Genomic DNA, 67379 nt, shown 5'->3' with positions numbered 1-67379 from the left:
GGAGGTGTGCTATCCCAACAGATAGACGGCAAGGAGAAGGTCATCGGATATTTCAGCCGAACGTTGTCCAAGCCCGAAAAGAACTACTGTGTAACGCGACGAGAGCTGCTAGCCGTCATAGAGAGTGTAAAACATTATCATAAATATTTGTATGGACAACACTTCTTGCTCAGGACTGATCACTCAGCTCTACGATGGTTGCTCCAATTCAAGAATCCGGAAGCTCAACTGGCACGTTGGATCGAGAGGCTCCAAAGCTATGATTTCAGTATCGAGCATAGAAAAGGTGGAAAACACGGTAACGCTGACGCCTTGTCACGTCGACCTTGCAGTATAGAATGCAAGCACTGCTCGAAAGCTGAACACAAGGAGGAGATTGTTGATATTCGGCTGTTACACGTCGAATCTGGAGTGGACTGGCTAACAGAACAGCGTAAAGATCCCATTTTGATCAAAATTATTTCGGCAAAGGAAGAGAACCAGAAGCCCAGTAAGAAAGACATCGCAGCCGAAAGTCCACTTATGAAATCATACTGGGCTCAATGGGATAGTTTAGTTCTAGTCAATGGATCCCTGCAACGTAAATGGGAAAGCGAAGATGGCAAGAGCAGCCGAAATTTGATCATCGTTCCAGATTCCAAAATAAGAGATGTTTTGGCGGAGTTCCATAATGGTCCCAGTGGAGGTCATCTGGGAATAACCAAAACCGCCGAGAAAGTGAAGCAACGATTCTACTGGGTTGGATGCCAGAAATCAATTGCTGAATGGGTAGCCAATTGCGAGAAGTGCATGAAGGCGAAAGGTCCAACAAGGAAAAGTCGAGGTCCTATGCAAGAATATAGACCAGGAGCTCCGTTTGAAAGAATAGCAATGGACGTGGCAGGCCCTTTCCCAGTAAGTGATTCTGGAAACCGTTATGTCCTTGTGGTCATGGATTACTTCAGCAAATGGCCGGAGGTGTATGCAATTCCAAACCAAGAAGCAAAAACGATTGTGGATGTTGTCAACAAAAACTGGATATGTCGCTACGGTGTGCCGTCCGAGATTCACTCAGACCAGGGAAGAAATTTTGAATCGGCCATATTCCAAGAGATGTGTGAATCCCTTGGTATCAAGAAAACGAGGACTACACCATTACATCCACAATCCGATGGCATGGTAGAAAGGTTTAATCGCACTCTGGAGGAACATCTTCGAAAAGTAGTGGACAACGGCCAGAGGGACTGGGACGAGCATATACCAAAGTTTTTGCTGTCGTATAGATCTGCCATTCATGATTCCACCTCTCGAACACCGGCCAATGTTCTATTCGGAACTGAGTTGAAGTTGCCTGGTGATCTGATATTCGGTGCTAAACCTAATGAGCTCGCCATGGAAGAAAACAGAAACGACATCCCAAACACTTTCGGTGAAGTTCACGAATCAGTGCGCAACAAAATAAAAATGGTCAGCAACAGAATGAAGGCGAGATACGATCGTGCTGTAAATACTGAAGGCTTCCAAGAAGAAGAATTGGTTCTGCTATTTAACCCGCAACGAAAGAAAGGATTGTGTCCTAAACTGCAAACACAGTGGGAAGGCCCATACAAAGTCATCAAGAAGATCAATGATGTTGTATACCGGATTCAGAAGGACGACAGCCCTAGATCAAAGATGAAAGTTGTACATCTGGAACGATTGGCTCCTTACGGAACAGGTTCTGTGCCTGTTCGGGACGAACAGGCTTAAGCGGGAGGCAGTGTTACGAATTTGATAATTATAGATATAAGTTTATTTAAATTAGTTTCCGTTAATTTAAAATTTAAAATTGTAACGATAAAATTTCGCTATCACTTGTTGGAATCATCTATTCATTTTCTAGTATTTTCCTGAATTTCTTTTATGTTCTTTTGTTTGCTTACCGAAATGTTAGTTCTTACTCTCTCATAGAATAACAACCCCTTTGCTTTGTTATTTTGCTTTCTCATTTCATCTCATTGTCTATTGTCATTGTTGTTGTAGTAATGCGAGCATATATCTATGTGAGTGTGTATGTGTTTGGCAGCCACCAGACGAATTACTTAATGGTCGTAGATCCTTCTAGCATTGTCTAAGAATGTTCTGGCGTTGCCAGAATATTGTAGTGCTACCAGAATGTTCTCGTATTGCCACACCGTCATATATAAAAGCGCTCGCATGCTGCTAACGAGTCAGTCTTAATTAAAGCGTCAAACGAATAACTTCAGTGTGAACGAATTGTAAAGTGTGAAGTCATAGTAAATAAATTGTAGATTGTCGTTATTTAAAAGAACTGTGTTTTAATTGTCGGGTAATTAAAAACGCCTAAATATAAAAAACGTAACAATAGTTTGTAGGACATAAACACATTGTCTGCATCTTCAATCAGTTCTTTGACTCCATAATATGGACACATTTTGAGTTTTTACCTACTTTAACCAAGTCTTCAATGTCCATTAAATTCAGATCATCTTTGCGCGATTCCACACGATGATGAAAAGCACAAGTTCTTTTTTGCACTCGCAATCGACAAATCGATCTGTATTTTATTTGAATTGCCCTGTTCTCGCAATACCTCGGGATATATACACAATTGATCTCTGGATCCCAAAACCACCACTCTCGTAAATGAGAAAGATGTCCGCTTTACATAGCTTGCGATAGTTGTGAATGGGTACCTCAAGTACCCATTATATATATTATTTTAGGAAGACCCCCACGAGCAATCATTTACAGTTGCTCCGCCTAAATAGGATTGTTTTTAAAATAATTGGTGGCGGTGCTGTTTGTTGTATTTGCATCTTCATTTCCTCTTTTCGTGATTGCAGCCATTGCAAAGATGAATATAAGGTTTTACTGGTTCCTATGAGAATTGAAAACCAGCTTATGGGTTAAAGAAGGTATTGTCTTGCCGCCTAACCATGTTTGTTTTGTTGCTGTAAAAGCCCGGTATGCACCTCATGCGCTTTACAGACTATCAGTTATTCCGGACGACAGTGCTCGTGTCGAACATATCTATTGTGCACATTATAAGTTAAGTCCAAAGGCATAATCGATACTGCTGCATGTTTATGCGATCGATAACACATTTACCAATTATTTAGTCATCGCCGACAAGTCGTATCGATCCGACACACTTTAAGATTCTTTACAAACACCGACATTCCGTCCGGAATAACTGATAGTCTGTAAAGCACATCAAACGAAATTTCCGCTACCCATAAGAAATGCATTGGTATTTTTGCTACCGAAAATTACGTGAGGCATTGTTATCGATTGTTTACACTTTTCTCCCATATGAAATGCATTATAAAACTGTATTATTGGCATGCAATGGGAATTTTCGCAAGAGCTCCATACTGGGCTAAAGGCCGGTATGCACCTCTAGCGAAAAATTTCATTCCCATAAGAAATGCATTGCTAATTTATGCTAACGAAATTTTCGGTAGCGTTCAATTTCGTAAGCTGGTACGCACCTCTAATGAAAATAACAGGGTTGTCAAAAGCATATTTTGGCAGCAAACATTTAATTTATTACAATCATTGGACGGGAGATCCTGGTGGGGCTGAAATTTCCCTCCCGAGGATCAGGGCGTATTTTCATCCTGAGACCGAGTACCTTGTATTCATTCAACCTTTATTAGGCGACTTACCGATAAGACTTGCTCGTTTTAGCAAGAAATTATACGGTGAGTACGCTGATATCGAGATTTATTTTATATCAAAGAGGAAACTCAAGATAGTCACCAAGAGCAGAATCACGGCTAACAAGATCGCTGCGGATCCATTTTTGAGATCAAACTATAGAGTTTATATACCAACTGAACTATGCGAGGCTAGAGGTGTAATAGCTACACCGGATCAGGAGGATTTTACTGATCAATTTATATTCGAGAATATTCGGATTCGCCACTCTGATGAATTTGAGCCTCTCTCAGATATTGCTGAAGTAACAGAGGTTAGACGCTTCACGAAAAAGTGGAAGAGCGGCATCGAAAGATTGGACCAAGTCAGCGTGACGTTCTCAGGGAGGATGCTTCCATCGCACATAGTGCTTTGCGGGGTTATCTTTCCAGTCAAGCCTTACGTGGAAGCTGTAGTACAGTGTAAGAAATGCTGGAGATTCAATCATAGCGAGAAGGTTTGCAGCCGGCAAAAGAAGGTATGTCACAACTGTGGCAAAATCCACAATGGCGAATGCAAGGAAATACCTAAATGTGTTAATTGCAAACAGTTTCATGAGGCCACTTCGGACTCTTGCGAGAAAAGAGTTGAGATTAGGAATAAAAACATCGAAAGGGCTAAACTTATGGCCCCTCGAAAACCTGTGATACAAAATATAGTCTCATCTGTTTTCTCGTTCAACTCCAAAGAGTTCCCTATTCCAAACAAGAAACGTAGGGTTGGAGACGCACAATGTGCCCTGGTACCTGTGGTGCTGCCCAGTAATGGGGGAACCATTGATATCTCTCAGAGTGCAGCTTCGGTGCACAATTCTACAACAACAGAAACTAACACTCCGATCAGTATACAAGAGGAAGAGGAGAATACTATTTCCGATAAAGGCCGGTATGCACCTCTAGCGAAATTTTCGGTAGCAAAAATTTATTTAAGTCTACAACAAAAAAACAGGGCACACAAATGTTAAACCAGCTAATCGCTTTTAAAAATTGTTAATATATGTTCCAAATATTCCTCAAATAAATTGTTTATTATTTACAGACCTTTTAAAACTTTTACGCACACAATGATTGTAATAAATTAAATGTTTGCTGCCAAAATATGCTTTTGACAACCCTGTTATTTTCATTAGAGGTGCGTACCAGCTTACGAAATTGAACGCTACCGAAAATTTCGTTAGCATAAATAGCAATGCATTTCTTATGGGAATGAAATTTTTCGCTAGAGGTGCATACCGGCCTTAACTGGGAAAAGGCAGTCGACCCAAAAACCCCAAATATAGTAGCAGAAGTACCAGTATGTGAAAACGCACCCATTTTGGATAAGGACGAGGACCTCAGCCTCGGGTCCGATATATCTTTTGACACTGAACTTTCATCCCGTGAGAAAACTCATCTCTAAGAACATCGATTTCGAAACATTCCATTCTTCTTTACTTACACAAGATTCTTCCTTAACAGATACTAATACTTCTATAGATAATGGACATAAAGATACTACAACTTAATTCAACCAGCATTAGACAAAAACAGCAACAAATCTCCGAATTTCTCAATAAAAATAATTTTTCCATAGCCTGTATCTCCGGAACTTTTTTGAAACCTACCGATAACTGCAAGATTGCGAACTTCAACTTCTTAAGAAAAGACCGCCCATCTTCTACTAGAGGTGGAGGGGTCGCTATACTAATAAGGTCCACTATCAAGTTCAAATTGCTTCCTTCTGATTATATCCGTACGGAAATTGAATACATCGCTTGCGAGATATACACTAATATTGGCCCGTTACTAATTTTGTCTTTTTATACTCCACCCTCTATTTCATACAACCTGAAGAATATTTTGGACAAGTACTCACACTCAGACAAAATTATAATCTGCAGAGACTTCAATGTACATCATATCCAATGGGGTAACTCCGTTAACGACTTGAAAGGCCGTGAGGTATTTCAATTTGCTCAGGACTATGACTTGGCGATTCTAAACGATGGTTCTAGAACCTTTTTGGGTTCCAGAGGTCACTCAGCTGTAGACCTTACTATGGTCTCTTCCAATATAGCGAACATCATAATATGGAAGACTTTGAAAGAGACAATGGGTAGTACTCATTGCTGCATTCAAATTGACATTTTGGCTACACAGGCGGAAACACTGTCTCCACCGACTTATATACCTAAAACTATCAACAAATCTGTGATAAATAAGACTGTTTTTGACATATTTAGAAATAATCACTTTCTAGAGCGTCCGGAACACAAGAAATGTGATACCTTTGCTAATCTGTTTTACGAGTCACTTAAGAAAACAGTAAGTCGATGTAAGAAACATAAAAACTCATCTTGGTGGAACGCTGAATGCAACAGAGTTGCTGCGATCCAACGTCTTGCGGTCAAAAGATTTAATAGGCTTCCCTCTCGCCAAAACCTGAAACTTCTGGACGAAGCACGAAAAAATTATTTCTACACCCTACGGTCTCAAAGAAGAATTGAATGGAAAAATTATTGCGAACAGCTGAGCTGTGACATTTCTGCAAGCGAATTATGGAAGAAAGTTAAACAATTCAAAGGCTGGAACACTACAAAACAACTCATGAATGAGCAAACCTTAACAAGTTTCATGGACGCAATTACTGGCCCTCACGGCCCTACCGCTGAACCTCAAGCGATAAATTTGGAGCAAAACACAACCACGCTAGATCCGCCATTTGCCCTGCGCGAGCTCGAGGCTGCGGTCGAAAATTCCAGGGACACGTCCCCAGGCCTGGATGGCATTCGGTTCGGACATATCAAGTTGCTTAGTTCAATAAACAAGGCTGAATTGCTAAACATCTTCAACAATATTTGGCGCTCTGGAGTTATCCCCGAGGGATGGAGATCTTTTAAAATCGTTCCCATTTTGAAGAAGAATAGGCCACCTCAGGAGGTCACTTCCTATCGTTCAATCGCATTGATCTGATGCCTAAGAAAAACTTTTCAGAAAATGATCAAGGTAAGGGTTGAACATTTCCTTGAGCAAAACCACAAAATGCATCATCATCAAAACGGTTTCCGTACAGGCAGAAGCACAGCCGATAATATTTCCATTTTATGGGCTAATATTAAATCGAACATTGAAAACAAGAAATTCACAGTTGCTGTCTTTGTTGACATCAAAAACGCTTTTGAAGGAGTAAACTTAGAAATTCTTTGCGAGAAGGTTTTAAATATTGGTATTAATGCTCATTTTCTCAAAGTACTACGAAATCTATTGATATATAAAGAATACGTCATACAAACGGAACATGGTAATTTTAATAGAAGATCTTTTACTGGGACTCCTCAGGGTTCCATCCTGAGCCCATTACTTTTTAATATATACATCAACGGTATTCTGGACGGTTTGGATATTGATGCGTTGGCATATGCTGATGATGTGGTGATATACACCTCTAATACGGATTTGTCTATTGCCCTCCGGGATATTCAAAGAAACCTAGACATGCTGATTGAGAACCTTCATAACATATAATTAACTTTAGCTCCGTCTAAGTCTAAGGCGGTCATATTTCACTGGAAAAGAAAGAGATTTATTAGCCCCAGCCAAATCACCATCTATGGCACCCCAATCGAATATGAAGTTTCTTTTAACTTTCTTGGCTTCATTTTCCACCATAATCTTGAATTACATCAACAAATAAAGGCCATAAAAAGCAACTGTTCAAGTTTTATTAACATCATAAGGTCCCTAGGCGGTGTATCATGGGGTTCTGACCCACAGAATCTACTAAGGATATATTTACGGCTGTTATTCGTCCCAAGATTGATTACATGGGGTTCTTGCTATTGGAATGCTCCCAGGACGCTTTACTTACTTTACAAAGGATACAATACAAATGCCTTAGGATATGCCTTGGAGCTTTGTGCTCTACGCATGTTCTCAGTTTGGAACAAACTGCGAATATAATGCCATTACCAGAGAGATTCAAGTACCTCGGCCGCTGTTTCGCAAATAGAATCTCCGCTTGGCAAGACCACCCGGTGATAGAGATCACTCGAAATTATATCTCTCACGTCGAAGCCGACAAAATACCTCAATGGATGAAAATGGTACAAGAAACGATAGCATTTGAAAATGTCTTTTCATGTAACCCACATCCGAAATATACAATTCCTCTAGAAGCAATATTCCACAAAACTGCTATAGAGTTCCTGGATGTTAAGACAAATGAGGCTACAAGTTTCGAAATACAAGACAAATTCAACGGTCTTGTCGCCAATCGTTGGGCAATATTTGAAAGAATTTCTGGTTCTGAAATTCTGGTGTGCGAATTTAGAAATAGAAGGCTCTTTCCGTATTTCATCGACCAGCTCTATTTATACAGCAGAAGCTTTTGCCATTCTGGAGGCACTTAAATTCATTGACGGTTCAGATAAGGAGAAATTTTTATTGATAACGGATAGCCGCTCAGTTCTAATGTCACTAAAATCTCACTGTAAGAATAAACATCATCCTCTAATCTATCAGATCAGACATATTTTGTATGATCTTCATCAAAGTGGCAAGTCCGTACATTTCCTTTGGGTCCCGAGTCATTCGGGCATTGAAGGAAACGAAATCGCCGATCAAATAGCAAACAACAACATTCCGGACCCAATATCTGGACTTACATACCATAAGGACTTCTACCCAACACACAAAAGGAAGGCTATTGAAGTATGGCAGAGGAAGTGGCGAGAGAGCCCTTTTGGGAGATTCCTCTTTCGGTTGGAGCCTAATGTTAATTCCCCTCCATGGTTTAAAGATAGCTCGCTGCAAAGAAATACTATATGCCTGATTAACAGGCTGAGATTTGGCCACAATCAGCTTAAGGCCCACTTGTTCGTCATTAATCTTGCACCAACACACCTATGTGACTGTGGGTTCTCTCAAACTATCGACCATGTTTTGTTTAGATGCAGATTGGTTGATGGCAGACTGGGAATTAATTTCTTTAAGGATCTTTATAGAATTGGCATTACTGCCCGCAACATAGAGGAAATCCTCCGCACCAAGAACATCGAGGCATTTAAGATCTTACAGAGATTCCTCTCTAAAGCTCATATATGTATATGACATTTTATATCGGGGTGAAACTCTTGGTTTCACCCCTCGCATCAGATCAGCTGGAACAAGACAAGTTCGAATGATATGAAAGCAGAAGACAACGCTCGCATTGAACAAGACAAGGGTGGCGACATAGACTCAGTGTCTCATGCCACCCTTTGAAACATCTGGCGTTCTACCTCGAACGTCAGACGAGAAGAAGAAGAAGAGGACAATCATTGTGTGCGTAAAAGTTTTAAAAGGTCTGTAAATAATAAACAATTTATTTGAGGAATATTTGGAAAATATATTAACAATTTTTAAAAGCGATTAGCTGGTTTAAAATTTGTGTACACAGCCCTGTTTTTTTTTTTTTGTTGTAGACTTAAATAAATGTTTGCTACCGAAAATTTCGCTAGAGGTGCATACCGGCCTTAAAGACGGACGAAAATTTGAGTGGTGCTCAACAATTTTATATTGACTCAACGACAAACAGAATGGGGTCGATAATACCGGCATTTGTAATTGATTCAACAAACGATAGATTAGCTGTGCCGATTATTAATATGTCTTCTACCGACATTATTTTTGAAAAAGGTGAGCGAATAACGAAAGGTGAGCTATGTATTTTAGATGATGAGGCTGAAAATTTTGATTTTGGAAAAAAATGGGACTGCGAATGATTTTATTGAAATGATTGATATTAATCCGGAGATAAATGAGGATTACCGAAAGAGACTATTGAATGTGATTACTGGCTATAGAGATTGTTTCGCCCTGACTTTAAGCGAACTAGGAGGTACTACGGATACCGATTTTTCTATTGAATTGAATGATAATACACCCGTTACATACAAACCATATCGTCTTAGCGAATCTGAAAGACATTTTGTACGTGATGAGATGGACAAATTGAATAGCGCCGGCATAATTGTAGACCCAAATTCTGAATACGCCATTCCGATATTAATAGTGAAAAAGAGAAATGGCGATCGAAATAGATCTCGCAATCGAGTAACGAAAAAGATGAAATACCCTCTACCAATGATTTCTGATCAGATTGATCGGCTGAATGGAATGAAATATTTCAATATGCTTGATATGAGAAGTGGGTACTATCAAGTGAAAATGGCAGAGATTTCGCGACATTTGACAGCTATATCACGCCAGACGGGCATTATGAGTTTCCGCGAATGTCTTTTGGTGTTTCAAATGGCCCTGCGGTTTTTCAGAAGCTGGGGTTGGAAGTTTTTAGAAGATCGTCTTTGAAATTGAATATTAAGAAATGCAAATTTCTGATGACGAAGATTGAATATTTAGGTTATGAAATTTCAAGTGGTATGATATCACCGAGTCAGCATAAACTGAAGGCAGTTTCGGTATTGATGTCCTCTACCAAGTTCCGTTGTCACTTTTGTGTACGAAGTCCATTCCTGCCCTCAGCGCTGGAAATACTGTCCTGACCACCAGTGCGTCCAACAGTTTCTGGAAAATTTTGTTCTACACTCGGCGTTTCCTAGATACATGTGGTATACCAAATTGTAGCTATTGATGCCCTCTATCAATATCCGTTGTCACTTTTGTGTACGAAGTCCATTCCTGGACTCCACATGGGAAATAGTGTCCTGACCACGAGTACCCAGTAATAACCAAGCTAAATAACATTGAACAGGCACATGTGGCACACCAAATTGTAGGTAAAGGTGTTCTCTACAATATTCTGTTTATAAATCGTTATTTTTAAGCTAGGAAATACATAAATTTTATTAAATATTCTGTCTGTCCGTCTTATATTAATTCAGTTTTTGTCGTCTCTGTGTCACCCTGTTATTTTTCGATAACCTTGTTATCGAAAGTCAGCGACGTCGCTATCTTCACGCAGGTATTTTTCTATGGGTGTACACATGGCTGAACAAGAAGGTTAAATCATAGGCCCATATGATTACAATTTTTTTATTTCGACCAAATTTTAAGATGTCAAAATCATATGTTTATGGTGATTGCAGCTCTCCAAATGACACTGCATAGCAAATGCATCTCAAACAAACTCGCGCATTCATAGCTGGAGAATTGTTCAAAGATGACTTGAGTATCTTGATAACATATTCCAGACCCACAATACCACGCACATCAGTTTTTAAACTGCATCATAAACTGTTTTTGTTAATAGACGGCGAAGATCCATTTGACTGACTTCCATTGTTAACTTTGGTGGGTATTATAGTCTTATTTGTCTCATATCGGCGTTCCTCGGATGAATTACCCACTTCACAATCACTCATAGGTGACGCAATTAAATTTATTTTTCTTTATTTTTCTCTGATTTGAATTATTTTTTTCAGGACAATTGAAAGAATAAATAACTGCCACTTTTACCAATGCCATACGATTCTTTTATCAGCTGATGTTGACTTCTTAAAATTGTAAACAACATATTGAAATTTGTTGTTTTTGTTATCGTGATTCCACCTCCTTATTCAGCCATGGGTGTACAGCAGTGTACACTTAGAAAGGTAAAATCACTAGGACAAAAACAACAACTGTCAATGTGTTTGTTTGTAATTGCTTCTGTCACATCCAGATGATTAACGTAGTTGTGAAATTAATTTGTATTTGTATTGTTCTTTGAATGAAAACATCCTGCATTTAAACCTTCGATTGCAGAAAATCTTGAAACATTGATTGCTTTATTCCCATATTACGCTTCTCTAAGGATTTCTACCATGAAGGTAATAAAAGGAAGCTAATGTAAAACCTTGATTGCACATTTAGTAATTTTGTTTTCTTTCAAGCTTTGCACTGTGAAGTCATCCAATAAGAAACATAAACGGCGTAAAAAATCAAGAATTATAAATCCTGGAGAAGTAACAACGACTGAAATAAATACGGAAATTAAGCTTTAGTTGAAATTAGAAACCGAATCTATTTTAAAAGCCGAAACGATTAAAAGTCCCAACATCATGGAAAATTCTACACCCTCAATTAAGTCCACATCAAATGAATAGAATACTCCAAAGGATACTGAAAGACTCGAGAACAAATAAGAGCTGAACTTGAATCAAAAAAGTTGGTCAAACAAGCAAAAGCAAAAATACGGGAATATCCGAAACATTTGTAGAAACAAGTAAAGTAAACTCTCTGTGCCTGAGACACAAAATAAGGAATCGACAACCAGTATGAAATCGCGTGAACAAATAAAGGCTGAACGAGAAATTGGCGAAACAAGCAGCCAAAGCTGCAAAATCGGGTGGTGGCGCAACAACGGTTGAAAAGGTTACAGGACAAATAACAAATTCTATAGAAAATTTTGTCAACATTTTATTTCTATAGAAACTTTTGCCAAAATTTTATTTCTATGGAAAATTTGATAATCTAAACCAAGCGTTATTTTGGATAATGGGGTCCTTTCTAGATGTCTGTGGTAGTGGTCTAAGGATTACGTAGTAAGTTTCTATTTTACGATATAATTCAATACATAAATAAAATATGTGCGTGCAAAAATGTTCTCTAACCTATAAGCATTTTGTCTATTTGCAGAAAAATACAGCACTATCAAAGGCAGAACGAAGAGCAATACAAGAAGCTCAAAGATCATTTTCAAGCATAAAAAGCATCAGGCAATAAAGTTGGTTCCAACACGCCAAAGACTCCACAACCAAAGACTGCATCGGCTGCCAAGGCGGTATCAGGGTCAGATAAGGTTTCACCCAATGAAAGACCGAAAACAAGTGTTAATCTGTTTGTGAATAATTCACAAATTCATCCCAGCGTTGCTAGGCTCAGAGAGCAATATGCCAAACGTACTGTTGTTGACGCAATACATTTTATATTTTATATTTTATATATCTATATTTTAAAAAGTGTTTCATTTAACTCCAAGTTTCTCCCCAAATTTTGAAATTTTCTTATACAATGCAATTAGAAAAATATTTCATTAAAAATTCTCTGAAAACCTATATTTTCTTTCATGGTAGGTTCACTTTTTTGTGTATAAATGTAGATAAATGAACCCCGGAACAAGTTTTTTGAAAAAGTTTTTATCATGCCCAACATGATTTTCTAACATTTGGAGAGGTTTTTTTTTTCAAAAAATGTACAACAAGTCAGCCGTCGCTGGGGTTTTTTGTCCTGCCCTCCAGTTGATGGAATTTAAATCTGGAATTTGACAAGGAACCGAGCTGATTCTGAACATGTGTGATATCTCAAAATGTTCGTATTAATGTCAGCTTTCACGTTCCTTTGTCCAATTTTTCTAGGTTTTTAATATGTGTCCTCCAGGCTGGATTTTGTGTCCTGGTCACCTAATCCCGATGGAAACCTTCAAAGGTTGAACCACGGAAGAAGTTTTTTGAAAAAAATTTTAATGACAATTATGCCCAACATGATTTCCTAACATTTGGAGAGGTTTCCCTTTCAAAAAATGTACAGCAAGTCAGCCGTCGCTTGGGTTTTTTGTCCTGCCCTCCAGTTGATGGAATTTAAATCTGGAATTTGACAAGGAACCGAGCTGATTTGGAACATGTGTTATACCTCAAAATGTTCGTATTGACGCCAGCTTTCATGTTCCTTTTTCCAAATTTTCTAGGTTTTTAATATGTGTCCTCCAGGCTAGATTTAGTGTCCTGGTCACCTAATTCCGATGGAAACCTTCAAAGGGTGAACCACGGAACAAGTTTTTTGAAAAATTTTTTAATGACAATTATGTCCAACATGATTTCCTAACATTTGGAGAGGTTTTCCTTTCAAAAATGTACAGCAAGTCAGCCGTCGCTGGGGTTTTTGTCCTGCCCTCCAGTTGATGGAGTTAAAATCCAGAATTTGACATGGAACCGAGCTGATTTGGAACATGTGTTATACCTCAAAATGTTCGTATTGACGCCAGCTTTCATGTTCCTTTGTCCAAATTTTCTAGGTTTTTAATATGTGTCCTCCAGGCTAGATTTAGTGTCCTGGTCACCTAATTCCGATGGAAACCTTCAAAGGGTGAACCACGGAACAAGTTTTTTGAAAAATTTTTTAATGACAATTATGTCCAACATGATTTCCTAGCATTTGGAGAGGTTTTCCTTTCAAAAAATGTACAGCAAGTCAGCCGTCGCTGGGGTTTTTGTCCTGCCCTCCAGTTGATGGAATTGAAATCTGGAATTTGACAAGGAACCGAGCTGATTCTGAACATGTGTGATAGCTCAAAATGTTCGTATTGATGTCAGCTTTCATGTTCCTTTGTCCAAATTTTCTAGGTTTTTAATATGTGGACACCAGGCGTTGGTTAGTGTCCTGACCACCACTTACAACATTGAAATCTAGAATTTGACTAGGAACCGAGCTGATTTGGAACATAAGTTATACATCAAAATGTTCGTATTGATGTCAGCTATCATGTTCCTTTGTCCAAATTTTCTAGGTTTTTAATATGTGGACACTAGGCTGGATTTAGTGTCCTGGTCACCTAATTCCGATGGAAACCTTCAATGGGTGAACCTATGACGGGGGTTTCACGCACTTGCACAGTTTTACTTTGAAAAATTTAAATTCAGTTTTTTTTTTGGAAAAAAGGCAATTGAAAAATTGAAATGCCTTTCATTCATGTGTCAATTGGAAAATAGAAAATTTTCATTCTGTATCGACTTCACAATCATAATAAGTTACAAGCAAAGATTTTGAAAAAAAAAAAAATAAAGAGAAATTGGTTTTGATTTGCGAATAAGATTTATTGCAATTAGCTGCGAAATACAATTTTTATCTTTAGCCGGTAAGGTTTTTTTTGTGGTTTCGGCCAATATATGATTTAGTGATATTATGGGTAATTTTTGTTTTAGAAATCCTTTAATTTTTTTAAATTTGAATATTGGTTTGACATCATTAAATCACAGGAAGTTGGACAAGGCTGTTATTTGGCCACAGATCTTTTGGATCTGTGGGATGACTATCCCACAGATTGCAAAATTGGCATATGGAATTTTGACATGGCTGAAACGCACAATTAAATTGGATTGTGAAAGAAAAAAAAGGCTTTCAAAATGGCAATTAATGCGGCATAAATATCCCAAATTTACCTAAATATCGCAATTCGCTATAAATTACATGAAGCAACAAAGAATCCGGGTATCAAAAGAAAATCATATATAAGGAAATTAATTCTAGAGCCCTGTCTGGCCTACACTTTGAAAAATTACAATCAATATAGATCAACGTGTTCCAGAAAATACTATGGAGACCGCAAACCTACTCATCTATATATGTATATACTCTTAATTTAAATTATTCTTTTCAAGTTATATTAAGAAACTGTAACTCAAATACTGGTCCACAAGCGCTTGTTGGCTGAGCAACTCAAATAATTTCGTGAGTATTAAAGAATCTTTGTTTTTTTTTTATCTTCTTAATTTGTTATATATCTATGGATGATGGGAATTTTCATTATTTAAGATTATTCAACTAATTCTGATTTGTTTTCTTGTATTAGAATTTTAAAATATTGAGATAGGCCACTTTTTGCAATTTAACATAATTTTTAATTCCCCTTTAATTTATTTGTTGATCTAGAAATAATTGTCAATATAATGATTACTAAAAATATGCAATATTATTATTAAAGTATTTGCGTTTAATTTTCGAAATTGAAGGTTTGAGCGTGTAGAGTGTCGTTAGGGCTGACAAACATCTTGGTCGGCAAGGCAGGGTGGGATAACCGATCGGATATCAATGACACCTAGATATCCATTTTCCGGGACCGGTTCCGTTTTCTTTTAAATAGCTAACTAGGTTTGTCATTATGAAAAAAAAAGTGTATGCTACCATTAAAATTTTATTGTTGGTGTAAGCGGCTGGGATCTAACTTCGGCGACAAGAACACCCCCCCCTCCACTGAGCAAGGTCGGAACATTCGGTAGCAATGGTCAGTAGAAGTTAGGATCCAGTGTGAGAGCCGTTACATAAAATAAATGGCGCCCAACGTGGGGCCCGATATCGGTGGAAAAAAATATAGAGTAATTAATTTACATAAACTTTGATAACAAATCATGTTCATGTTCATCTATCGATATTTCCCCATATAATGACAGATCAAAAAAAAAAAAAAAAAAAAAAAATCCAAATTTAGAAATATTTATCTGTTTTGGATTCTTTAATTTGCATTCTTTCATGTGGGATTTAAAGCCAAACTTAGATAAATTTTTTTTTGGGTTGGTCAGAATAATCACTCTAGAATGTTTGAGAATTTTGGTCCTGAGTACAGTTGGGATCTTACTCACATGACAGAGTTTTACTTTTGGCATTAGATGTTAGTGAGTGGTAAAAATTTTAGTGCTATATGTTGAATAAGATCATTTAAGAAGGATTTTGATACTAAATAGTGGTTATCTACCTACAATGATCATATTCAATAGTTTTTTTTTTATATTTGTTTCTAAGAAAATGGAATGGGAAAGGAAAACATTCTACACGTGATAATCTTCAAGAGTAGAATACTATCAGTTTGTGTATAAACATTTGCAACTCGAAGAATTTTTTTTTCACATTGAGTAAAATAGTTATAAAACATGTATATTACGAACTTGAAGACGCGGATGGAAAAGGAAGCGGGATATACCATGCTAAAGACATCTGGAAATAAGATTTTTTTTTTTTTTTAGTACAGGTGGTGTATTTTATGACGGGGGTTTCACGCACTTGCACAGTTTTACTTTGAAAAATTTAAATTCAGTTTTTTTTTTGGAAAAAAGGCAATTGAAAAATTGAAATGCCTTTCATTCATGTGTCAATTGGAAAATAGAAAATTTTCATTCTGTATCGACTTCACAATCATAATAAGTTACAAGCAAAGATTTTGAAAAAAAAAAAATAAAGAGAAATTGGTTTTGATTTGCGAATAAGATTTATTGCAATTAGCTGCGAAATACAATTTTTATCTTTAGCCGGTAAGGTTTTTTTTGTGGTTTCGGCCAATATATGATTTAGTGATATTATGGGTAATTTTTGTTTTAGAAATCCTTTAATTTTTTTAAATTTGAATATTGGTTTGACATCATTAAATCACAGGAAGTTGGACAAGGCTGTTATTTGGCCACAGATCTTTTGGATCTGTGGGATGACTATCCCACAGATTGCAAAATTGGCATATGGAATTTTGACATGGCTGAAACGCACAATTAAATTGGATTGTGAAAGAAAAAAAAGGCTTTCAAAATGGCAATTAATGCGGCATAAATATCCCAAATTTACCTAAATATCGCAATTCGCTATAAATTACATGAAGCAACAAAGAATCCGGGTATCAAAAGAAAATCATATATAAGGAAATTAATTCTAGAGCCCTGTCTGGCCTACACTTTGAAAAATTACAATCAATATAGATCAACGTTTTCCAGAAAATACTATGGAGACCGCAAACCTACTCATCTATATATGTATATACTCTTAATTTAAATTATTCTTTTCAAGTTATATTAAGAAACTGTAACTCAAATACTGGTCCACAAGCGCTTGTTGGCTGAGCAACTCAAATAATTTCGTGAGTATTAAAGAATCTTTGTTTTTTTTTTATCTTCTTAATTTGTTATATATCTATGGATGATGGGAATTTTCATTATTTAAGATTATTCAACTAATTCTGATTTGTTTTCTTGTATTAGAATTTTAAAATATTGAGATAGGCCACTTTTTGCAATTTAACATAATTTTTAATTCCCCTTTAATTTATTTGTTGATCTAGAAATAATTGTCAATATAATGATTACTAAAAATATGCAATATTATTATTAAAGTATTTGCGTTTAATTTTCGAAATTGAAGGTTTGAGCGTGTAGAGTGTCGTTAGGGCTGACAAACATCTTGGTCGGCAAGGCAGGGTGGGATAACCGATCGGATATCAATGACACCTAGATATCCATTTTCCGGGACCGGTTCCGTTTTCTTTTAAATAGCTAACTAGGTTTGTCATTATGAAAAAAAAAGTGTATGCTACCATTAAAATTTTATTGTTGGTGTAAGCGGCTGGGATCTAACTTCGGCGACAAGAACACCCCCCCCTCCACTGAGCAAGGTCGGAACATTCGGTAGCAATGGTCAGTAGAAGTTAGGATCCAGTGTGAGAGCCGTTACAAACCCCAGAAAAAGTTTTTGATTTTTTTTTTTATGAAAATTATGCCCAATATGATTTTTTTAACATTTGGAGTGGTTTTCTTTTCAAAAAATGTACAGCAAGACAGCCGTCGCTGGGGTTTTTTGTCCTGCCCTCCAGTTGATGGAATTGAAATCTGGAATTTGACAAGGAACCGAGCTGATTCTGAACATGTGTGATAGCTCAAAATGTTCGTATTGATGTCAGCTTTCACGTTCCTTTGTCCAAATTTTCTAGGTTTTTAATATGTGGACACCAGGCGTTGGTTAGTGTCCTGACCACCACTTACAACATTGAAATCTAGAATTTGACTAGGAACCGAGGTGATTCCGAACATAGGTTATACATCAAAATGTTCGTATTGATGTCAGCTATCATGTTCCTTTGTCCAAATTTTCTAGGTTTTTAATATGTGGACACTAGGTTAGATTTAGTGTCCTGGTCACCTAATTCCGATGGAAACCTTCAATGGGTGAACCCCAGAAAAAGTTTTTGAATTTTTTTTTTATGAAAATTATGCCCAATATGATTTTTTTAACATTTGGAGAGGTTTTCTTTTCAAAAAATGTACAGCAAGTCAGCCGTCGCTGGGGTTTTTTGTCCTGCCCTCCAGTTGATGGAATTGAAATCTGGAATTTGACAAGGAACCGAGCTGATTCTGAACATGTGTGATAGCTCAAAATGTTCGTATTGATGTCAGCTTCCATGTTCCTTTGTCCAAATTTTCTAGGTTTTTAATATGTGGACACCAGGCGTTGTTTAGTGTCCTGACCACCAGTTTCAACACTGAAATCTGGAATTTGACTGGGAACCGAGCTGATTTGGAACATGTGTGATACCTCAAAATGTTCGTATTGATGTCAGCTTTCACGTTCCTTTGTCCAAATTTTCTAGGTTTTTAGTATGTGACCTCCAGGCTGGATTTAGTGTCCTAAACTTCGAGTTGCACATAGAAATCATTGATTTCTGAAGCAAACTAAGTGATTTGGACAATGAGTCATACCTTAAATTGTAGCTAAAGAATCAGGCTACATGTTTAGAACTTCCTAAGAATTAGTAATTGGACAGTTTTCCTATATTTTTGTCCAGGAATCTCGTTCTCCATTGAAATTCTAGCCCCGAACAGTTGATAAAAAAGGTACTTTTTCAGTTTTTGCCGTCTCTGTGTCACCCTGTGAACAGACAATTTTTTTTGTTATCGAAAATTAGCGACGTCGCTAACTTCACGGAGGTTACCTTTTAAGTGTACACTGGGTGTACAGTGTGTCGGATCGATACTACTAGTCGGCGATGACTAAATAATCGGTAAATGTGTTAAGGGCACCTTATACGGTCGGATAAACCCTGCGACACAACACGTTGCGGCGACAAATCCGATAGTATAAGGTCGTGTTCGGCTGTCGCGGGAACGTGTTGGCATAAAATCAAAACAACTTATGGCGTTTTCTTTTCTTGTAGAAAATGCACACTTTTTTTGCATTTTGCCCGGAAAATGTACTCTTTAGGTTCTTTTCTAAAAAAACAGGCAAAAGTGCGAAAAGGCTTCGAATTCTGTTGTGAAAATAGCGCCACGCATAGAGGCAAATTACGGGCATTTTCAGCACTGCCAACAAACGAGAGTGCTGCCATTGCCCTGTTTCCTTCTTTGAATTCTTTTCTGCCCGCTGAAATGATAGCATTTTTTTAGGTTGCTGGTAACATTTTAAAAATGCGCATTCTGTACAGACAAAATGAAGGCAAAGCTCTTTTTTCAGAAAAGAAAACACCATTAGATATTTTCTGGTTGGGGGGTACAAATTATTGAGTGTAAGGGGATGTTCGACAAACATTATCAAAGACAAATCTATTTTTACATTAAAAACATGCATTTCTGCAATGAAATTAATGATGGATCGCCAATTTTGGTTGAAAATTAAAGAAATATATAAATCTAAACCATTTCTTTCATTTTTTCAGTAAAAAATGGTTTCACCCATAAATCTTCGTACAACTTCATTGTTTGTTTATGCTTCTTCTTATTTTTCATGTTCTCATCACATTTGTTCGTGCAGTGTAAGGGCAAAACTTGAACGAACACACAACAAATAGACGAACCTCTGTCGGAGTGTTTATCCTACCGTCTAAGGTCCGCTTTATCGATCCCATAAACATGCAGCAGTATCGATTATGCCTTCGGACTTAACTTATAGTGTGCACAATATATGGGATATGTTCGACACGAGCACTGTCGTCCGGAATAACTGGTAGTCTGTAATGCGCTTTACAGACTATCAGTTATTCCGGACGGAATGTCGGTGTTTGTAAAGAATTTTACAATGTGTCGGATCGATACGACTTGTCGGCGATGACTAAATAATCGGTAAATGTGTTATCGATCCCATAAACATGCAGCAGTATCGATTATGCCGTCGGACTTAAATTATAATGTGCACAATATATGGGATATGTTCGACACGAGCACTGTCGTCCGGAATAACTGATAGTCTGTAAAGCGCATAAAGCGCATAAATGAAAATGCCAGAAAGTACAAGCTGGTGCTTTTTTTGAAAAGGGACCAAAAAAGACAATTTGGTGCTTTTCAGATATCAAAAAGCACTAAATTTGGTGCTAAAAGCACAAAATTGGCATCACTGATTTCAAAATTATATAAAACAGCTGACACATCTGGAACGCTTACGGTACGTTTACGAGCCCATAATCAGAATTTAAAACCTTTCAACGCGTGTGGTGTGATTGATTAGATTTAATACAACTGGATTAGGGTTTTTTTACATTGAATTACACACACAATGGCCGATGTGGACGATTTGTTCAATTGTTTCAATGAAGATGATGGGTGTGATACGTTAGAGCCTCCTGTAGCAATAGACCGGCCACAAGTTGTTGAACACGATGAAGGGAACCATAAGCCAATGTAAGTTAAAAAATATTCTTGTATCAGGAGATAATTAAGCTGAACATTTACAGATCTTCCAAAACCGCCGAAAAACGGGCACTGCCTTTAACAGAAAGTGAAAGCGGTGATACAAATAAGCGTTCTAAAACAACTGAATCTATTTTGGACGATATATGCGTTGATGCATTGCGTTCCCGAATAGCTGTCCATGTAATCAAATCGCCTGAATCTTGTACACATGAAGTAGCTGTTTACCCTGGCCAAGAGTATATACCGCTTCAAAGTTTCAGTGGTACTCCAGCGAAAGAATATCCTTTCGTTTTAGATCCATTTCAAAAAGAAGCTATTCTTTGCATAGATAATCAACAAAGTGTTTTAGTATCAGCCCATACGTCGGCTGGTAAGACAGTAGTTGCGGAATACGCCATAGCAAAATCCCTAAATTGTAAACAACGAGTAATATACACCACTCCCATCAAGGCGTTGTCAAACCAGAAATATCGAGAATTCAGCGAGGAATTCAAAGATGTTGGGTTGGTTACGGGTGATGTTACTATTAATCCATCAGCTTCCTGTCTTATAATGACAACAGAAATTTTGCGTAATATGTTGTACCGGGGCAGTGAAATTATGCGTGAAGTTGGTTGGGTGGTGTTTGACGAAATACATTATATGCGAGATAAAGAGCGTGGTGTGGTATGGGAAGAGACGTTGATATTGTTGCCGGATAATGTACGTTATGTATTTTTGTCTGCTACTATTCCCAATGCCAGACAATTTGCAGAATGGGTGTGCCACTTGCATAAACAACCTTGCCACGTGGTCTACACCGACTATCGTCCCACTCCATTACAACATTACATTTTCCCAGCTGGAGGAGATGGAATTCATTTGATTGTTGACGAAAAGGGACAGTTTAAGGAAGATAATTTCAACACAGCTATGGCTGTATTGCAAAATTCGGGTTTGTTATACACGAAGAGAATTGCGATTTAAATTTCTATTAACGTTGTCCAAATTCTAGGTGAAGCAGCAAAAGGTGACCAGAAAGGACGTAAGGGCGGGATAAAAGGGGTCAATGCAGGTCAATCCAACATATTTAAAATTGTAAAAATGATCATGGAACGTAATTTCGCACCCGTCATCATATTTTCATTTAGTAAAAAGGACTGCGAGGTATATGCCATGCAAATGGCCAAATTGGATTTTAATACTGCCGAGGAGAAAAAGTTGGTCGATGAAGTGTTCAATAATGCACTTGACGTGCTCTCCGAGGAAGATAGACAATTACCACAAGTCGAAAACGTGCTGCCACTTCTAAGACGCGGTATAGGCATTCATCATGGTGGCCTCTTACCAATTCTCAAGGAAATTATAGAAATTCTTTTCGGCGAAGGACTTTTAAAAGCGTTATTTGCAACCGAAACTTTTGCTATGGGACTTAATATGCCCGCACGAACGGTATTATTTACGGCGCCACGGAAATTCGACGGCAAAGATTTCCGATGGATTTCATCTGGAGAATATATTCAAATGGCCGGAAGAGCTGGACGTCGCGGGTTAGATGACAAGGGTATAGTTATATTAATGATCGATGAGAAAGTGTCGCCCGCTGTGGGTCGTGGTATTGTTCAAGGGAAGGCAGATCCCATAAATTCTGCCTTCCATCTGACCTACAATATGGTTTTAAATTTATTGCGTGTGGATGAAATCAATCCAGAATATATGTTAGAACGTTCGTTCTTCCAATTTCAAAATCAATCATCGATTCCAGATCTTTATAAGGAGGTACAAGACAAACAGCTTGAATTAGAAAAATTCAAAATCAGTGAAGAGCATAGTGTAGCATCGTACCACCATATACGCGATCAGCTAGATTCGTTGAGTACACAATTTCGCATATGGATTACTAAGCCAGAATATTTGGTACCATACCTTCAACCGGGTCGTCTTGTCAAAGTAAAAAACGAAAATGAAGAATACGATTGGGGAATAGTGGTAAATTTTAAGAAACAAACTAGTAAAACGAAAAATCCCTTGCAAGCAGAAACATCAGTTATTGTTGATGTCTTACTACATGTCTCTGAGGAATCTTCTAAAAGTGACGAACCCAAACCTTGTAAGCCCGGACAAAAAGGAAACATGGAAGTTGTGCCAGTTGTCCACAAACTTTTATCTCAAATTTCCTCATTAAGGGTTTATTACCCCAATGATCTAAGACCTGCCGATAATCGTCGGAGTGTTTTAAAAACAATCAAGGAAGTAAAGAAACGTTTTCCCAAGGGGCCGCCGCTACTAAATCCTATAACAGAAATGAACATTAAGGATCCGGAATTCAAAAATATTGTTGATTCCATAGCTAAGTTTGAAGAACGTTTATATGCCCATCCCTTGCACAATTCGCCCGAGCTCGACCACATTTATTCCCGCTATACAGAAAAACTGAAAGTAATGGAAGAACTAAAAGCAGCTAAAAATAAATTAAAAGAAGCCCGAAGTCTGCTACAAATGGACGAGTTGAAGCATCGCAAACGAATTCTTCGTAGAATGGAGTATTGCACAGCCCAAGATGTCATTGAATTCAAAGGACGAGTAGCTTGTGAACTTAGTTCTGCAGACGAACTTTTAATGACCGAAATGATATTCAATGGCGTCTTTAATGATCTGACAACAGCACAATCTGTCTCCTTGCTATCGTGTTTCGTTTGTGATGAGAAATCGTCCGAAAATCCCGCGTCAGCCGAAGAACTTTCGGGTCCTTTGCGATCGATGCAGGAGTTGGCGAGACGCATAGCCAAAATTTCCAATGAATGCAAGTTGGAGTTGGACGAAGAGCAATATGTCGATAAATTTAAGCCTTTTTTAATGGATGTTGTTCTTGCTTGGTGTAAAGGTACGTCTTTCCTTAACGTTTGCAAAATGACTGATATATTTGAAGGATCGATTATACGTTGTATGCGCCGTTTGGAAGAATTACTACGTCAAATGTGTCAAGCGGCCAAGACTATAGGCAATACAGATTTGGAAAATAAATTCTCCGAAGGCATTCGTTTGCTTAAGAGAGATATTGTTTTTGCCGCTTCCTTGTATCTTTAGATTGCAAAACGCATTTTGACCATCCTTCAAACAATAAATATCTTTTTAACTTTATATTTTGTTATTTAGAATTGTACAATTTGTGATTGTACTCCATGTTCCAACATGTTACATGAAGCTGCGTGAAATAAAGCTCGATACATTAAAAATACATTTTTTTGCATTTGAGGCTAGTTGATGTTTTAGTATCTTTTTGTCATATTTACAATAGTTGTATATTAGTATTTGTTGTAACAGTTTATTGTGGTTTCATCCATTTTATGATATGCGCTTTAGTACTTCAACTTGTATCCAGATCAAGGGACTCTGCGGCTAAAGGTGGGTACTATGTTCTGGTTTTGAATTGAAAACCACTTTATTTTCGCGTTTTGCTTAAAGGAGGGTATTAAGTTCGAGCTTAGCCGCTAACATCGTAATTTTTCACGATTAATTTTCTTTAATAATCCATTTTAAGGAATACAAACTTTGTGAAAATTTGCTTTGGGCTATTCCCCATCAAGTTATAATAAAATTTGCAACATATGTGTATAATTTTATGCTTTTTTTACTGAGTTAGTTTTCACTTTAGCGGCTAAACTCGAACTTAGTACCCACTTTAAATCATCAAAATTATAAATGAAAACAAACTTATTCCTGTAGTCTTGCCGAAATCTAGAGGAACAAGATACTGCGCATCAATTGAGTTAATTTATCTGTTTTAATAAAGTAACCACGAAAATTTCAACGCGAAAAGCGAACACAGTACTGACCTTAAGATGGGATGTGTCCAGAGTAATCTGGTGGTGACTCGGATAGGTTTAGCTGGGCAAGCGAAGAGGTGTCGCGTGTCATATGAGGCACACGATTGCAACGCTGCTACCAATCACTGATAGATAGCACTGGAGGAAAGAGACCTCCCACGGCAGACTAGCATTAGCGTAGCTAGACAATTTTCCTAGGGGGGGCTATAGCCCCCCTAGATAAAACTTTATAGACTGAACTTATAGGTTCAACTAATGTTTTATTTCATAAAATTTAATAAAAAAATAGACATCAAAATAACTCGACAATCAATTTATAATAAAGCAACTAAAAGTACCTTACGGGAAATTGGTGCAAATTGCCACTGACGGACCTATCACAGAACTGGTACCTGTGCTCCAGTTAGTTGCAATTTTCATATTTAGTGAAATAAAATTATCAGAATAACCTTTTGTTCGACATATTTCAAAAGTTTTTTTTTCATTTCGGGTTCGATTAGGAGCCCAAATTGAAAGAGATTTCTAAGAGTTTGTCCGAGACTGTTTCCTGAGGACCTGTTTATGGGTTGCTCCTGCTAAAGTGTCCCAGGACGTGTCCTTTGGGATGAGTCCAAGACGCATCCTAAAATGTAAGTTTACTCCGTCAATGACAAACCCATGTTAAAGTGGACGGTCCCTTCCATACGTTTTGATCAGAACTGGGACTGGTCCATACACACCAGGGACTAGTCCTGTACCAGTTCTGTGGTTGATCCATTTCCCGTAGGGTAGTTCCACACTTTTCCCAGCAAAAATTGGGAGTTGTTCTAAAGGCACAACTTTAAAAGCACTTCCAAAAATGTCCTCACAAAGAAGTTAACTATTTTAACTACACAGGAAGTTTTTTTACTTCATTATACACTTCACCACTACTGTGGTACAGGGTATAATAAGTTTGTGCATTTGTATGTAACGCCAAGAAGGAAAAGTCTGAGACCCATCGTTTAGTATACCGATCGTCTTAGAATTAAATTCTGAGTCGATTTAGCGATGTCCGTCTGTCTGTATGTCTGTCTGTTGATGTATTTTTGTGTGCAAAGTACAGCTCGCAGTTTTAGTCCGATTGTCCTAAAATTTGGTATAGGGTCCTATTTCGGCTCAAAGATCCCTATTGATTTTGGAAAAAATCGGTTCAGATTTAGATATAGCTGCCATATATATTTTTCACCGATCTGGTCATAATTGGCGTGCATATCAACTGATCTTCCTAAAATTCCGTACATCCGAATATTTTATGAGTCTCAAAAAAACTTGCAAAATATCAGCCAAATCGCTTCAGATTTAGATATACCTCCCATATATAGCTTTCGCCCGATTTACACTCATATGACCACAGAGGCCAATTTTTGACTCCGATTTAGTTGAAATTTTGCACAGGGAGTAGAATTAGCATTGTAGCTATGCGTGCCAAATTTGGTTGACATGTATATGTTTTTCTGATTTCGACCAACATTTTCCTTGTAAAATCGCCACTGCTTAGTCGAAAAGTTGTAAAAATGACTCTAATTTTCTTAAACTTATAATACATATATATCGAGCGATAAATCATAAATAAACTTTTGCGAAGTTTCCTTATAATTGCTTCAGATTTAAATGTTTCCCATAATTTTTTACTAAAATTGTGTTCCACCCTAGTGCATTAGCCAACTTAAATTTTGAGTCTATAGATTTTTTAGAAGTCTATCAATTCTGTCCAAATCGAGTGATATTTAAATGTATGTATTTGGGACAAACCTTTATATATAGCCCCCAACACATTTGACGGATATGATATGGTATCGAAAATTTAGATCTACAAAGTGGTGCAGGGTATAATATAGTCGGCCCCGCCCGACTTTAGACTTTCCTTACTTGTTTTTTTATATTTTAATGCGTAATTTTTTGTTTTCTTTTTTCAAATAGTTAAAAAAAGAGTAAGATTAAATAAAATGGTACAAATTAATCAAATTTTGCCACAAAAAACTCCATTATAGAAAAATCAATAATATTTGAAAATATTCGAGGGAAAACGTTTCAAACAAGCGTTAGAATGCATTAAAAATCATAAAAAGTATAAAAATTATTTATTTGGGAAAATATCACAAAATTAATAATTCACATTCAAAACAATGAATTCGGATCACACCCAATAAACACAGGATGAGCGTTTTTCAAATGCAACAACTTTTCAGATTGAGGGTAAATATAATTTTCAACATAAATTCAACTTGACTTGAAATAGCTCATCTTCAATACATCTTCAAATTGTTTGCGAATTACTTCCAATTTGCCAAAATGTTGACGAAATCTTTGAAAAGGTGTTGATGATAATATGAGAAAACTTTGACAAAACACTACCCTAAAATGCAACGAAAAAACACGTGGTTTTCAATACTTATTTGTGCAACGAAGTTCGTGGTCAATTGCAAGAAATTAAGAAAATGGAAAATTTTAGACAAATAACCAAATAGTTTATAAAAATAGGTAAGTGGAAATAAGAAATCAAATAAAACTTTAAGGAAGTCACTAAAAGTATATCACTTTGCAGAAAACTAAAATTATGGATTCTACGTTCTTGAAAACATTAAAAAGCTGACCGATGAAAAAATGGTGGACAATTAACTGGAACTGCTTCAAATAGTTTATAATAATTGGTACGTCAATATGAAAAATTAATCAACACTTTAGAGAAGTCACTAAATTTAAATCTCTTTGCAGAAAACTAAAATCTGTGGATGCTACATTCTTGCAAACATTAAGAAGCTGGCCAATGGAAAATGAGTGGCTTATCGACAAGAAAAAGTTTCCAGAAACATTACAAGTGCAACCAATTAAAATTGTTAAAAACAACAAATTGTTGAAATCAACAACTTCTGGATGAAAATGTGCATCACATCGTCAGTTTAATTCATATGCTATTATCAGTTTAAAATGGATATTTTGTGAATTCCTTGTGCTGGAAATCAATTCTAACACGCGGTCCAGTACGTTCCTAATTTCAAATTGCCCGCATGTTAATAAATTTTAATGCTGTTTTATGACACCAAAAGGAAAGAAATCGAATTATCAATGCAAAAGTGTTTTGTTGTTTGTTTTTTCTTTTTTCTTATTTGTTGATATGTGTAATAAGATTATTATTTATCAATTGGTATTGTAGTGTATTATGTAGTGTAGTGTATTATTATATATTTTATTTTGATGAAAATGAATAAATTATACAAAATTCATAGAATTTTGGCATTGACTTTCAATTTGAAGTGGGGATATCATTCATACTGTTACGAATTTGATAATTATAGATATAGGTTTATTTAAATTGGTTTCCGTTAATTTAAAGTTTCAGATTGTAACGATAAAGTTTCGCTATCACTTGTTGGAATCATCTATTCATTTTCTAGTATTTTCCTGAATTTCTTTTATGTTCTTTTGTTTGCTTATCGAAATGTTAGTTCTTACTCTCTCATAGAATAGCAACCCCTTTGCTTTGTTATTTTGCATTCTCATTTCATCTCATTGTCTATTGTCATTATTGTTGTTGTTGTAGTACTGCGAGCATATATCTATGTGAGTGTGTATGTGTTTGGCAGCCAAGAAAAAATGAACAACTTAATGGTCGTAGATCCTTCTAGCATTGTCTAAGAATGTTCTGGCGTTGCCAGAATATTGTAGTGCTACCAGAATGTTCTCGTATTGCCACACCGTCATATATAAAAGCCCTCGCATGCTGCTAACGAGTCAGTCTTAATTAAAGCGTCAAACGAATAACTTCAGTGTGAACGAATTGTAAAGTGTGAAGTCATAGTAAATAAATTGTAGATTGTCGTTATTTAAAAGAACTGTGTTTTAATTGTCGGGTAATTAAAAACGCCTAAATATAAAAACGTAACAATTGGTGTCGGAAGTGAAATAACGAAAAAAAATCTACAATGAAGTTTAATGAGCTTCGTGTGGAAGACTTAAAAAAGGAATTGAGCAAACTGGAGCTGCCGACAACAGGCAATAAGGCCCAGCTTCAAAAGCGTCTACTGGAAGAGTTTGAACGGCGTAATATGGACATTGCGACGCATGGGTTTGATTATAAGGAAGACATTGATGAATCAATACTCGTCAATACCAGCAGTGTAGAAACTCCGTCTGTGGCTTCGAGTGTTGTAGATTACACATCAATGCTCAGTGTTTTGAGTAAAATGATGGAGGAAAACTCTAGAAAAATCATGGATGAGAATTCTAGAAAAATGGAAGAAAATTCTAGAAAAATAGAAGCAAATTCTAGAAAATTGGAAGAAAAATTCAACGAAATATTACAACAAATTTCTGAAGGCATGGAGAAACGTGTGGACCATATAGAAAATCAAATTGTGGAATTGGATAAGAAAGTTCTTTCCGTGGATGAGAAAATTATGGTTCATGATGAGAAGTTTCTGCACATCGAGAAAAAAATGTCAGAGCTGGAAATTAAAGGTGGTCCAGTGCGCGTCATCGAGGGCTCTAAAATCAAAACTCCTGTTTTCGATGGCTCAACGTCATTTGATGTCTTCAAATTCCAATTTGAAATGGTTGCTTCTAGAAATTTATGGAACGACAATGACAAAGCAATTGAACTTCTATTGGCATTAAAGGGCAACGCTGATGTGATACAAAGCATTCCCGCTGCCTCTAGAAATAATTATAATGAAGTAATAGCGGCACTTCAACGTAAGTACGGCGGAGAACATAAGCAAGACATCTTCAGAATGGAATTAAGAGGAAGAGTCCAGAAGTCAAATGAGACTCTACAAGACTTTGCAACAGAGGTTGAGCGGTTGGTGCTTTTGGCATATCCAGGAGAGAGTCACCCACTTGTGGACCGCATCAAAATTGAGACCTTTGTGAATGGCATTCGAGACCCAGAGATAAAATGTGCAACATATGCCGCACAAAAAGCTACATTCACAGAAACAGTAACATTTGCACTTGTACAAGAGACTGCGAGATTGCTGGCACGGCCTCAAATTCACAAAGTACGCAGAGTAGAGACCGAGTGTGAAGAATCGAAATCGGTCATTGAATTGGTAAAAGAGGCTCTAAAGCAGATAATGCAAGAAATGAAGCAGCAGGCAAATAAATCTAGAATAAAATGCTATAACTGTGATAAGGCTGGACATCTTTACCGGGAATGTAAAGCGTGGCGTAAAACGTCGGGGTCAATCTCGCCATTTCCATTAAACAATAATCAGAAGGCGACCACAAAGCCAAGCGACTCAAATTCAAATTTTGCGGATAATAGAAAAGGTGGCAAACAAGTTATTCATCAAGCCTTGACACGACGGCATTGCAATGTAGAAAGCAGACGCTACTCGAAGGCTGAACCAAAGGAGACAGTTGTAAATGTCAGGCAGTTACACATCGAATCTGGCACAGACTGGTCAACAGAGCAACGTAAAGATCCCATTCTGAGAAAAATTATTTCGGCTAAACAAGAAAATAAGAAACCAGCAAGAAAGAAATCGCAGCCGAAAGTCCACTTTTGAAATCATACTGGGCTCAATGGGATAGTTTAGTTCTAGTCAATGGATCCCTGCAACGTAAATGGGAAAGCGAAGATGGCAAGAGCAGCCGAAATTTGATCATCGTACCGGATTCCAAAATAAGAGACGTTTTGGCGGAGTTCCATAATGGTCCCAGTGGAGGTCATCTGGGAATAACCAAAACCGCCGAGAAAGTGAAGCAACGATTCTACTGGGTTGGATGCCAGAAATCAATTGCTGAATGGGTAGCCAATTGCGAGAAGTGCATGAAGGCGAAAGGTCCAACAACGAAAAGTCGAGGTGGTATGCAAGAATATAGACCAGGAGCCCCGTTTGAAAGAATAGCAATGGACGTGGCAGGCCCTTTCCCAGTAAGTGATTCTGGAAACCGTTATGTCCTTGTGGTCATGGATTACTTCAGCAAATGGCCGGAGGTGTATGCAATTCCAAACCAAGAGGCAAAAACGATTGTGGATGTGGTAAACAAAAACTGGATATGTCGCTACGGTGTGCCGTCCGAGATTCACTCAGACCAGGGAAGAAATTTTGAATCGGCCATATTCAAAGAGATGTGTGAATCCCTTGGTATCAAGAAAACGAGGACTACGCCATTACATCCACAATCCGATGGCATGGTAGAAAGGTTTAATCGCACTCTGGAGGAACATCTTCGAAAAGTAGTGGACAACGGCCAGAGGGACTGGGACGAGCATATACCAAAGTTTTTGTTGTCGTATAGATCTGCCATTCATGATTCCACCTCTCGAACACCGGCCAATGTTCTATTCGGAACTGAGTTGAAGTTGCCTGGAGATCTGATATTCGGCGCTAAACCTAATGAGCTCGCCATGGAAGAAAACAGAAACGACATCCCAAATACTTTCGGTGAAGTTCACGAATCAGTGCGCAACAAAATAAAAATGGTCAGCAACAGAATGAAGGCGAGATACGATCGTGCTGTAAATACTGAAGGCTTCCAAGAAGAAGAATTGGTTCTGCTATTTAACCCGCAACGAAAGAAAGGATTGTGTCCTAAACTGCAAACACAGTGGGAAGGCCCATACAAAGTCATCAAGAAGATCAATGATGTTGTATACCGGATTCAGAAGGACGACAGCCCTAGATCAAAGATGAAAGTTGTACATCTGGAACGATTGGCTCCTTACGGAACAGGTTCTGTGCCTGTTCGGGACGAACAGGCTTAAGCGGGAGGCAGTGTTACGAATTTGATAATTATAGATATAGGTTTATTTAAATTGGTTTCCGTTAATTTAAAGTTTCAGATTGTAACGATAAAGTTTCGCTATCACTTGTTGGAATCATCTATTCATTTTCTAGTATTTTCCTGAATTTCTTTTATGTTCTTTTGTTTGCTTATCGAAATGTTAGTTCTTACTCTCTCATAGAATAGCAACCCCTTTGCTTTGTTATTTTGCATTCTCATTTCATCTCATTGTCTATTGTCATTATTGTTGTTGTTGTTGTAGTAATGCGAGCATATATCTATGTGAGTGTGTATGTGTTTGGCAGCCAAGAAAAAATGAACAACTTAATGGTCGTAGATCCTTCTAGCATTGTCTAAGAATGTTCTGGCGTTGCCAGAATATTGTAGTGCTACCAGTATGTTCTCGTATTGCCACACCGTCATATATAAAAGCCCTTGCATGCTGCTAACGAGTCAGTCTTAATTAAAGCGTCAAACGAATAACTTCAGTGTGAACGAATTGTAAAGTGTGAAGTCATAGTAAATAAATTGTAGATTGTCGTTATTTAAAAGAACTGTGTTTTAATTGTCGGGTAATTAAAAACGCCTAAATATAAAAACGTAACAATACAAATTTATGTTGAAAAGTATTTGCAACGATGTTAATTTTGAATTTTACTCGCATCGAAAATTGTATGACAATTTATTGTTGCTAATGTGTTGAATTTCACTGTTGAGGGTAATGTCTGTTTTTTGTTGAGAACGCGATTTTCTCAACAATTTCTCAACTTGAATATTACCCTAATCCTTTGAAAAAATGTTTGAAAAATTGTTGAAATTTAGCATTTTTCAAACGTTTGTGTTTATTGGGCACCTTAAGAAGTGATGCAGATTCATTGCAACGGTTGTTGAACAAGTTCATATTACATTCATCGCTTCTCCAATCAATCAATTACTATTTTTTATTCAACAAAATCATAAGTTCAACCACAGCTTTATTTCATAAATATCAGACTTCTACCACAACCCAAGTAATTCGATTGTGCATGAAAGTCTTTAGTGGAACTTTGAGCGTTGTACGAGTATATACTTGTTTAAGTTTTATAAAAATGTAAAATCGTAAATAGGTTTTCAACTTCTGGGGGGGGGCTAAAATTTTTCTGGGGGGGTCTAAGCCCCCTCCCCAGAGGCCTTCCTACGCTTATGCAGACTAGGGTAGTTTTAGCCCAATTAAGATCAGGCAAGTGCAGCCGCCCCAATTTCTACTTATCAGTGATTGATAGCAGCGTATCTGACGTATGTCCAATTTACAACCAAGGGCCATATGACACGCGTCATGTTTTCTCTTGCCCAGCAAAACTAACCCGACTTACCACCAGATCACTCTGGACACACCCCACCTTAGTCGTTCCTCGATCTGGCTTTTGCCAAACCTAATTACATTAAAGTCAGAGAGCGGATTTTTGCTTCCGATATCACCACATCTAAGGTCTCAGGAAACATATTGAAGACTCGCGAAAGACATAAACGTAAATCTCTTCCTGCAGTTTTGGTGGTAAATCGGATTCGCGCCCAAGACCTTTTCGCGAGGTGGTCGTAAACGGGAAGAAAGTTGTCGCCTTATTCGACAGTGGTGCTACAATCACAGTATTGGGAAAGAATTGTGAGGAGTTTAGGAATATGAATTTGAGGATTTCTCCTGTTTATAAGATTAGCGTTGGGACCCCAAATGGTCAAAAGGCCCCGTGTATCGGTAGGGTCACGGTGGATATTGAGTACGATAATCAGTCGCATGCTTGTGAGGTCTACCTCGTGTTGTGTACTGATCTGGCAACTATTGATTATCTTTCTATAAATAATACTCTGGTAACACTTTACATTAAAATTCTTTATTATTGTGAAATTGAGTCTGAAGCTCAGTTTGATTGAATAAAGAGAAAAGTATAAGCGGCGTGTTTTATTGCAAGGAATATAAAAGTGGTGTCAGAAGTGGACAGCGACATGCCTTTAGAGACGGCAGACTTACGGGCTTTGGCCGAGTTGTTGAAGGAAGTCTTACAAGGTACGGCTGAACAGGCGGCCCACACAGCAGCAGCGAATATTGTCCAAGGAGGGACAACAGTACAACAGACAGCCACATCTAGCAATCTCGCATTACAAATCCAGTGAAGCAACTTCTGTTCAGGATTACTTCACTCGCTGCGAATGGTCGTTCCAATTAAGCAAGATTGATGAAGGGCGGTACAGAGAGTATATACTTGTTTATATGGGACCGGAGTTAAATGACTCGCTGAAGATTTTGTGCAGCCCAAGGGTTCCTCAAGACCTCACTTATGATGAGATTAAGATGCTTTTGATTAATCATTGGGACGGCAGAAAGAATCAATACGCGGAGAGTATCAAATTTCATCAGTTGGCTCCAGGAAAAGATGAACCCTTATCCAGTTTCGCCCTGCGTTTGAGGAAGGCAGCTAGTCATTGTACCTACGGCTCATTTTTAGACAGAATGTTGAAGGAACAGCTACTCCTTGGGTTAATGTCAAGAACCATTTGCGACGAAATAATTGCCAAGGAGCCCAAAGATTTTGGTGAGGCATATAACATAGCGCAACGATTAGAGGCATCGCACCAATCGGCATTAGAGATGAGGAATGCTGCATTACCCGAGACTAACAAAGTTGGGCTCATGGCTACAAGGTACAAGGCGGCTTCGGGACAAAAGGTTAGAGCGGCTCCACGTCGGCAAAGAGAGAGAAGTCCAGAGGGCCGAATAGAAAATGTATCGTGTTATATGTGTGGCGGACCATATAGTCGAGATCGATGACTTTCGTAATATTACTGGACACATTGCAAAGGTTTGTAAATCCAAAACGGCACATGTGACAGAGGAGGATGAACAAGATGACGCTGAATTTATTCAAAGGCTTAACCAAATTGGAGCGACAAATTGCGGTAAACATATGCTTGAGGTGTTTATAAATGGAAAAAAGTAAATATGGAATTAGATACAGGGGCACCCTGTAGCATTGTTAGCAGGAAGACACTTGAAAAGGTAATTCAAAATCCCCGAATACTCAAAACAACAAGGAATTTTACTAGCTTCACGGGTCATAGGATCAATTGTATTGGCCGTGTGGAATGGGCCGCGAGAATGGATAGCACAATTCGTTAAAGAAATCGATTTTGTTGGACTGTTTGCTCCATCGGAGCAGGTGGGTACTATGAAGCTGGCCATCCCGAGGCTCCCTGCATATGAGGCACAGGCAATACAAGATACATTACATTATTAAGTAGCATGAAGTTGTTTTCAGTGATGTTCCAGGGGAACTTGATGTACCTCCTGTTAGGGTGCACTTTAAAACCGATATAAGTCCAGTATTCGCTACGGCAAGAGAAATTCCACTAGCCTTAAGAGAGTATGCAGCGGAAATTGAAAAAAATATAGCGGCAGGTCTATACAAGAAGGTCGAGTTTTCGGAATGGGCTTCTACTACCCATGTTTCGAAAAAGACCGGGAAAATCAGAATCACTGGGAATTATAAGACAACCCTCAATCCAAGAATAATTGTGGACGAACACCCGATCCCGAAACCACTGGATTTGTTTAATAAGATAAAAGGTGCAAAATTGTTTTGCCATCTAGACGTGACGGATGCATATTCTCATCTAGTGAACCATGGAGGAGGTATTACAAGATATACCAAATGTTTGCAATTGTTTCGATGGCATACTGATCTACGCTGAGGATTTCGAGAATTTAAAAGCCGTACTTAAAAGAACACTTGAACGTCTGTATACAAAAGGATTGCGGCTTAATAGGAGCAAATGTGTTTTTGCAGCACCATCTGTAGAGTTTTTGGGCCATAAGATCGATAGAGAGGGTATCCATAAATCCGACAGGCATATAGAGGCTGTGCGAGATGCACCTTCACCTATGACACATGATGAATTGCAATTATTTTTGGGCAAGGCTACATATTATGGATCATTTATACCCAATTTAGCGACACGGGTGAGGCCCCTACACGATATGCTGAGAAATGAGAAATTCCATTGGACTTCGGAAGCAAGCAAGGCATTTAAGGACATCAAGAGCGCTTTAATTTCACCGCAGGTTTTAACACCTTACAATCCTGAATTGCCTGTCTTACTGGCAACAGACGCCAGTCAAGTTGGTTTAGGGACCGTTTTGTCTCACCGGATGCCAGATGGAAAGAGGCTCTGGCAATTGTATGGGCAGTCAATAAGTTTTTTCTATACCTTTATGCACGCCACTTCACATTGATTACGGATCATAAACCGTTGTCGCAAATTTTTGATCCAAATAAATCGTTGTCTGTCCTATGTATTAGCCGAATGGCGAATTATGCGGATTTTTTAGCGAATTTTAATTTCGATGTAAATTTCAAGACAACGAAGGCAAATGCTAATGCGGATTTTTGCTCGAGAGCGGTCAAGAAAGAAGGCGTAAACAGGATTAAACATGATTATGATGATTTCGATAACTTTATAATAAAACAGTTCGAACAGTTACCTATGAGTGCTGAGCATATTGGCTTGGAAAGCCGAAAAGACGAGGAATTGGGAGTCATACGGCTACAGGGCTCCAGAGATGCATTGGCTGGAAATTGTCTGATTTTTGAGCATCGGGTAGTCATTCCCACTAAATTACGTCCGAAAATTCTGCGGGACCTACACGCTGCCCATTTGGGCATCGTAAAAATGAAAGGCATAGCACGGTCGTTTGCATACTGGCCTGGAATAGATGGCGAAATAGAAGCCACTGCGAAGAGTTGTTTTGATTGCGCAAAATATGTCAATGAGCCTTCGAAATTTAGACAGCAGTATCCGAGTGGACCGATCCGATCGTATTTATGTGGACTACGCGGGATTTTTGGGGTCCATGTTAATTGTTGTAGATGCGTACAGCAAATGGATTGATGACTTCTTCCAGCACATCAGCGACCACGATCAAGATATTAGACGAATTGTTTGCCACGTACGGCGTTCCAGTAACTGTGGTATCAGATAATGGTACGTGTTTTTCTTCTTTGGAGTTCAAAGAATTTCTGACCAGGATGGGCGTTAGATATCACAAGTTCACGGCTCCGTACCATCCATCAACGAACGGGCAGACGGTAAAGAATGCACTGAAGGCAGCGGGAGCCAATAGAAACAACACACAAGAATATTTGAATAAATTTCTTCAACACTATCGCATTGCGCCTCACTCAACCACAGGGAAATCACCATCTTTATTATTCTTGGGCCGAAACGCACTTAGACCTACTGATGCCTCAGGACTTATCCAAGAAGATTACGGATAAACAGTACATAGAATTTAACGCAACATTTCGTTCATTTGAACCAATGCAAAACGTATTATTTCTGTCAAACAACCAGCGAATGGATAAATGGGTTCCAGGAATAATTTTGAATCGTATGGGTGATTTACACTACGAAATTTTATTCCAGGGAAGAACGGTGAAGCGGCATGTTGACCAAATTCGAGGCCAAACTCAGACCAATGGGAAGCCGTATGAGAACGAGGAGGCATTGAATCAACCAAAACGTCAACCACACATCTCGATAGAGTCTGAGAGATATGCTCCGACATCTGACCACGTAACAACACCTTTACGGGAGAGATCTGAGGATATGAATTCGCCGAATAGATGTCAAAACCCGGTTTCGAACAATAGAGAAGACCTCTTTTCTACACAACAGTCAGAATTTCTAGGTTTCGACTCTCCCGGAAGAGGAGAGATAAATGGAGATAGGAGCGGACAAGGTATGGATGAGCCTACCGGTAGGCGTGATATAAACCGAACAGGAAGAAGTCCATTGCTATATCGGCCGGGCAGTCCGGGTAACAGGCGGAGGTCTGCGAGAGTGAGACGTCGTACAATCTGGTTTAGCCCGAACTAACACAGGCGAAGGAAGACATGTTGTGTACTTATCTGGCAACTATTGATTATCTTTCTATAAATAATACTCTGGTAACACTTTACATTAAAATTCATTATTATTGTGAAATTGAGTCTGAAGCTCAGTTTGATTGAATAAAGAAAAAAGTATAAGCGGCGTGTTTTATTGCAAGGAATATAAAACCTCGTGCCGACATTAGAGAGCGAGATGTACTGTGGTGTTGATTTTTGGAAAATGTTTTCGGTGGCTTCTAATCTTATTAGTAGCATTATCGTAAAGGATGTTCCAGAAAATTCAAATGCACATCATATCTCTGAGAAGCAGCTTGAGGATCTAGACGAGGCCAAGTCGCACTGTTTGGATTTCGAGACTCACGGTCTGGGTAAAACGAGTGTGGAAGACCATGAAATTGATGCTGCTGACGCAGTTCCAATAAAGCAGCGCCACTACCCAACCGATCCAGAAAAAATTGAGGGCATAACGAAGATCCTGCTGCCCAGATGTATCCGAGATGTCCGGCGATTTCTTGGTCTTTGCTCATGGTTTCGTCGTTTTATAAAGGACTATGCGACTCTTTCTGCCCCAATTAACGAACCTTAAAAAAGTCGAAGTTATTTAACTTTGATTCGGAAGCCGTAGGCGCATTCAACGGATTGAAGGCGGCTTTGACAAGCGCGCTTATTCTGACTCACCCGGATTTCACAAGACGGTTCTACGTACAGTGCGACGCGTCTAACCTGGGCTTAGGAGCAGTACTATACCAGCTGGACGATCCTGGTTTAGAGCGACCCATAGCATTCCACTCAGTTCAACTCACCAGTGCCCAACGCAAAGCGTCACGGAGCGAGAGTGTCTGGCGGTAGTAAATGCTATAAGGAAATTCCGCCCATATATAGAACTTATGCCCTTCACAGTAGTAACCGATCGTAGTGCTTTAAAGTGGCTAATGGGGCAAAGAGATTTGAGTGGGAGACTCGCAAGATGGAGCCTACGACTTCAGAGCTACCAGTTTGATATTGAACTCTGTAGAGGTAGCCAGAATATTGTAGCGGACACTTTGTCCCTCCTCCATGTCGTTGAGATGAACATGTTCATTGAGGAATGACCGATCATCGATATGGAGTCCCCAGAATTTCGGGGTGATGAGCATTCACAACTCAGAGAGCATATTTTGAGGGTTGAGGAGGTATACGTGTACAAGTGAGCCATACCTTTTGACGGCAATTTTGCACTTGAAAGCTTTACCTGGACGCTATGGGTACCGTCTGGACTGACGACGGGGTTGGTGGCGAATGCTCATGAGCCTACAGTGAAATCTCTCTGTGGTATTGGGAAGACGATAGCAAGTTTGAGGCAATATTTTTGGCCCAAGATGGCGGCTCAGGTGAGGGGTTACATTAATAATTGCGTGCACCGAATAGAACTCTTAGACCACCGACGGGCACAGAAATAGTTACCTTTCGACCCTGGCAGAAGATATATATCGACTTTCTTGGTCCATTCCCAAGATCTCGGTTTGGGGAATACTTTCATTTTCATTGTACTTGATAATTTTTCGAAATTCGTACTACTCAAAGCAATGCGAAAGGCAACCTCGGAGTTTGTCATACGATTTCTTGAGACCGAAGTATTTCACAAATTCGGAGTGCCACAAATTGTGCACTCCGATAATGAAAAGCAATTCGTGGCGAAAGAATTCGCATCCTTTCTGAATAAGTATGGTTGTCAACACTTTCGAAATGCGCTGTACTCTCCACAGGCAAACGCATCCGAGCGGGAGAACCGAACAATAGTGTCTGCAGTAAGGGCAGAGGATCAAAAGAATTGGGACAAACACTTGTCGGCGGTGGAAAGTTCGCATTGGTCAACCTTACATACCGCAACCGGGGTTTCGCCATATTTTTCCCTATTTGGTTTACACATGGTCACCCATGCTAATGCATATGGATTGCTGGAGAAACTCGGGGCATTAGAGGATGGAGAGGTAGAGGTGTTGCCTAAGAGTAGCGTGTTGGAGCTCGTGAGAGGCACTATAAAGGAGAATCTGCATACAGCCTATGAAAAGAGTGCCAGGAAATATAACACGCGCTCTCGTGAGATTAAGTTTTTACCCGGAAAGGAGATTCTTCATCGAAACTTCATCCTTAGCGACGCGACGAGGGGCATAAATGCAAAGCTATGCAAGAAATTTGTTAAATGCAGAGTGGTAAGACAAACAGGCAAGCATTTGTATGAGCTCGAAGACCTAAGAGAGAGGCCATAGGGGTATATCATGCCAAGGATTTGCAGCATATGGTCTCCACGAGGATCTTTCTAAATCGCGAAATATTCAAAGAGGCGACATTGACATGTCTTGATCGATACGGTTGGATACAATGCATGTTTCTTTTTGTTTTACGAAAGTGTCTAAGGTGGCCAAGAATGGTATCACCATCAATTCAAAATAATGCCTAATGAGATCATAGATTTTAGTCTACTGGATGTTTGAAAACATGCGAAGTGTTTGTCATTGTAAACGGGAATATGGACGTATAGGGGCGCTTGGAAATGGATGCTGTTAGTAGCAAATTTCCTCATCTGGGGGTATAGAATACGGATACAGCCATTATACAAATTGCCGAAATGGAATTGGAAGACTACGTGAACTAATTTACTTGATCCAATTTTAAGGAATTAAGTGATTCATAATTGATTCGTGGATTAGTTTACTCCCATGGTGGAAGGTCTGTTTAGAACAGTAGTCGATTTCTATTTTGTGTACATTTGTGTGATTCATGGCCTACCGAACGAAAATTTTAAGGGGCGGAGGAATAACCTTTAATTTCTGAAGTTAATCAGTGGACAGTTTACTTTAGGTTATGCCGCGGTTTCAGATTTTTATCGTTTAGGTAAAGGTACGATTTATCCTAGATATTGTATTACGGCAGCCTTTGTTTGCTTGAATGTGGTCCAGTATGGGAGCAAGAAAATGGCTTTATAAGATTCCACCAGCACATTTCAGTGGGGGTTATTTTATTGGTTACGGTTTATTTAGTTACGGTTGCTCTAGATGGGGAAACGTCCATGTGACAGACAGGCAAGATATTTTCCTAATGTACACCGGACTCAATCAATATGGAATTCAATCAGTTTTGCATTACCTAGCTATGTAGTTTATGTATACATCGTTTTCTATGCGATCTTTTCTCTCGATTCAAGTTAGTCATTTCGTTGATTCGAACATAGGCCATTGGCATGTTCTGACCGAATTGGCTCAAACCTTAGAAACGCAGAAGTAATGGATTATGTTAATGGTAATATACACTTTATGTTCGATTTTATGTCATGTATTGCATTGTGCCTAAGTGGAAAGACTCAATAGTCCGCTGGCAAAGTAATGACCTCTATTTTTTGGGATGCGCATGGAACCATCAACAGTGACTATTATATGGCGTTATTGGAGCATTTTGAACGAAATCGCGGCAAAACGGCCCCATATGAAGAAGAAAAAAGTGTTGTTCTACCAAGACAACGCACCGTGCCGCATGTCATTGAGAACGATGGCAAAAATTCATGAATTGGGCTTCGAATTGCTTCCCCACCCACCGTATTCTCCAGATCTGGCCCCCAGCGACTTTTTCCTGTTCTCAGACCTCAAAAGGATGCTCGCAGGGGAAAAAATTGGCTTCAATGAAGAGGTGATAGCCGAAACTAAGGCCTATTTTGAGGCAAAACGGAAGGAGTACTACCAAAAGGGTATCAAAAAATTGGAAGGTCGTTATAATCGCTCTTGAAGGGAACTATGTTGAATAATAAAACACGAATTTTGACAAAAAAAATGTGTTTTTCTTTGTTAGACCGGGGACTTATCAGCCAACCTGTTATGTTGAGTGAATCCGTGGTGTTGAGAAGGACACCCTATGGTGCTTAGAAAGGGACGGTGGGGAATATTTGGGAGGCAATTGACGTTTCTGTCAAGTTGCAGAACGTTAATTTTTTTTAACGAGTACCCGTTTGAGGAAGGTCGCAAACACACAGAAGGAGCGCCAAAAATAGAAATTAGAATACTTTGAATAAAGCACATGGTTATATTTGGCGCGGCATTTTTATCTTTATGAAACCACTATCAGTTACGAGTGGTGAGTTAAAAGATATATGGTCGTGTTAATTACTGACCGATTAACGGCTCCTTATATGTTTTTATTAGAACTAGAAAGGATCTACTGCTGGAGGCACGAGCATTAAGAGGCGAGCCCCATCAGCCGGCTACCTGTAGCCAGACCCCAGATAATAAATTTTTGTGAACTCGAGCGAGATTTGGTCAAGTACTCCATTGGTGGGAGGTAAACAAGAGGGCTTTTGGAAGCCCACTCCACTTTATTGGAAAGGTTCATACGGAACATTGCTGCACAACAGAATTTGTAAGGTCTGATCAATCATATGTGATTGTATATAAGGGTAGAGCCTAAAATTGAAGTTGGGGCAATACCTCAGAAAATTGGTGTTCACCACGCGGGGCTCCGCACATGCTGTGCGTGATCTAATCATCCTTGCCATCATTTAGCGATGTAGCTTGGTGTACGCCGATTTCAAACCAGACTTATCGCCGGTGGCATTATAAACCAGAGAAGACGAAAACCGGAACTCAATGACGTATACCAAACGTCATTGGGGGGCGCGGCACAGAGGCAAATATTATATAACAGAATCGGACCATTTATATCATGCGTTGACATCACCTTTTTTATCAACGCTTGCACAGTCTATATGATCGTGGTAAACTGTATCTTATTTACACTTATGTTACAGTAAGTAATAGAAATATGGATATAAGTATGTAGATGATTCAAATGCAGCATCGAAGTTGACCAAGGTTAGGTTAGGTTAAAGTGGAAACCCGATTAAGATTCAGGCTCACTTAGACTATTCAGTCCATTGTGATACCACATTAACTAAAAGTACCTATTACATATGGGCACTTCTGGTTTTAAACGCTGAACCTTCTCGATTATTTTTCTTCGCTGAACCAACCAGATTGTTCCAAAAACATTAGCAGACTGCTTAAGTTAACGTTTTCCAGATCCGCCAGTAATCTGAAGCTATATGCTCCTAAAAGTTGCTTGCGCTTTACACAAAATGCGGGACACTCACACAAGAGGTGTTTGATTCTTTTTCCTCCGCATCATGACAGCTCATACACTAGTCATTATACTTCGCGCCAATAGTTTTTGCAAAATCGCCTATCAGGCAGCGACCCGTTATAGCAGATATCAGGAGTGATAGCTGACGTCTCGAGAACATTAGCATATCTAGTGAGCGGTTTAACTTGAAATGGGGCCATATTTGCTTGGTGTCGTTACAACCCTTGCAATTCACCCATCGAACATTTGCCATCATAACAGCCTTCTCACGCAGTATGAGCTTGCAGGTAGCTAGGGGCATACCAACAAATTCTAGTTCCCCTGGAATATGTAAGGTAGTCCCTAGTCTTGCCAACTCATCCGCTTCGCAGTTCCCCGGTATATTCCTATGGCCAGGCACCCATATTAGGTGAATATTGTGCTGCTCAGCCATCTCATTGAGAGATTTGCGGCAGTCGATGGCCGTCTTCGAGTTGAGGAACACAGAGTCCAAGGATTTTATTGCAGATTGACTGTCTAAGTATATATTAATGCCCACATTTTTTGGAACATTACTTCTCAGCCAATTCGCCACCTCTCTTATTGCTAATATTTCAGCCTGAAAAACACTACAGTGATTAGGTAATCTTTTCGCTATTCGAAGTTCCATATCATTAGAATATACTCCGAACCCCACTTGTCCATCCAATTTGGAGCCATCAGTATATAAATCTATATATCTTTTATTCCCCGGGGTCTGTGTGCACCACGCCTCACCGTTGGGGATTAGAGTCTCAAACTTTTTGTCGAAAAGTGGGCTTGCCAAAGTGTAATCCACTACGTTAGGCACATCTGGCATTATTTTGAGGACCGAACTGTGACCGTAGGTTAGGTTAAAGTGGCAGCCCGATTAAGATTCAGGCTCACTTAGACTATTCAGTCCATTGTGATACCACTTTAACTAAAAGTACCTATTACATATGGGCACTTCTAGTTTTAACCGTTGAACCTTCTCGATTATTTTCTTCTGTTGAACCAACCAGATTGTTCCAAAAACATTAGCAGACTGCATAAGTTAACGTTTTCCAGGTCCGCCAGTAATCTGAAGCTATATGCCCCTAAAATTTGCTTACGCCTTACACAAAATGCAGGACACTCACACAAGAGGTGTTTTGTTGATTCCTTTTCCTCCGCATCATGACAGCTCATATAATAGTCATTATACTTCGCACCAATATTTTTTGCAAAATCGCCTATCAGGCAGCGACCCGTTATAGCAGATATCAGGAGTGAAATCTGGCGTCTCGAGAACACTAGCATATCTAGTGTGCGGTTTAAGTTTAAATGGGGCCATATTTGGTTGGTGTCGTTACAACCCTTACAATTCTCCCAACGAACATTTGCCATCATGACAGCCTTCTCACGCAGTAAGAGCTTTCAGGTAGCCAGAGGCATACCAACAGATTCTAGTTCCCCTGGAATATGTAAGGTAGTTCCTAGCCTTGCTAGCTCATCTGCTTCGCAGTTCCGCGGTATGTTCCTGTGGCCAGGCACCCATATTAGGTGAATATTGTGCTGCTCAGCCATCTCATTGAGAGATTTGCGGAAGTCGATGGCCGTTTTCGAGTTGAGGAACACAGAGTCCAAGGATTTTATTGCAGGTTGACTGTCTGAGTATATATTAATGTCAATATTGCATGGAGCATTACTTCTCAGCCAATTCACCACTGTGACCGTAACTTTTTTCCGACCACAGCGATAGCTCGCGCAACCGCACAGCCGTTGTTGCAGCTGACTGTTTGGCCAAAATGTCTAAAGGCAATAGATGTAGCCTGACATTAAGGGAATTTGTTCCTGTCTTACTGAATGCGCCTGAAATACACAAACACGCCATACGCTGAACTTTATCTAAACAAGTCGGTTTCTGAAGTGTCGGCCACCAGACTACAACACCATATAGCATTATAGGTCTAACCACAGCCGTGTATAGCCAATGCAAAATTTTTGGTTTTAGTCCCCACTTTTTTCCTATTGCCTTTTTGCACGAGTACAAAACCAACGTTGCTTTTCTCGCGCTTTCTTCAATATTAAGCTTAAAGTTCAGCTTCCTGTCCAAAATAACGCCAAGGTATTTTGCACACTCACCAAAGGGAATTTCAATACCCCCTAAGGAAATAGGCCTAACCGTGGGAGTTTTGCGATCTTTGCAGTACATGAATAATTCTGTCTTTGCAGGATTTACCCCAAGACCATTGTCTTTCGCCCATTTCTCAGTCATCCGGAGGGCCCTCCGAATAATATCTCTGATTGTGGATGGGAATTTTCCCCTGACTGCCAGAGCCACATCATCTGCGTATGCCACCACTTTTATCCTTTCTTTTTCAAGGGTAACCAGAAGGTTATTTATAGCAACATTCCAAAGAAGAGGTGATAGAACTCCTCCTTGGGGAGTGCCTCTGTTCACATACCTTTGTATGTTTGCTTGCCCTAGTGTGGCTGAAATACGTCTCTTCATTGGCAGTTCGTCTAACAGCCTAAGTATACATGGATCAACATTCAGAGTTGTCAGTCCATTTAATATCGAGCTCGGATGGACATTATTGAACGCCCCTTCGATGTCTAGAAACGCCACGATTGTGTATTCTTTGACAGATAGTGAGCTTCCAATAAAGCTGACTAGTTCATGTAATGCGGTCTCAGTAGACCTGCCCTTCAAGTATGCATGCTGTCGTTTTGAGAACAAACTTGAATCGATGCTAGTTATAAGATAAATATCTATCATCCTCTCCAGAGTCTTAAGTAGGAATGAGGATAAGCTGATTGGTCGGAAATCCTTCGCTCTCGAGTGAGAGGCTTTTCCCGCTTTAGGTATGAAAACGACTTTTGTTTCCCCCCACTTTCCTGGGATATATGATAAGTTGATACATCCTTTATATATCGCCGACAACCAGGGGATAATTTTGTCAGTTACTGCTTGTAACTCCGCAGGAGTAATTTCATCAGGTCCGGGGGATTTGAATGGTCCAAAGCTATTTAGCGCCCATCTTATTCTAGTTTCCGATACAATTTCCTCGACAGGAAACGACCGCTGAGCAACTGTGGCACCGCCAGTACATGGTTCAACCGTCTGATTTCCAGGAAAATGAGTCTCCAATAGTACCTCCAGCGTCTCCTCACTGGACGTTGTCCAATTGCCCTCCGATGTTTTAATGAAACCTGGAGCGGAGTTGGTGGATGCTAGAACCTTCCGTAGTCTGGAAGCCTCGGACGTATTCTCAATACTGCTGCAGTAATCATTCCAAGAGTTATGCTGAGCCTTTCTCAGATCTCGCTTGTATCCTCTCAGATTCTTCTTGTAAGCGTCCCAATCCTCAGGGGCTCTGGTGGACTTTGCCTTGTTAAAGAGCTTCCTCATATTACTTAATTCCGTAGACCACCAGGTGGTCAATTTTTCCCCCTTGGCTTCCCTCTAGGGCATGCAGCTTTCGGTGAGATGTTGAAAGCCTTAGTAATCCGCTCCACTGCGTGTTCGATATCTTGCACATTTCTCATATTTGTCTCTGTTATTTCCGGTATCATCATATTGAACGATTCCCTATACCTATTCCAGTCAACTTTCCTAACATTTGGCGGAAATATGGTCTTGGTGATATGGACATCGAATTTGAAACTGATGTAGCGATGATCTGAGAAGCTATGTTCACTTAAAACCTTCCACTCAGATATCATTTCATTCAGTTCTTGCGAGGCCAAGGTGATGTCCAAAACCTCTTGCCTGTTTTTAGTGACAAAGGTTGGGCATCTCCCTTGTTTAGTACGCAAAATAAACTCTATTAGCGACTCTCCCCTTGCATTAGTATCACTACTTCCCCATATACTATGATGTGCATTCGCATCGCATCCCATAATGAGTTTCGTCTTTGTTTTCAGTGACTCCTCCACTAAGGATCCACATCTCCCTGTCATGTCCCATGTAGACCGAAGATACCCAATATTTGCATTTGGCTATTTCTAAACTGGCAACGACAGTGTCTGTATTGCACATTGAAGGAAGCAGAAACAAGTTGAGCTCGTTTATAGCAATTATACAGGCTCGATTTACATCATCATCATTACCATATTTTGTTTCTATAAACATATGGTTCCTGAATAAGAACTATATCTATGTCCCCTTTCATCAGGAGAACTTTTAAGGCAGCACATGCAGCCTTACAATGATGAAGATTTATCTGGAGGATCATCGAGATTTTCAACAACCGTCACATCAGCCGCTTCAATCGAGTCATCAAGAATGTCCTCTTCAGAGATCTCGGTGACTCTCGCAATAGCCATAGGTTCAACTTTGGTGAGTTCTGAGGCAAAAGAAACCTCCTCTCGCATACGGTGTATATCCATGTCTGTATTTTTGGTATCTCCCTCGACTTCGCAAGAGGATCCGCTTATTTCTGATTCAGACAGAGGCTTGTCCATTTCTGAATCCTTTAGCTGATCGTTTTTATATACCTTCATTTGGATATAATGAAAGCCATAACATACACGGCCCTGGGACTTTGCTAGATGTGGCAAAGACTCAGTGTTCAATATAAACACTGCATGCCGTCTTGGTCCATCCACTTCATCCAAACGACCAACCTTCCAATCAGCTGTTGGAAGATCTGGATTGCATTGTTTCAGTCTATTTAAAATAGATTCAGGGTCAGAAGGGTTTGCAGGTATCCACGCATGTGCTCTAGGTCTAGCCGGTATGTCTTTCTTCTCGACTAACTCTAGAGCAGCTCCTTCCCAAACTTCACCAATTAGTATCAGAGCAGCTTTAAAACATTCTATAGACCTTTGGTCCTCAAATGCGACTAGCTTAAATGTCCTTGATACCAACCAGCCTCTTGGTGTCGAGGATCTGGACCGGGAAACTTTTCCAGCACCTGTGAGTAGACGACAGACAGAGCATTCTCAATTTCCCCCCATTTTTGCTTTGGAACCATACCGTCCAATGCCCCTTTATTAATGATAGCTATCACAGGGCTGTCTTTAGCAACTGAGGCAAACGATCTTTGATCCCTTTTGGAGGATGGCAGCTCATCCGGTGATCGTTCCCTTTTTCCAGCCTCAAGAATTCCTTGAGCCCATTTTAAGAAATCGCTTTGTTTAGCCGACAGCGTGCTTGGGTCGACTGATCCTAACTTCTTTAGGATAAACAAAGCATTTCTGCGTTCCTTGAATCTCTTTCGTGAGGGATTACCTCCTTTTGATGTCGTTACCTTAGAAAAAGTACGACTTGTCAAAGTGTCGCCACCTGTCGACCCGTCTACAGGTCGACTAATTGGGCCTAACTCTTGGTCATTGCCCAAATTTATAAATCCAGTCGATACCCGTCCACTGGGCCCTGAAGTTAGCAACCCAGTGGATGACTTTGAATTTCGCTGCATGGTGGCTTAATATCCCACCACACTTGAAATTCTTAGTAGGTACCTATTACGATGAGTTTATCCGCTATTAAAAAACACGTCCGTTCCGTTCGACGGTTAAATAATAAGTTTTGACCAAAGTGATTGTTTAAGCAAGAAACAAAATTTGGAGTTTATTATCGTGAATTATTGAATGAAATTGCTGCGATTTATATTACCTAAGATTTCTGATCAAATTAATAGACACAGGTTCATTCTCGTATTTTGTGGTATGAAAATTAAGTATTTGTGACAAATGTAGGTCAATTAAAATATATAGTATTGTTACGTTTTTATATTGAGGCGTATTTAATTACCCGATAATTAAAACACAGTTCTTTTCAAATAACGACAATCTACAATTTATTTGTTTAACTGATTGGTTTCACTTATTTGCTCTACGATGTGTACTGTATAAACTTTAGCTTACGACTGACTTGACTGCTCTCTCCGCTAGGGGTTTATATACCGAGATATGACGATTTCGAATGTTCTCGCTAATTGGCCTACAACCTTGTAGATTAATCTACTACCTTGTAGATGTTGCACGGGCGACATCGCACATATTTATCGACTTATGTTCATTGTCTCGGCTATCTTGAACTTTCTATGGGGCGTTATTGAACAGGTGATATGACACACATACTTTTAGGCTTATTCTCATCTTGGCTAGTGCATTCTACCATCTGGTAGATGTCGTGCAGGTATAAAGGATTATGGTCATATTACCGATAATTATAACAGTAAAACAAAAGGCATTACTTTTACAATGAACGACACAAAAGATGTTTAGGAAAGTACTAGAAAATAAAGAAATGACTGTAACAAGTTATGACACAATTTTATCGTTACAATTTGAAATTTAAATTAACGGAAACTAATTTTAATAAACTTAAATCTAGAAATATCACATTCGTAACACTGCCTCCCGCTTAAGCCTTTTCGTCCCGAATAGGCACAGAACCCGTTCCGTATGGAGCCAAACGTTCCAGGTGAACGACTTTCACCTTTGACCTTGGGCTGTCGTCTTTTTGAATGTGGTAAACAACATCATTGATCTTCTTGATGACTTTATATGGGCCTTCCCACTGTGTTTGTAGTTTAGGACATAATCCTTTCTTTCGTTGGGGGTTGAATAGCAGAACCTCTTGTCCTTCCTTAAAGCCCTCAGTGTTTGCTGCACGATCATATCTCGCCTTCATTCTGTTGCTAACCATTTTTATTTTGTTTCGCACTGATTCATGAACTTTACCAAATGTATTTGGTATATCGTTACTGGTTTCTTCCATGGCGAGCTCATTAGGTGTAGCGCCGAATATCAAATCTCCGGGTAACTTCAATTCCGTTCCGAATAGGACCTTGACCGGTGTTCGTGACGTAGAATCATGTATGGCTGATCTATACGACAGCAAAAACTTTGGTATATGGTCGTCCCAGTCTCGTTGGCCGTTATCTAACACCTTTCGAAGATGTTCTTCCAGAGTGCGATTAAACCTTTCTACCATGCCATCAGACTGTGGATGCAATGGCGTAGTCCTTGTTTTCTTGATACCAAGGGAGTCACACATCTCTTGGAATATGGCCGATTCAAAATTTCTTCTTTGGTCTGAGTGTATCTCGGACGGCACACCGTAGCGACATATCCAGTTCTTGTCGACTACGTCTACAATCGTCTTCGCCTCTTGGTTTGGAATGGCATAAACTTCTGGCCACTTGCTGAAGTAATCCATGACCACAAGGACATATCGGTTTCCAGAATCACTTACTGGGAAAGGCCCAGCAACGTCCATTGCTATTCTTTCAAATGGCGCTCCTGGCCTATACTCTTGCATAAGACCTCTTCTTTTTCGTCTTTGCCCTTTCGGCTTTATGCACTTCTCGCAATTTGCCACGCATTCAGCAATTGATTTCTGGCATCCAACCCAGTAGAATCGTTGCTTCACTTTCTCGGCTGTTTTGGTTATTCCCAAGTTACCTCGACTAGGTCCATTGTAGAATTCCGTCAAAACATATCTTATTTTAGAATCCGGTACGATGATTAAATTTTGGCTGCTCTTACCATCTTCGCTTTCCCATTTACGTTGAAGGGTTCCATTGACCAGACATAGACTGTCCCATTGAGCCCAGTATGATTTCATAAGTGGGATTTCGGCTGCGATGTCTTTCTTCCTGGGTCTCTTATCTTCTTCCTTCGCCGAAATAATTTTCATAATCAAAATGGCCAGTCCACTCCAGATTCGACGTGCAACAGCCGGATATTCACGATTTCTTCCTTATGTTCAACTTTCGAGCAGTTTTTGCACTCGACATTACAAGGTCAACGTGACAAGGCGTCCGCGTTACCGTGTTTCCATGTTCGATACTGAAATCATAGCTTTGGAGTCTTTCGATCCCACGTGCCAGCTGAGCTTCCGGATTCTTGAACTGAAGCAACCATCGTAGAGCTGAATGATCAGTCCTTAGCAAGAAATTCTGCCCATACACATATTTCTGGTAATGCTTTACGCTTTCTATGACAGCAAGCAGCTCTCTTCTAGTTACGCAGTAGTTCTTCTCGGGCTTGGATAACGTTCGGCTAAAATATCCGATGACCTTTTCTTTACCGTCAATCTGTTGAGATAGCACACCACCAATTCCGTACGCACCAGCATCCGTATCCAAAACAAATTTTTCGCCAGGAATAGGATACACCAGAACAGGAGTTGAACATAAAAGTTCTTTTAGATGATGAAATGACTCTTCCTGTTCTTCACTCCACTGGACTTCTGACCTTTTTGTGTCAATTTATGGAGACTAGCGGCTATGCTGGCGTCTATAATAAGTGTATAACCCAAGGAAGCTGCGCAATTCATGGAGATTTTTGGGACGTGACCAATCTTTTACTGCTTGAATTTTGTCTTCATCGGTGGATATGCCCTCTACTGTAACATGATGACCCAGGTACTTAACTTCTCGCTGGAAAAGCGAGTACTTCTTAGCCTTAAGTCTTAGACCAGCGGCTGACAGTTGCTGGATAACCTCTTTCAAGTTCTTAAGGTGCTCGTCAAATGTTTTGCCCATAACTATGATATCGTCGAGGTATTTTCTGCTGGTTCAACAACCCACAGTTTGCCGACTTCACAATCTCCATTCATAGAAACCCATATAATTGTTTCGGCATTTGGTGGTATTGACTCTGGCTGGCTCATTGTCAAACATCTGACAGGTGTATTATCACTGTAGCCCACGTTTACCGGTATTTCGATATCGCACCAGGTCATTACACGACGCTTCATATCCAAGATGAAATCAAAAGCAATCATAAAATCCGCTCCAATTATAACTTCGTCCACTATATCGGCCACAATGAATTCATAATTAACGGATATGTTTGTAATGGTTAACTTTACAGGAACCTTTCCATATACAGTTGCGAGTTCACCTGTAGCCGTGCGTAGTCTGACTCCAATTAGTGGTGTAACTTTTCCTCTTACTAAATCGGATCTAATGATAGATTTCGATGCACCAGTATCCAACGTCAAAGTTCGCTTGTATCCATTAATACCACCCGCAATAGTCAAAGTGTTATTTTTCTGTTGAACTAGTGCTATAGAGATTGTGGGGCCATCACATGTGGGAGCCAGCTCTTGCCCCGCTGAACTAGCTCGATTTAGTTTAAATGTAAATCACTGGACTGTGGGTTCACCCACATATGGCTATTGTTTGGTGGTGAAGGCGATTTCGATCTTGATCGCTTACGACGTTCTTTACATTCACGAGCAACATGTCCAGGCTTATCACAGTTATAGCACTTTATTCTGGATTTAGTTGTCTCCTGCTTCATTTCTTGCATTGCCTGCTTAACGGCTTCTTTTACTGAGTCAATCACGGAATTTGAATCATCTTGCTCGGCCTCCACTCTGCGTACCTTGTGAATTTGAGGTCGTGCCAACAATCTCGCAGTTTCTTGTGCAAGTGCAAATGTTACTGTTTCTGCGAATGTAGCCTTTTTGTGACGCGTATGTTGCACATTTTATATCGGAGTCTCTAATTCCATTCACAAAGGTCTCGATCTTGATGCGGTCCACAAGTGGATGATTTTCTCTTGGATATGTCAAAAGCACCAATCACTCAACCTCTGTTGCAAAGTCTTGTAGAGTCTCATTTGACTTCTGGACTCTTCCTCTTAATTCCATTCTGAAGATGTCTTGTTTATGTTCTCCGCCGTACTTACGTTGAAGTGCCGATATTACTTCATTATAATTATTTCTAGAGGCAGCGGGAATGCTTTGTATCACATCAGCGGCATCGCCCTTTAATGCCAATAGAAGTTCAATTGCTTTGTCATTGTCTTTCCATAAATTTCTAGAAGCGACCATTTCGAATTGGAATTTGAATACATCAAATGAAGTTGAGCCATCGAAAACAGGAGGTTTGGTTTTCGAGCCCTCGATAACGTGCACTGGTCCACCTTTAATTTCCAGCTCTGACAATGTGTAGAAATTTCTCATCATGAACCATAATTTTCTCATCCACAGAAATAATCTTCTTATGCAGCTCCCCAATTTGGCTTTCGATATGGTCCACACGTTTTTCCATGCCTTCAGCAATTTGTTGAAGATTCTCATTTAGAATTCTAGAATTTTCGTCCATCTTTCTGGAGTTCTCCTCAATAATTTTTCTAGAGTTCTCTTCCAGCATTTTTCTAGAATTCGCTTTTAGGGAATTTTCTTCCAATTTTCTAGAATTCTCTTCCATTTTTAGAGAATTTTGTTTTCTAGAATTCTCTTCCATCATTTTGCTCAAAACATTGAGCATTGAGGTGTAATCCACAACACTTGAAGCCACATATGGATTTTCTACACTGCTGGTATTAACGAGTATTGATTCGTCAATGTCCTCCTTATAATCAAACTCATGTGTCTCGATATTTTGCGCCGTTCGAACTCTTCCAGTAGACACTTTTGAAGCTCACCTTTGTTTCCTGTAGTCGGCTGCTTCAATTCCTTTTTTAAGACTTCCACTCGAAGCTCATTAAACTTCATTGTAGATTTTTTTTCGTTATTTCACTTCCGACACCAATTGTTACGTTTTTATATAGGCGTATTTAATTACCCGATAATTAAAACACAGTTCTTTTCAAATAACGACAATCTACAATTTATTTGTTTAACTGATTGGTTTCACTTATTTGCTTCTAGATTAATCTACTACCTGCTATATGTTGCAAGGGCGACATCGCACATATTTATCGACTTATGTTCATTGTCTCGGCTATCTAGAACTTTCTATGGGGCGTTATTGTACAGGTGATATGGTACACATACTTTTAGGCTTATTCTCATCTTGGCTAGTGCATTCTACCATCTGGTAGATGTCGTGCAGGTATAAGGGATTATGGTCATATTATAATTATAATATGACCATATATAAATAAATTTAACAGTAAAACAAAAAGCGTTACTTTTACAATGAACGACACAAAAGATGTTTAGGAAAGTTAAATTAACGGAAACTAATTTAAATAAACTTAAATCTAGAAATAGCACATTCGTAACAGTATTATTTTTTCTTTGGGTGTGTATAACCATAAGAACTAGCGTTCCGAAAAGTAAGACAACGTGTTTGGGTAAGGTCCAAAAGTCACCCGTAGTTAGGCATTCCAGACGTGCTCTTTTAAAGAGCACATGTGCTTTTTTTTTAACAAAATGTGCTCTTAAAACAAGATAGGCTAAAAGAGCACGCAAAAGTGCTCTATTTTTAGTTAAGTACTCTTTTTGTGCCCTTTTTTGCATCACAACAAATATTACAATTCAATAAATGGTAAAAGTAAACTGAACATACGTAAATGTCACACTACGAGATTTTCCTACGCCGTTATTTTCTAATTAAATAGTGTTTTACTTTATAGATCAGAGTCGAAGAAGAGCACGTCGATGTTGCTTCTTCACTTTGTACTCTGTTCTAAATGTAAACAAACAAACTTCATTCAATAACATTTTTCACAAAAACACCAAAAAATGATTTACAAAGTATTGTAAGAAAATTTGCTTAAGCTGAAAGTGGGTTATTTTATGTTTATGTTATGAACCTTTTTGTTATGTTTAAATGAATTATATTTCAATAAATTGGAATTAAATGTTATTATTTTATTGTCGTCTACTCACAGTTGCTGGAAAGGTTTCCCGGCCCAGATCCTCGACACCAAGAGGCTAGTTGGTATCAAGGACGATTTAAGCTAGTCGCATTTGAGGACCAGAGGTCTATAGAATGTTTTAAAGCTGCTTTGATACTAATTGGTAAAGTTTGGGAAGGAGCTGCTCTACAGTTAGTCGAGAAGAAAGATATACCGGCTAGACCAAGAGCACATGCGTGGATACCTGCACACCCTCCTGACCCTGAATCTATTTTAAATAGACTAAAACAATGCAATCCAGATCATCCAACAGCTGATTGGAAGGTTGGCCGTTTGGATGAAGTGGATGGACCAAGACGGCATGCAGTGTTTATATTGAACACTCAGTCTTTGCCACATCTGGCAAAGTCCCAGGGCCGTGTATGTTATGGCTTCCATTATATCCAAATGAAGGTATATAAAAACGATCAGATGAAAGGGGACATAGATATAGTTCTTATTCAAGAACCATATGTTTATAGAAACAAAATATGTGAATTAAGTACTCCGGGGTTCAATATATTGCAGTATACTGGCAATGATGAAAATCGAGCCTGTATAATTGCTAAAAACGAGCTCAACTTGTTTCTGCTTCCTTCAATGTGCAATACAGACAATGTCGTTGCCAGTTTAGAAATAGCCAAATGCAAATATTGGGTATCTTCGGTCTACATGGGACATGACAGGGAGATTCCTCCATGTGCCGTTAAGACCTTAGTGGAGGAGTCACTGAAAACAAAGACGAAACTTATTATGGGATGCGATGCGAATGCACATCATAGTATATGGCGAAGTAGTGATACTAATGCAAGGGGAGAATCGCTAATAGAGTTTATTTTGCGTACTAATCTGGTAGTTTGCAACAAGGGAGATGCCCCAACCTTTGTCACTAAAAACAGGCAAGAGGTTTTGGACATCACCTTGGCCTCGCAAGAACTGAATGAAATGGTATCTGAGTGGAAGGTTTTAAGTGAACACAGCTTCTCAGATCATCGCTACAACAGTTTCAAATTCGATGTCCATATCACCAAGACCATATTTCCGCCAAATGTTAGGAAAGCTGTCTGGAATAGGTATAGGGAATCGTTCAATATGATGATACCGGAAATAACAGAGACAAATATGAGAAATGTGCAAGATATCGAACACGCAGTGGAGAGTATTACTAAGGGCTTCAACATCTCTCTGAAAGCTGCATGCCCTAGAGGGAAGCCACGGGGAAAAAATCGACCACCATGGTGGTCTACGGAGTTAAGTAATATGATGAAATCCTGCAGGAAGCTCTTTAACAAAGCAAAGTCCACCAGAGCTCCTGAGGATTGGGACGCGTACAAGAAAAATCTGAGAGGATACAAGCAAGAACTGAGAAAGGCTCAGCATAACTCTTGGAATGTTTACTGCAGTATTGAGAATACGTCCGAGGCTTCCAGACTACGGAAGGTACTAGCATCCACTAACTCCGCGTCAGGTTTCATTAAAACATCGGAGGACAATTGGACAACGTCCAGTTAGGAGACGCTGGAGATACTATTGGACACACATTTTCCTGAAAATCAGACGGTTGAACCATGTTCTGGCGGTGCCACAGTGGCTCAGCGGTCATTCATATCGAGGAAATTGTATCGGAATCTAGAATAAAATGGGCGTTAAATAGCTTCGGGTCATTCAAATCCCCGGGACCTGATGGAATTACTCCGGCGGAATTACAAGCAGTGACTGAAAGAATTATCCCCTGGTTGACGGTGATATATAAAGGATGTATAAACTTAGCATATATTCCAGAAAAGTGGAGGGAAACAAAAGTCGTTTTCATACCTAAAGCGGGAAAAGCCAAAAGTCTAGAAGCGAGTGCGAAGGATTTCCGACCAATCATCCTATCCTCATTCCTACTTAAGACTCTGGAGAGGATGATAGACATTTATCTTACAAATAGAGTCGATTCAAGTTTGCTCTCTAAACGACAGCATGTATAGTCGAACGGCAGGTCTACTGAGACCGCTTTGCATGAACTAGTCAGCTTTATTGAAAGCTCACTATCTGTCAATGAATACACAATCATGGCGTTTCTAGACATCGAGGGGGCATTCAATAACGTCCATCCGAGCTCTATATTAAATGGACTGGCACCTCTGAATGTTTATCCAGGTATACTTAGGCTGCTAGATGAACTGCTAATGAGGAGACGTATTTCGACCACACTAGGAAAGCAAACATACAAAGGTATGTGAACAGAGGCACTCCCCAAGGAGGAGTTCTATCACCACTTCTTTGGCATGTTGCTATAAACAACCTTCTGGTTTCCCTAGAAAAAGAAAGGATAAAAGTTGTGGCATACGCAGACGATGTGGCTCTAGCAGTCAGGGGAAAATTCCCATCCACAATCAGAGATGTTATACAGAGAGCCCTCCGGATGATTGATAAATGGGCGAAAGAGAATGGTCTTGGAGTAAATCCTGCAGACAGAATTAGTCATGTACTGCAAAGATCGCAAAACTCCCACGCTTAAGCCCATATCCACAGGGGTATTAAAATTCCCTTTAGTGAGTGTGCAAAATACCTTGGCGTTATTCTGGACAGGAAGCTGAACTTTAAGCTTAATATTGAAAAAAGAGCGAGAAAAGCCATGGTAGCTTTGTACTCGTGCAAAAAGGCAATAGGAAAAAAGTGGGAACTAAAACCGAAAATTGTGCATTGGCTTTACACGGCAGTGGTTAGACCTATAATGCTATATGGTGTTGTAGTCTGGTGGTCGGCACTTCAGCAACCGTTTGCAGGTATCCACGCATGTGCTCTAGGTCTAGCCGGTATGTCTTTCTTCTCGACTAACTCTAGAGCAGCTCCTTCCCAAACTTCACCAATTAGTATCAGAGCAGCTTTAAAACATTCTATAGACCTTTGGTCCTCAAATGCGACTAGCTTAAATGTCCTTGATACCAACCAGCCTCTTGGTGTCGAGGATCTGGACCGGGAAACTTTTCCAGCACCTGTGAGTAGACGACAGACAGAGCATTCTCAATTTCCCCCCATTTTTGCTTTGGAACCATACCGTCCAATGCCCCTTTATTAATGATAGCTATCACAGGGCTGTCTTTAGCAACTGAGGCAAACGATCTTTGATCCCTTTTGGAGGATGGCAGCTCATCCGGTGATCGTTCCCTTTTTCCAGCCTCAAGAATTCCTTGAGCCCATTTTAAGAAATCGCTTTGTTTAGCCGACAGCGTGCTTGGGTCGACTGATCCTAACTTCTTTAGGATAAACAAAGCATTTCTGCGTTCCTTGAATCTCTTTCGTGAGGGATTACCTCCTTTTGATGTCGTTACCTTAGAAAAAGTACGACTTGTCAAAGTGTCGCCACCTGTCGACCCGTCTACAGGTCGACTAATTGGGCCTAACTCTTGGTCATTGCCCAAATTTATAAATCCAGTCGATACCCGTCCACTGGGCCCTGAAGTTAGCAACCCAGTGGATGACTTTGAATTTCGCTGCATGGTGGCTTAATATCCCACCACACTTGAAATTCTTAGTAGGTACCTATTACGATGAGTTTATCCGCTATTAAAAAACACGTCCGTTCCGTTCGACGGTTAAATAATAAGTTTTGACCAAAGTGATTGTTTAAGCAAGAAACAAAATTTGGAGTTTATTATCGTGAATTATTGAATGAAATTGCTGCGATTTATATTACCTAAGATTTCTGATCAAATTAATAGACACAGGTTCATTCTCGTATTTTGTGGTATGAAAATTAAGTATTTGTGACAAATGTAGGTCAATTAAAATATATAGTATTGTTACGTTTTTATATTGAGGCGTATTTAATTACCCGATAATTAAAACACAGTTCTTTTCAAATAACGACAATCTACAATTTATTTGTTTAACTGATTGGTTTCACTTATTTGCTCTACGATGTGTACTGTATAAACTTTAGCTTACGACTGACTTGACTGCTCTCTCCGCTAGGGGTTTATATACCGAGATATGACGATTTCGAATGTTCTCGCTAATTGGCCTACAACCTTGTAGATTAATCTACTACCTTGTAGATGTTGCACGGGCGACATCGCACATATTTATCGACTTATGTTCATTGTCTCGGCTATCTTGAACTTTCTATGGGGCGTTATTGAACAGGTGATATGACACACATACTTTTAGGCTTATTCTCATCTTGGCTAGTGCATTCTACCATCTGGTAGATGTCGTGCAGGTATAAAGGATTATGGTCATATTACCGATAATTATAACAGTAAAACAAAAGGCATTACTTTTACAATGAACGACACAAAAGATGTTTAGGAAAGTACTAGAAAATAAAGAAATGACTGTAACAAGTTATGACACAATTTTATCGTTACAATTTGAAATTTAAATTAACGGAAACTAATTTTAATAAACTTAAATCTAGAAATATCACATTCGTAACACTGCCTCCCGCTTAAGCCTTTTCGTCCCGAATAGGCACAGAACCCGTTCCGTATGGAGCCAAACGTTCCAGGTGAACGACTTTCACCTTTGACCTTGGGCTGTCGTCTTTTTGAATGTGGTAAACAACATCATTGATCTTCTTGATGACTTTATATGGGCCTTCCCACTGTGTTTGTAGTTTAGGACATAATCCTTTCTTTCGTTGGGGGTTGAATAGCAGAACCTCTTGTCCTTCCTTAAAGCCCTCAGTGTTTGCTGCACGATCATATCTCGCCTTCATTCTGTTGCTAACCATTTTTATTTTGTTTCGCACTGATTCATGAACTTTACCAAATGTATTTGGTATATCGTTACTGGTTTCTTCCATGGCGAGCTCATTAGGTGTAGCGCCGAATATCAAATCTCCGGGTAACTTCAATTCCGTTCCGAATAGGACCTTGACCGGTGTTCGTGACGTAGAATCATGTATGGCTGATCTATACGACAGCAAAAACTTTGGTATATGGTCGTCCCAGTCTCGTTGGCCGTTATCTACCACCTTTCGAAGATGTTCTTCCAGAGTGCGATTAAACCTTTCTACCATGCCATCAGACTGTGGATGCAATGGCGTAGTCCTTGTTTTCTTGATACCAAGGGAGTCACACATCTCTTGGAATATGGCCGATTCAAAATTTCTTCTTTGGTCTGAGTGTATCTCGGACGGCACACCGTAGCGACATATCCAGTTCTTGTCGACTACGTCTACAATCGTCTTCGCCTCTTGGTTTGGAATGGCATAAACTTCTGGCCACTTGCTGAAGTAATCCATGACCACAAGGACATATCGGTTTCCAGAATCACTTACTGGGAAAGGCCCAGCAACGTCCATTGCTATTCTTTCAAATGGCGCTCCTGGCCTATACTCTTGCATAAGACCTCTTCTTTTTCGTCTTTGCCCTTTTGGCTTTATGCACTTCTCGCAATTTGCCACGCATTCAGCAATTGATTTCTGGCATCCAACCCAGTAGAATCGTTGCTTCACTTTCTCGGCTGTTTTGGTTATTCCCAAGTTACCTCGACTAGGTCCATTGTAGAATTCCGTCAAAACATATCTTATTTTAGAATCCGGTACGATGATTAAATTTTGGCTGCTCTTACCATCTTCGCTTTCCCATTTACGTTGAAGGGTTCCATTGACCAGACATAGACTGTCCCATTGAGCCCAGTATGATTTCATAAGTGGGATTTCGGCTGCGATGTCTTTCTTCCTGGGTCTCTTATCTTCTTCCTTCGCCGAAATAATTTTCATAATCAAAATGGCCAGTCCACTCCAGATTCGACGTGCAACAGCCGGATATTCACGATTTCTTCCTTATGTTCAACTTTCGAGCAGTTTTTGCACTCGACATTACAAGGTCAACGTGACAAGGCGTCCGCGTTACCGTGTTTCCATGTTCGATACTGAAATCATAGCTTTGGAGTCTTTCGATCCCACGTGCCAGCTGAGCTTCCGGATTCTTGAACTGAAGCAACCATCGTAGAGCTGAATGATCAGTCCTTAGCAAGAAATTCTGCCCATACACATATTTCTGGTAATGCTTTACGCTTTCTATGACAGCAAGCAGCTCTCTTCTAGTTACGCAGTAGTTCTTCTCGGGCTTGGATAACGTTCGGCTAAAATATCCGATGACCTTTTCTTTACCGTCAATCTGTTGAGATAGCACACCACCAATTCCGTACGCACCAGCATCCGTATCCAAAACAAATTTTTCGCCAGGAATAGGATACACCAGAACAGGAGTTGAACATAAAAGTTCTTTTAGATGATGAAATGACTCTTCCTGTTCTTCACTCCACTGGACTTCTGACCTTTTTGTGTCAATTTATGGAGACTAGCGGCTATGCTGGCGTCTATAATAAGTGTATAACCCAAGGAAGCTGCGCAATTCATGGAGATTTTTGGGACGTGACCAATCTTTTACTGCTTGAATTTTGTCTTCATCGGTGGATATGCCCTCTACTGTAACATGATGACCCAGGTACTTAACTTCTCGCTGGAAAAGCGAGTACTTCTTAGCCTTAAGTCTTAGACCAGCGGCTGACAGTTGCTGGATAACCTCTTTCAAGTTCTTAAGGTGCTCGTCAAATGTTTTGCCCATAACTATGATATCGTCGAGGTATTTTCTGCTGGTTCAACAACCCACAGTTTGCCGACTTCACAATCTCCATTCATAGAAACCCATATAATTGTTTCGGCATTTGGTGGTATTGACTCTGGCTGGCTCATTGTCAAACATCTGACAGGTGTATTATCACTGTAGCCCACGTTTACCGGTATTTCGATATCGCACCAGGTCATTACACGACGCTTCATATCCAAGATGAAATCAAAAGCAATCATAAAATCCGCTCCAATTATAACTTCGTCCACTATATCGGCCACAATGAATTCATAATTAACGGATATGTTTGTAATGGTTAACTTTACAGGAACCTTTCCATATACAGTTGCGAGTTCACCTGTAGCCGTGCGTAGTCTGACTCCAATTAGTGGTGTAACTTTTCCTCTTACTAAATCGGATCTAATGATAGATTTCGATGCACCAGTATCCAACGTCAAAGTTCGCTTGTATCCATTAATACCACCCGCAATAGTCAAAGTGTTATTTTTCTGTTGAACTAGTGCTATAGAGATTGTGGGGCCATCACATGTGGGAGCCAGCTCTTGCCCCGCTGAACTAGCTCGATTTAGTTTAAATGTAAATCACTGGACTGTGGGTTCACCCACATATGGCTATTGTTTGGTGGTGAAGGCGATTTCGATCTTGATCGCTTACGACGTTCTTTACATTCACGAGCAACATGTCCAGGCTTATCACAGTTATAGCACTTTATTCTGGATTTAGTTGTCTCCTGCTTCATTTCTTGCATTGCCTGCTTAACGGCTTCTTTTACTGAGTCAATCACGGAATTTGAATCATCTTGCTCGGCCTCCACTCTGCGTACCTTGTGAATTTGAGGTCGTGCCAACAATCTCGCAGTTTCTTGTGCAAGTGCAAATGTTACTGTTTCTGCGAATGTAGCCTTTTTGTGACGCGTATGTTGCACATTTTATATCGGAGTCTCTAATTCCATTCACAAAGGTCTCGATCTTGATGCGGTCCACAAGTGGATGATTTTCTCTTGGATATGTCAAAAGCACCAATCGCTCAACCTCTGTTGCAAAGTCTTGTAGAGTCTCATTTGACTTCTGGACTCTTCCTCTTAATTCCATTCTGAAGATGTCTTGTTTATGTTCTCCGCCGTACTTACGTTGAAGTGCCGATATTACTTCATTATAATTATTTCTAGAGGCAGCGGGAATGCTTTGTATCACATCAGCGGCATCGCCCTTTAATGCCAATAGAAGTTCAATTGCTTTGTCATTGTCTTTCCATAAATTTCTAGAAGCGACCATTTCGAATTGGAATTTGAATACATCAAATGAAGTTGAGCCATCGAAAACAGGAGGTTTGGTTTTCGAGCCCTCGATAACGTGCACTGGTCCACCTTTAATTTCCAGCTCTGACAATGTGTAGAAATTTCTCATCATGAACCATAATTTTCTCATCCACAGAAATAATCTTCTTATGCAGCTCCCCAATTTGGCTTTCGATATGGTCCACACGTTTTTCCATGCCTTCAGCAATTTGTTGAAGATTCTCATTTAGAATTCTAGAATTTTCGTCCATCTTTCTGGAGTTCTCCTCAATAATTTTTCTAGAGTTCTCTTCCAGCATTTTTCTAGAATTCGCTTTTAGGGAATTTTCTTCCAATTTTCTAGAATTCTCTTCCATTTTTAGAGAATTTTGTTTTCTAGAATTCTCTTCCATCATTTTGCTCAAAACATTGAGCATTGAGGTGTAATCCACAACACTTGAAGCCACATATGGATTTTCTACACTGCTGGTATTAACGAGTATTGATTCGTCAATGTCCTCCTTATAATCAAACTCATGTGTCTCGATATTTTGCGCCGTTCGAACTCTTCCAGTACACACTTTTGAAGCTCACCTTTGTTTCCTGTAGTCGGCTGCTTCAATTCCTTTTTTAAGACTTCCACTCGAAGCTCATTAAACTTCATTGTAGATTTTTTTTCGTTATTTCACTTCCGACACCAATTGTTACGTTTTTATATAGGCGTATTTAATTACCCGATAATTAAAACACAGTTCTTTTCAAATAACGACAATCTACAATTTATTTGTTTAACTGATTGGTTTCACTTATTTGCTTCTAGATTAATCTACTACCTGCTATATGTTGCAAGGGCGACATCGCACATATTTATCGACTTATGTTCATTGTCTCGGCTATCTAGAACTTTCTATGGGGCGTTATTGTACAGGTGATATGGTACACATACTTTTAGGCTTATTCTCATCTTGGCTAGTGCATTCTACCATCTGGTAGATGTCGTGCAGGTATAAGGGATTATGGTCATATTATAATTATAATATGACCATATATAATTTAACAGTAAAACAAAAAGCGTTACTTTTACAATGAACGACACAAAAGATGTTTAGGAAAGTTAAATTAACGGAAACTAATTTAAATAAACTTAAATCTAGAAATAGCACATTCGTAACAGTATTATTTTTTCTTTGGGTGTGTATAACCATAAGAACTAGCGTTCCGAAAAGTAAGACAACGTGTTTGGGTAAGGTCCAAAAGTCACCCGTAGTTAGGCATTCCAGACGTGCTCTTTTAAAGAGCACATGTGCTTTTTTTTTAACAAAATGTGCTCTTAAAACAAGATAGGCTAAAAGAGCACGCAAAAGTGCTCTATTTTTAGTTAAGTACTCTTTTTGTGCCCTTTTTTGCATCACAACAAATATTACAATTCAATAAATGGTAAAAGTAAACTGAACATACGTAAATATCACACTACGAGATTTTCCTACGCCGTTATTTTCTAATTAAATAGTGTTTTACTTTATAGATCAGAGTCGAAGAAGAGCACGTCGATGTTGCTTCTTCACTTTGTACTCTGTTCTAAATGTAAACAAACAAACTTCATTCAATAACATTTTTCACAAAAACACCAAAAAATGATTTACAAAGTATTGTAAGAAAATTTGCTTAAGCTGAAAGTGGGTTATTTTATGTTTATGTTATGAACCTTTTTGTTATGTTTAAATGAATTATATTTCAATAAATTGGAATTAAATGTTATTATTTTATTGTCGTCTACTCACAGTTGCTGGAAAGGTTTCCCGGCCCAGATCCTCGACACCAAGAGGCTAGTTGGTATCAAGGACGATTTAAGCTAGTCGCATTTGAGGACCAGAGGTCTATAGAATGTTTTAAAGCTGCTTTGATACTAATTGGTAAAGTTTGGGAAGGAGCTGCTCTACAGTTAGTCGAGAAGAAAGATATACCGGCTAGACCAAGAGCACATGCGTGGATACCTGCACACCCTCCTGACCCTGAATCTATTTTAAATAGACTAAAACAATGCAATCCAGATCATCCAACAGCTGATTGGAAGGTTGGCCGTTTGGATGAAGTGGATGGACCAAGACGGCATGCAGTGTTTATATTGAACACTCAGTCTTTGCCACATCTGGCAAAGTCCCAGGGCCGTGTATGTTATGGCTTTCATTATATCCAAATGAAGGTATATAAAAACGATCAGATGAAAGGGGACATAGATATAGTTCTTATTCAAGAACCATATGTTTATAGAAACAAAATATGTGAATTAAGTACTCCGGGGTTCAATATATTGCAGTATACTGGCAATGATGAAAATCGAGCCTGTATAATTGCTAAAAACGAGCTCAACTTGTTTCTGCTTCCTTCAATGTGCAATACAGACAATGTCGTTGCCAGTTTAGAAATAGCCAAATGCAAATATTGGGTATCTTCGGTCTACATGGGACATGACAGGGAGATTCCTCCATGTGCCGTTAAGACCTTAGTGGAGGAGTCACTGAAAACAAAGACGAAACTTATTATGGGATGCGATGCGAATGCACATCATAGTATATGGCGAAGTAGTGATACTAATGCAAGGGGAGAATCGCTAATAGAGTTTATTTTGCGTACTAATCTGGTAGTTTGCAACAAGGGAGATGCCCCAACCTTTGTCACTAAAAACAGGCAAGAGGTTTTGGACATCACCTTGGCCTCGCAAGAACTGAATGAAATGGTATCTGAGTGGAAGGTTTTAAGTGAACACAGCTTCTCAGATCATCGCTACAACAGTTTCAAATTCGATGTCCATATCACCAAGACCATATTTCCGCCAAATGTTAGGAAAGCTGTCTGGAATAGGTATAGGGAATCGTTCAATATGATGATACCGGAAATAACAGAGACAAATATGAGAAATGTGCAAGATATCGAACACGCAGTGGAGAGTATTACTAAGGGCTTCAACATCTCTCTGAAAGCTGCATGCCCTAGAGGGAAGCCACGGGGAAAAAATCGACCACCATGGTGGTCTACGGAGTTAAGTAATATGATGAAATCCTGCAGGAAGCTCTTTAACAAAGCAAAGTCCACCAGAGCTCCTGAGGATTGGGACGCGTACAAGAAAAATCTGAGAGGATACAAGCAAGAACTGAGAAAGGCTCAGCATAACTCTTGGAATGTTTACTGCAGTATTGAGAATACGTCCGAGGCTTCCAGACTACGGAAGGTACTAGCATCCACTAACTCCGCGTCAGGTTTCATTAAAACATCGGAGGACAATTGGACAACGTCCAGTTAGGAGACGCTGGAGATACTATTGGACACACATTTTCCTGAAAATCAGACGGTTGAACCATGTTCTGGCGGTGCCACAGTGGCTCAGCGGTCATTCATATCGAGGAAATTGTATCGGAATCTAGAATAAAATGGGCGTTAAATAGCTTCGGGTCATTCAAATCCCCGGGACCTGATGGAATTACTCCGGCGGAATTACAAGCAGTGACTGAAAGAATTATCCCCTGGTTGACGGTGATATATAAAGGATGTATAAACTTAGCATATATTCCAGAAAAGTGGAGGGAAACAAAAGTCGTTTTCATACCTAAAGCGGGAAAAGCCAAAAGTCTAGAAGCGAGTGCGAAGGATTTCCGACCAATCATCCTATCCTCATTCCTACTTAAGACTCTGGAGAGGATGATAGACATTTATCTTACAAATAGAGTCGATTCAAGTTTGCTCTCTAAACGACAGCATGTATAGTCGAACGGCAGGTCTACTGAGACCGCTTTGCATGAACTAGTCAGCTTTATTGAAAGCTCACTATCTGTCAATGAATACACAATCATGGCGTTTCTAGACATCGAGGGGGCATTCAATAACGTCCATCCGAGCTCTATATTAAATGGACTGGCACCTCTGAATGTTTATCCAGGTATACTTAGGCTGCTAGATGAACTGCTAATGAGGAGACGTATTTCGACCACACTAGGAAAGCAAACATACAAAGGTATGTGAACAGAGGCACTCCCCAAGGAGGAGTTCTATCACCACTTCTTTGGCATGTTGCTATAAACAACCTTCTGGTTTCCCTAGAAAAAGAAAGGATAAAAGTTGTGGCATACGCAGACGATGTGGCTCTAGCAGTCAGGGGAAAATTCCCATCCACAATCAGAGATGTTATACAGAGAGCCCTCCGGATGATTGATAAATGGGCGAAAGAGAATGGTCTTGGAGTAAATCCTGCAGACAGAATTAGTCATGTACTGCAAAGATCGCAAAACTCCCACGCTTAAGCCCATATCCACAGGGGTATTAAAATTCCCTTTAGTGAGTGTGCAAAATACCTTGGCGTTATTCTGGACAGGAAGCTGAACTTTAAGCTTAATATTGAAAAAAGAGCGAGAAAAGCCATGGTAGCTTTGTACTCGTGCAAAAAGGCAATAGGAAAAAAGTGGGAACTAAAACCGAAAATTGTGCATTGGCTTTACACGGCAGTGGTTAGACCTATAATGCTATATGGTGTTGTAGTCTGGTGGTCGGCACTTCAGCAACCGACAGGTTTTGATAAAGTTCAGCGTATGGCGTGCTTGTGTATCTCAGGAGAATTCAGTAAGACAGGAACAGATTCCGCTAATATCAGGTTAGGTTAGGTGGCAGCCCGATGTACCAGGCTCACTTAGACTATTCAGTCCATTGTGATACCACATTGGTGAACTTCTCTCTTATCACTGAGTGCTGCCCGATTCCATGTTAAGCTCAATGACAAGGGACCTCCTTTTTATAGCCGAGTCCGAACGGCGTTCCACATTGCAGTGAAACCACTTAGAGAAGATTTGAAACCCTCAGAAATGTCATCAGTATTACTGAGGTGGGATAATCCACCGCTGAAAAACATTTTGGTGTTCGGTCGAAGTAGGAATCGAACCCACGACCTTGTGTATGCAAAGCGGGCATGCTAACCATTGCACCACGGTGGCTCCCTTCCCTTAATGCCATGATGAATCTATTGCCTTTAGATATTTTGGCCAAACAGTCAGCTGTAGCAACGGCAATGCGGTTGCGCGAGCTGTCGCTGTGGTCGGAAAAAATTACACTCCGGCGAAACCACTTTTCGACAAAAAGTTTGAAACTCTAATTCCCAACAGTGAGGCGTGGTGTACACAGACCCCAGGGAATAAAAGATATATAGATTTTTACACTGATGTCACCAAATTGGATGGACAAGTGGGTTTCGGAGTATATTCTAAAGATCTGGAACTTCGAATAGCAAAAAGATTACCTAATCACTGTAGTGTTTTTCTGGCTGAATTATTAGCAATAAGAGACGTGGCGAATTGGCTGAGAAGTAATGTTCCAAAATATGTTGGCATTAATATATACTCAGACAGTCAACCTGCAATAAAATCCTTGGACTCTGTGTTCCTTAACTCGAAAACGGCCGTCGACTGCCGCAAATCTCTCAACGAGATGGCTGAGCAGTACAATATTCCCCTAATATGGGTGTCTGGTTATAGGAACATACCGGGGAACTGCAAAGCGGATGAGGCTAGGGACTACCTTACATAT

The 67379-nt window shown here is 39.5% G+C and overlaps 1 protein-coding gene and 2 long non-coding RNA genes across 3 annotated transcripts; all 3 read left to right on the top strand.

The window, feature by feature from the left end:
• The first annotated feature begins 10650 nt into the window (after window positions 1-10650).
• On the top strand, window positions 10651-12694 carry LOC142223008 (uncharacterized). Its single transcript, XR_012718483.1, has 4 exons — window positions 10651-11022; window positions 11081-11467; window positions 11531-12181; window positions 12276-12694. It is a non-coding gene; the product is annotated as an uncharacterized LOC142223008 (long non-coding RNA).
• A 7854-nt stretch (window positions 12695-20548) lies between these two features.
• Mtr4 (exosome RNA helicase Mtr4) lies at window positions 20549-24000 on the top strand. Its single transcript, XM_075295294.1, has 3 exons — window positions 20549-20773; window positions 20827-21719; window positions 21780-24000. Exons 1-3 carry the CDS (start codon window positions 20649-20651, stop codon window positions 23849-23851), a joined length of 3090 nt encoding a protein of 1029 aa, XP_075151409.1. The 5' UTR covers window positions 20549-20648; the 3' UTR covers window positions 23852-24000.
• A 2754-nt stretch (window positions 24001-26754) lies between these two features.
• On the top strand, window positions 26755-27707 carry LOC142223007 (uncharacterized). Its single transcript, XR_012718482.1, has 3 exons — window positions 26755-27093; window positions 27158-27263; window positions 27328-27707. It is a non-coding gene; the product is annotated as an uncharacterized LOC142223007 (long non-coding RNA).
• The last annotated feature ends 39672 nt before the right edge of the window (window positions 27708-67379 follow it).

The sequence above is a fragment of the Haematobia irritans genome, chromosome 2, assembly GCF_050003625.1.
Source record: "Haematobia irritans isolate KBUSLIRL chromosome 2, ASM5000362v1, whole genome shotgun sequence".
NCBI lineage: Eukaryota > Metazoa > Arthropoda > Insecta > Diptera > Muscidae > Haematobia > Haematobia irritans.
The sequence above is the reverse complement of the archived record's forward strand: the minus strand, read 5'-3'. Positions and strand labels throughout refer to the sequence as shown.

What these genes read in the sequence shown, in the direction of transcription:
- Mtr4 (XM_075295294.1), top strand. Translation starts at nt 20,649, where the DNA reads ATGGCCGATGTGGACGATTTGTTCAATTGTTTCAATGAAGATGATGGG. An exon ending in GAAGGGAACCATAAGCCAAT is followed by an intron (nt 20,774 to 20,826) that starts GTAAGTTAAAAA and finishes GAACATTTACAG; the next exon opens with ATCTTCCAAAACCGCCGAAA. An exon ending in GGCTGTATTGCAAAATTCGG is followed by an intron (nt 21,720 to 21,779) that starts GTTTGTTATACA and finishes TCCAAATTCTAG; the next exon opens with GTGAAGCAGCAAAAGGTGAC.